We start from the raw sequence: 72,089 nt of genomic DNA, 5'->3' as shown, positions 1-72,089 counted from the left end.
CTGAGAATCAAAGAACAGTTGTAAGCGTCTTTGGCGAAACTGCGAATTGCAAAGACGCCTGCCATCAGCTTGATGCAATTGATATGCATTGAGTGTTCTACCTGTGTCCAGAGAATGCCCGTGGAGAGGCCGGAGCAAGTGGGCCCCCACCAGGAGGCTGGTATCAGGCTCGAGGACGAAACCAGGCTGGCACCTGAATATAGCTTTCCCATTCGAGGCTTCCATGTTCTGGAGCCACCATTCTAATTCCAGACAGACTTCGTCTGTAAGGAAATAGGTTGGTCGTATGATCTGGATCTGTGAAGATACCACGTCTTGAGGTGTTGCATCGCCCTATCATGTAAGGGACCAGATAAAATTGCCTGAATGGAGGCTGAGAGGAGTCCTATTATTCGCGCTAAATCACAAAGGAGAATATGTTGAGAGGACAGTAGTCTTCGAATGTCTCTTTTAAAGGATTTTATTTTTGAAAAATGGAAAGGATGGATCTGAAAACCCAGGAAAAGGACAGTTTGCGATGGGACCAGTGCGGATTTGTCGAAATTGATTACAAAGCCGAGGTTCTGTAGGAGAAATTTAGTCATATCTGTATGTTTTCGAAGAGTGTGCGGATCTTGCGCCATGATTAAGATGTTGTCTAGGTAGATGATGGATCTGATATCTTGGGACCGGAGAAGAGCCATAACTGGTTTTATCAATTTGGTGAAACACCAAAGGGCGGTAGAGAGACCAAAAGAGAGGCAAGTGAATTGCCAGAGATCTTGTTGCCATAGGAATTGTAGGAAGGGACGTTGAGAGGACGCTACTGGCACTGTAAGGTAGGCATCCTTTAAATCGAAACTGGAGAAATTATTTCCCTCGCAAAGAAGGTCCCGGACCATGTGTATGCCTTCCATTTTGGAAGTGTAGGTACACTATGCACTGGTTCAAATTTCTCAAGTTGATGATCGGGCAAAAGTCCTTTGATTTCTTCCAGACCAGGAAGATGTTGCTGATAAACCTGGGTGGGAATGAAGAGGGCTCGATTGCACCCTTGTCTCTGAGCTTGCAGAGTTCCGTATGTAGTATGGCGGTGTCCAATTGGGAAATCCATAGAGGGGGGAGGAAACTCCTGTATTGGGTCGGTGGTGAAATCCATGAGGAAACCTGAAACTGTCTGAAGGATCCAAGGATCCTGAGTAGGAAGAGACCACTGTGGGAAAAAACGGGTAAAGCGGCCGCAATATGTACTAGAAAATAAGATAGGTGTATTACCTTAAGCAGAGCGACCACGGAGAGAAGCAGACCCACGTCCCCTGATCGATTCTCTGTTGGTGAAGTGTTGCCTGTGATAGGGGCAGGTATAACTGGAGTTCCAAGGCTCAGATGGGCGAGGCCTGTAGCCTGTGAAGGCAGATCGTGCCAGAATAACGATTGGGATGAAACACTCCGCGTAGAGGTTTAATAAGCGAGATGAAGACAGACATGCCTGTTGAGATTCCGCATGAACTGATCACCAAACAATAGTCCATTAGCCTCCGGACCGAGTTTTTTAATACTCAAATCTGCCAATTTTGTGTCTATTTTATATAGGACAGCCTTTCGTCTTTCAGTGGACATAGCCACATTAGCATTTCCGAGTAAGCATAGGGCTCTTTGTGCCTATTCACGTACCAAGTGTGGGTCCAAGGTACCTTCTGTGATGGCATTGTCCGGCAAAATGAAAATCTGCATAATGGGCCCAAAATGTCCAATAACTTGTCCTGGTTTGTTTTCAGACCCTGTTCAAGACCTTTGCGGGGGTCTTTACCTGACTTGCTGAGGAACATAATCAGGAGAGGGTCGAATTCGGACATAGGAGCCACCTTATCTGGTATTGTTGGATGTGAACATTCTGCCGCAATTTATTCCAAATTTATTTTTCAAGAGGTTTTCAGAGCCACATTTTGCAAAATTGGGCTATATGGCCTGGTGGTGCCCACTCAGCCAAGCAGGGATGCTTGATGATCTTAGGATCAAACAAGGGTTGGCCACTAGTATCCAACAGGATGTCTGACGCTTGATCTTTGGTTTGATAGGGGTTAACAGGGGTAAAAGCTTGAACCAGGAGCTGATTAACAAATGACTCATTGACATGGGGAGTATTGTTTTGGTCTTCATCATCAAAATACCCAGTACCCAGTACAGTACTCATCCACGATTTGTAGGTCATAATGTGATGTCATAATGTGATCCCCTCCATGGGATCGATTATTTGATGGCTCGTGGAGGAATCAGATAATCTGGGGGTTTTGACCGGTGCCTTGCCTTTACTGATTGAGGCACTGTTGCCCTTCCAGGGACGCTTGCACGGAGCCCCTTCGTGGTTAGATTAGTTATGAACCTCCTCCGAATCGGAGATATTTAGAGTAACATGTGGTTTGGGAACAGGGTTAGCCTGTTCATGATATGCTGCTATAGCTTTGGGCATAGATTCTGCTATTGCTGAGAACAGCCAAGATTTGAGCTCAGCAGAAACCGCTAAGTCTGGTTGTTCAGACATGGTAGCTGATTTTTTTAAACTGATTTATCAAAAAGCGAATTACAGCTGATGAGAAAACAGGGGATCACCCTTTGATAACAGGGGGGTCACCCAGATTATAAAGGGGGTCGCCCTTTGAAATCAAGCTTGGGGGTCACCAAAGTGGGGCATGTGGGGGGTTACCCAAGATGCAATAATAAGTGGGGGTCACCCACAGTGTATCTTGAAAAATAGACGCAGTAGCTATCAAGCGGAAATAAACTACCGCTATAGCGAAACAGGGGTCACCTGTTATAATAAAGGGGGTCACCCTTAGGTAGATATTGTTTGGATTTAAATGAAATAACTGATCCTGCAGAAAATATATATTCCAACAAAACAAGCTGTATGAACCTGATTGGGGAAAACTGAAAAAGGGGCTGTTCAGAGCATGTATATAAAACAAAGAATATAATTGATGAAGGGTACAAAACTTACCTTGGAACCAATAGGTTAATAAATAACCAGAGAAAAGCTAAGCCGTTTGAAGAATAAAATATAAAAGTGCAGCAATAGGTCCAACGCGTTTCGTTCAACACAGGAACTTCATCAGGGACCGCACAATAAAAGAAATCAACAGCAATATTGCAGATTGTAAAAAAAATACACATCCTACTCACCCTAACAATAATCACTATAAATAGGGCTAATCCCAATGTCCCATTGGTCCTAAGTGTGGGGGTGTCCTCTGGGCAGCTCTCCATTGGTCCAGGGATGGTGTCATCCAGCTGATTCTATTTTCGGCATTTCGCTGTCCAGAAAACGAGCGCGTTTTTTTCTGCACTTTTATATTTTATCCTTATGGTGTTGTATCACCTTTTAAAGAGAATAAAATTACGAATATTTTCTACTACTACTCACCTGGAGTCCTGTGTCCCATTGGCTGCTCGACATTATCAAAGGATACCAGTATCCCCCCATATCTCCTGGGGAGGCACCTTGAATGCTCTTTTATCTCCACTATCTCGTGAGTGCATCCATTTAAGCGCACTATTCACTGTATATACTGTATCACACTATTGTTTTTTCTTTGTATGTTCCCTCCATAGACTGTATAGCCGTATCCCATTTCTGCTTGTGGTTCTATACATATATACGATCGTTTTGGGTGGATAACGATCTTGGGAGGCTACAGACTGATTGGGCTACAGACTGAGTTAAGTAATTTGATATTTAACACTTAACAACGTAGTTGTTTTGTTTTGTTGTTTGAAGAATAAGCAGGTTTGAACCGACGGAGCGATAAACTGCCGCTGCCGCCGGCACTGATGCGGAGGCGGGGATCGCGGGCATCAGAGAAAAGCACGGGAAACTGAATATGAAGCTGCGAGATGCTCGTGGCAGTATGGCTCCATAAGAGCTTGATGTTAAAACGAGCAATTAAGCCGTTGTAAGATCGCGGTTGGTAAGTTCAGTGTGGTTAGACACACAGTAAGCACAGGGAACATAGGGAACCGGTCTGGGGTCTAAAAGTGGGGACAAAGAGCCCTGTGGGCCGACAAAGGTCGGCCCTGAGGGAAAAACATTATACATAAAGGTAATATCGAAATAGTATACAAAATATAAAAATAATAAATAAAAGTAAGGTAACACGTTTAGGTTGGAAAAGTACCAAAAAAATGAACATAAATATACATAAACCTATAGTTAAATGGGCCAGTATAATCAGAATTGACTCACCTGGGAGGCAAGCAGCAAAGAAAGAGGAGTTGAGAGGAGTCTCAAAGCCATATATAACTGACTAGATATGTTCTGATTCTGTGTTTTTTTGTTCAAATTGTTTAACCCCTTAAGGACACATGACATGTGTGACATGTCATGATTCCCTTTTATTCCAGAAGTTTGGTCCTTAAGGGGTTAAATATTTCTTTGCTGCTGGGAGGATTCAGTAAAGGAAGTAAAGCAAATATGAAGCCTCCTGTCTTGCCATAAAAATGTAAATTAAACATGTTGTGTAACAAGGGAAGATAAAAAAATATGAGCTGTTTTTAGAAAGGTGTGATTAGGGAGACAAGGGGACGTGTGGCTAGGGCTGCATAAACAGTAACCAAAGTTATTTAACCCCTAAATAGCAGACTCCGGGGGCATGATCTATACACCAAAATTGCTTCATTAAGTTAAATGTATTTTGGTGCTTAAAATGTTCTTTTAAGTTCCCATTACTATAGTAAATAACAATGCTCAATGTACTTGTGAATATGATTGTTCTGGAATAAAGTATACTTCCATTAATATCCGTTCCACACAATAGTTACATTCTGAATACTAAACAAACTTGCCCACTTGATATTACAATAGTATATCAGCATGCTGCATTTAAAACAATGAATATATTTTGAGACTGTGTCTTTCAAACAAAAATCATTACAAACCTGTTTTTTTTAGTCCTCTGTCTGACAATAGGTCACAAGCTATAGTGTTCTCTGTCTGTGTGTTGAATAATAAGATTGCACCTATCTCCATTTATTTGTGCCTGTGAGTGAGTGCAAGACAATAAGCCTTCATTTCTGTATAATTGATCGTGGTTGAGCCTCATCCATTGCCTTATCTTTACCTCATAATATTCTCCCTGGTGATTTATGTGGGAATACAGAAATTGTCTGGTACCTTTTGTAGATTTAATTGATTTCATTTTCTACTTTTAAAGGCATTTCAGCATCCCCAATAAAATGTTTGTCCGACCAAAAATCTCTTTCATTTTCACCTCAGCTCTGTGTCTAATGAATTATCAATGTTTTTTCTGTGGCTTAGGTATTATGTAATGTCATGCTCATTGAAATTGAGGATCTTTCCTTCGCCACATGATCTGATAGGAAAAACTTCAAAAAGAAACAGAGGAAATGCGAACAAACGGCATCACAAATAGCTGGGGCTTCCCTACTAGTCTGATTGTCCATAAGGAGGGTGTCAGAACAGTATTTAACCCCTTAAGGACACATGACATGTGTGACATGTCATGATTCCCTTTTATTCCAGAAGTTTGGTCCTTAAGGGGTTAAAAACCGACAAAAATCAAAATAATGGCTAGAAAAACAAAAATTATCTACAGAGACAGGAGCAATATATTGAAATGGAAAGAGGGGAAGGGAGATATATATAGATATAGATATAGATATAGATAATTGAGAAATGAAAATAAGAGGAAACATTTTTAGGGAGGAAACTATTTTTATTATTATATATATTTATTTTTTCCCTTCCATCTTGACACTTAAGAGGAAAATCTTATACTAACAAAACACAAATTTCCACATCCACTTAATAATATTCTGAGTTACTAACAGAGATTTATATTTAAATTGAATTATTACCCACTATAATAATAAATAAATACATTTTTATTTTAGTTTTTATTTTGTGTGCTAATATTTTTTTCTATATGGAAAATTTAACTGAAGAGATTTCACAAAGGGGTACATATTTTTGAGATCACATAAAATAATTAATATAAAAACCTGCTCTATGGTCTAAAGGGAAGATTTAGTGGATTAGTAAACAAGTTAAACACTTATATAGATTTGTAAAATAGATTTTGCACAATATAATGAAGGATATTAATAGATAAAGATGGAGGAAGATACTTAAAATTAGCATGTTATAAATTGTTTCTTTATTCCCCCTTATTCTTCTATATAATTTACTGCTTTATTTGAACTGCTCTGGAAATATTTTATATATATATATATATATATCCTGATTAGTGATGTCTCGAACAGTTCGCCGGGAACTGTTCGCCGGCGAACATAGCTTGTTTGAACATTTACTTAAGCCACCAAACATAGCATAGCTTGAACATTTACTTAAGCCACCAATCAGAGAGTTATAAGTCAAATTACACAGCGTGTGAAAATTCCAAAGAACTTTCCCACGCTGTGTAAAATGACACAGAGCACTCTGATTGGTGGATTTCAAACCAACCAATCAGAGTGCTGTGACAGGTAAATGTAGAGACTTACCTGTCAGTCTCTTCATTTACCTGTCAGAGCTCTCTGATTGGTTGGCTTAAACCGACCAATCAGAGTGCTCTGAGTCTAATTGTATGGCGGGGCAAGGCTTTATAAGCCTTCCCCTGCCCTGCAGAGCTCAGTCTGCGCGGAGCCCTCCATGGGTGAAGAAGGATTTTTTTTTTTGCGCTCGATTTTTTTATAATTGCGTCGGTTATTATGGTTTTTTATTTGCCCTTTTTTGGGGCTGAAAAAAGAAGATTTTAGAAGAAAGAAAACATTGAATGGTAAGTTTTTTTTTTTACAGGTACTTAGTTAAAGGTCCCCCCTCATTAGTTTTTAGGGTGAGTGGGGTAGGTAGGGGGATAATTTTTATTGGGGGGGAGGGGGTGACTAGGGGTCAGGGGTGGGGGCCAGCGGGGAGGACCTTAGGTCCCCCCCTTATTAGTATTTAGGGCCCCCACCCCCCGCTGAGGGGTAGGGGCCAGGGGGTAGGACACTAGGTCCCCCCCTTATTACAATTTAGGGCCCCCACCCGCCGCTCAGGGGTGGGGGCCAGGGGGGAGGACATTAGGTCCCCCCCTTATTAGTATTTAGGGCCCCTAACCCGCAACTCAGGGGTGGGGGCCAAGGGGGAGGACACTAGGTCCCCCCTTATTCTTGTTTAGGGCCCCCACACACTGCTCAGGGGTGGGGGCCAGGGGAGAGGACATAAGGTCCCCCCCTTATTCTAGTTTAGGGCCCCCACCCACTGCAAAGGGGTGGGGGCCAGGGAGAGGACATTAGGTCCCCCCTTATTAGTATTTAGGGCCCCCACCCTCCTTTCAGGGGTGGGGGCCTGGGTGGGCACTATTTTTTTTTTTTTTTAAACAGTGTGCAGTCACAGGCTGCTCACTGTTTACCAGACATGCCCCTACTCGCGGTATAGCGAGTAGAGGCAAAATGTAATAATACTAAGTAATTTTTACTTAGTATTAGTAAATTTGTCTGAAAGACCAATTTAGGTCTTTCAGCCTTTTGGTAGATACCCTAATACCGTGGCAATTAGGGAGTTATCTACCAAGCGGCTGCAAGAGAAGGCCCGAGGTGCCGAAGTCCCGAAATGTCGAAGTGCCGAAGTTGCCGAATTTCCGAAGTGCCGAAGTTCCGAAGTCTTGAAGTGCCGAATTGCTGAAGTCCCGAAATGCGAAAATCCGGAATTTCGGAATGCCGAACCGAACCGAAAATGTTCCCCATGCACATGCCTAATCTATACTTTTACAAAAGATAAATAAGATCGGTTTTATTGAAACAACATTGTCAGATCACAATGCTATCTTCTGGGACATAGAGGATCAGGAGGAAATGAGGTCCCGTACATCATGGAGGGTTAACAAGACTCTTTTAGATTTGGAGAAAAATTGTAAACATTGGAAGGCAATAACAAAGTTTTATTTTGATGAAAATACAACCTTAGATATCTCGCCTGAAACAATATGGTCCACATATAAATGTGTTGTAAGGAGTCATTTGATCCAAATGGGAACTAGAGCTAAAATAGGAAAAGGTTTATCTACAGCAGATTTATATATAGCCCTCTGAAAAGAATATGAGATAAATAAGGCAAACCCCTCTGACATATCAGCTTTCCGTATTGGTAAACTCAGAGAGCAAATAAACCAAAGATTAATGGATAATGTAAAGGCCAGCCTAAAAAAGCTCAATCAGATCTACTACTCTAAACGGAATAGGGCAGAAAAAATTCCAACGGCCAAGTTAAAAAAACGTACTGCTACTCAAAGAATATATAAAATATCAAATAAAGGGAAAAATATCTATTCCCCCCAGCAAATTGGTGAAGCTTTTGGAACTTTTTATCACAACATGTATAATTTAAAAACCCTTAAAACAAATCAAGAGATCCAATGGTATTTAGAGAAATGTGGTTTATCTACTCTTACAGACGACCAAATGAAAGATCTTAATCAACCAATAACGAAAGAGGAAGTAGGGTGAACGATAGAATAATAAAAAAAAAAAAGCTCCAGGTCCAGATGGATCTCCTGGAATATTTTAAAAAACCATGAAAATATATATATGCAAACATCTTGCTACATTATGATTTTTTTTTCTCAGAAAGAAGTGAAATATCAGCAGAATTATTACAGGCAAAAAATACCCATATTAAACAATAAAAAAGATCCATCTCAGATTGAAAATTATCATCCCATTTCCTTGATTAATGCTGATATAAAAATATTTTCAGCTTACATAGCTGATAGAGTAAAACCCATAATGCCATCTCTAATTCATACTGAGCAAACAGGGTTTGTAACAGGAAGATATCCTTCTGACAATTTCCACAGAGTAGTAGATCTGATTGACTTATCTAATAGAAGGACGGAACAGACTATTTTATTATCACTCGATGCAAACAAAGCTTTCAATAGAGTCAGCTGGAATTTTATGTTCCAAACACTAAGGAATAGAGGTTTCAAAGGTAGGATATTACAGACAATTCTAGCTCTATATATACTAATCCCTCAGCCAGGATAATAGGGTCGGGTATTATTTCTCCCTGGTTTAAGGTTCGAAATGGGACAAGGCAGGGCTGTCCCCCCTCTCCCATTTTATACATTCTTACTCTGGAGCCTCTCTCCCAATATATCAGAATGAATAAAAATATTAAAGGAATCCAATATGGTGGTAAAGAAGCAAAATTAAGTGTATATGTCGATGATGTCATAATGACATTAACAGACCCTCTAAATTCGATAAATTCTCTACTTAAAGAATTAGAAATATTTGGAAATATGTCAAACTATAAGCTCAATACATGTAAGTCAATTATTATGAGCTTAAATTTAGACCTGGAAACCCAAGATAGATTAAAGGAAGTACACACTTTTAAGTGGGCTATAGACAACATTGAGTATCCTGATATAAATATGACATCTCACTCAAAAATTTAATAAAGGCCGATTGGGAGGTATTGTTAAACAAGACTTCTATAATGGTTAATGATTGGAAGCCCTTGGAACTTTCCCGGCTGGTACGTATTAACGTCATAAAATCCTATGTGCTACCAATATGGAACTCTCTCTTTTGGGCTCTCCCTACATATTTACATAGATCGAATTTAATTAAAGTACAAATCCTTTGATATTGGTTATCAAACTCTATCTTTGAACAAGTGATCATCGTTTATTCTTTTTTAATTTTTTATGTCTTTGGTTTTTGTTTGTTATGTTTGTTGATGAATCTCCGATTTTTAAGCATATATATCAATATCTGACATGCATGATAATAGTGCTGAGACTGTTAGGTTTGATCTGGATTTCAAATTTTGTACTTTTGATCATACATATCTGTTTGATACTTGTTTGTTTTTTGTACATTTAAAAAGCTAATAAAAAGCTAATATTAAAAAAGAAAATGAATCTCCTGCCTGGTTCAGCCATAGAGAGGCCTGGCACAGGACATATATGCCTAAAATACATTCTAATAATTTGTAATTACGCCAGGGAGAGGAGGACAGCACACTGATAATACTAAATCTTTATACACTATTACAATAGTAGAAAATAGCTTGAGCATTTGCACTTAGTTTACATTAAATGTATGTTTTGAAGTTTAGGTTTGGCATTAAATGAGAGACACGACCCTCCCCCCTGACCCCCCACACACAAACACAAAAAAAAAAAAAACACAAACAAACAAAAAAACTAACAAGAAAAAACTCTAGCCACACCTCCAAACTCTGGAATACCCTGAACATTGGAATGCATTGGAAACCTGACAGAAAGAGATGAGTGCCCTAAATCGTTAATACATAACTTTTAATAATATGTTAAAAAGTGGTGAACCCACCAACATAAATAAATACCAATAGAGACCTGTTATAGTTCCGGTAAGAGACAATGTCCAAAACGATAATGTGTCCTAAATATAGTGATCTCGACAGAAATATCTATAACAGATATTCCAGCGTGAGGGGGGTTAAACCCAATCCTGTAGAGCCCCACCACGTTAGAAATACAAACTAAGGGGCTTCTCGACGATCCAGTTGCATTACCACTTCTCTCCTATCATGGCACCAGTGGTATCATGGGTCTCGAGCTGACTTCAACTCTCACTAGGAAGAAAGAGGATGAGCGGCTACGGTCTCACTGCCATGTACCAGCAGTGTATACCTTTCCATTATTAACTATCATGTTGGCCGGTTTTCATCTTGTCCCTCCGTGCTGAGTTTAAAGTCTTTTACTGACTTATTTACGTAGTATGGATTTAGGGTACACTTTTGATTGTGGTACCCGTACATATATGTACTAGGCTGTATAGGGCATCCTACGAGACATATGGGTGTATACTTTATCAGTACTTATGTTATACCATGCATTAGGGCTGTATTATATATGGGGTGTTTCAGTGATCTTTATTCAGGAGATCCCAAACTCCCAGGATCGCCCATACACCTACACCCATTACTTATGTGTATTGCTCATTACCTATATATGCCTATAATATAAGGTGAAGTGAAGTACCTGACACCTTATACCCAAGAGGTCTCAGTTTTTCATGTTTTACGTGCAAAATTACTGCTTTTTTGCACATAGCTATTTATGAGAGGACACTGAAAACTTTAGAACAGGACCTCTCTATAGATTCAGGTTTGATCGAATCAGTGTATAGATTTAGGGTTGATTGACTCAGTGTATTATTTCATTACCACTTACGGTCTTTGGGATTTAAATATCGAGGCTTCCCTTAAACGTTGGTATACCTGCAGATATGGGGGAGCTAACCCATATCTGATGATGGTGACAACTATCTCCCTTTCAGCATTCAGCTGCATATCCGTGTGGACACTGGTTACCTCCGTACAGGTCCTCTCTTTTTATCCTATTTAGAAAGCAGTTTGTATTTCTAACGTGGTGGGGCTCTACAGGATTGGGTTTAACCCCCCTCACGCTGGAATATCTGTTATAGATATTTCTGTCGAGATCACTATATTTAGGACACATTATCGTTTTGGACATTGTCTCTTACCGGAACTATAACAGGTCTCTATTGGTATTTATTTATGTTGGTGGGTTCACCACTTTTTAACATATTATTAAAAGTTATGTATTAACGATTTAGGGCACTCATCTCTTTCTGTTTTGTTCCTTACTACCCTGGTAGTTCTTTGAGGGTTATCCCCTTACCATTGAGTGCTCGCTTAAGGCTTCCTTTCCTCCTTTTTGTTCGCATTGGAAACCTGCTACCTCAGTCCTTTAACCCCTTAAGGACACATGACATGTGTGACATGTCATGATTCCATTTTATTCCAGCAGTTTGGTCCTTAAGGGGTTAAGAGTGCTCCGGCTTGGGTCCCTTTCATATTGTCTGCTGGGAGGAAGTGAGGTGAGATCACTTCCTCCCAAGTAACAGAGTACAGCTGGGGAGGTGGAGAAGGCATACACAGGAGAAGGAAAGGGACAGAGGAAGTCAGACTCCCATCAGCCTTGGCCATCCAGCTCCCACTGTACCCCAGGGAAGCCACCCTTCTCTACCGAAAAGGTAAGTAGACAAGAGGGTGGCTAAAATATGATGTAAATTGATATATGTGTGTGTACCTGGGTCTGAGTAAATGCATCTGGCTATGTGTGTGTGTGTATCTGACTGTGTGTGTGTGTGTGTGTGTGTATATGCCAGTGTGTTTGTGTTAGTGTGTATCTGTGTGTTAAGATGTGTGCATGTGTCCAAGTAGGTGTGTGCATGTATCAGTGTGTTTATGTGTGTATCTGTGTGTCAATGTGTATGTATATCTGTGTTAGTATGTATGTGCATACATCCAGGCAAAACACCGCTGCAAACACAATAACTACATACAAACACCCCAATGAATACAAACTCCAGAATTGTATACAAACACACCCTTCACTCACCAATACTACACACAAATGTACATCTGCATTTAAAAGACAACACTACATCCAAACACACCCCTGCATGCAATTACAAACGTTACATACAAACACACCCCTTTACTAAAACACTAAAATTATATACAAACACCAACTCAATACACAAAAAGCACAACTGCATTTAAAGGCCAACACTACATACAAACACACACACACCCCTGCATTCAAATGCAAACACTACACATAAGTACACAGCTGCATTCCAATAGTAAAAGTACATACAAATACACCCCTACATGCACACATATACTCTATACAAAAACCTGCTTACATTCAATTTCACAAACACTGCTCACAAATACAGCCCTACAAGAATGGCCAAATGGTAGATCCCTCAGCTGGCATAGCATCGTGGAAGTTGTACGACAAATGGGTATCTATCTTTTCTCCACTCTTGTGCTATAGGGGAGAAAAAAAATCTTGCAACACAGCCCTCTCTACATTAGTTCCATCAGTAGGTTGGGGTGGAGGCCGTGATTCCATGCCAGGGAGCTGGGGGTTGGGAATGGGTGAGGGCAGGGTACAGGGGGCACAGGCAAATGCTTGTCCAGGGTCCAATCGATATTAAAGACTAATTTGTGACCCTCTGTCTCTTTGTATTTCCAGAGTTCTCTAATATTTTATTTTTCTGAGTGTACTTCTGTCTACAGGCTTCCTCACTCGCATAATTTCAGCAGGGCATTCCCTATTTCAAGGTCTTGTTCCACCATCCCAATTTTGCTCCATAGTATTCTGCTGTTGGTGACATCAGGGAACTGTCCCCAGAAAGCATAGCACAAGTGCATCTTTGGAAGTGCTTGCACTATGTCCAGGGCTCTAGGACAAGACAGAAAGTGCTATAACAGTGCTCTGTCCTGCTTGATTGACTGAGTGGCCAATTCTTTGGGAAGATCCACATTGATTAGTGACCTATTCTTTGGGCAGTCCTGCTTGATTGACTGAGTGGCCTATTATTTGGAAAGATCCACATTGTTTCCAAATAAGTCTACACCCCATTGGGCAGTACCAGTCACGTAATTCTGATCACTTACCTGCCTCCATTTACCCGGCCCATTAGTGGTCTGCTTTAATGGACTCTCAATTGTAATTGGTGTGACTCTGAAGTGTAATGGGTGTGCCTATACATTAATAAGAATCCTCTTGAGTCTCTTGGCTTTACCTTATTTACTTTTAAATTTGACATGTTATTATTAACCTTGTCACAATTGTAATCATTCTTATTAATATGCATGCTTTTGTCTTTTTATTGTGATACTTTTATTAAAAGATGTTAAAAACATTGAGCCTATTTTCATAGGTTGCTAAATGCCACCATTTAGTGACAAGTAGGTAACTACTAAAATGGCTGTCAATAAGATTAACGATTACATGCAGATCATATGTTACAAAAGTTTAACAATCTTAAGCTACCACCTTTTTCTGACTAAATAAACATGGTATGCAGTGCCCCAGTCAACTGTAAGTGCTATTTATTGTTAAGGGGACACATCTAAGAACAATAACAGCACGGTTACAAAGTGCTAGGCCACTCATACTTAAAGAGTGGGGTAATAAAGCATGTAGCACATAAAAATCATCTATCCTCTGCTTCACCAGTCACCACAGAATTTCAAACTGCCTCAAGACACAATATGAGCAGAAGAACTGTAAGTTGGGGGCTTGGTTTTCCATGGTCGAGCAGCTGTGCACAATATGGTGAGCATTATTTTGTGTATACTTTGTGTTGACAAGTATACCTCAGGGACCGATTAAGACCATGTTGGTCATGGTGCTGACAATTATGACGAGCCTAATTACAGAATCTTATCAGCAAAAAAACACAAACAGTCATATCTCCTAAGCAGGGCCAGATTAAGAGCCCAGTGGGCATGGTGCTGACAATTATGAGGGGCCTAAGTACAGAATCTTATCAACCAAAAATACCAAAACAGTCATACCTCTCAAGTGTTTTGTATCTGGTGGAGATGTTACCAGAGAGAAACTTGTAGGATGCAACTATAAGAAAACTTAGATTCTCTTAAAATATGCTGCTAATCTCTCTCTCATTCATGCTTTCATCTTTCAAGTAAATCTATACCCCCTAACAGCAGTGTCCAGTGAAGCAGGAAATCAATGGGCAGTGTAAGAGGGTGGGCCACTGACGTGGATCATGTAACCAGAACTTCCGAAAAGGATGAAAATGCCCAAAAAGGAGGTGTGTCTGCTCAAAGAATTGGAAGGCTAGCCTGGCATGAATGCATGTCACGCTGCCTGCCAATCATGCATGCTGGCCAACAGCATCCTGAGCTTGGCATAAATGCGTCTAATGGTGTGAGACTTGTGGACACTGAGACTATGTATCAGTGTCTCTGGGTCCCCATGTTGAGACACTTGGGGACACTGGGAGACATGGGGACACTGAGACACCAGGGACACTGGCTAGGAAACATGGGGACACTGAGACACTTGGGGACATTGTGTCCTTAGTGTTTCAGTGTCCCCAAGTATCTCAGTGTTCCCCATGTCTCCCAGCATTCCCTAGTGTCTCTGTTTTCCCAAGTCTCAGTGCCCCCTAGTGTCCCCATGTGTGTCCACATATCTCAGTGTCCCCAAGTGTCCCCATGTGTGTCTGTGTCCCCAGAGATCTGCCTGTGTCCCCATGTCTCACAGTGTCCCCTAGTGTCTCAGTGTTCCCATGTCTCCCTGCAGCCTTTACCCCATCCCTCACTTCCCTGAGCTGTAGACTGTCCTTGCAGGCTGGTAGCTGCTGTCTGGACTCTCTGTGCTGTGTAGATGCTCAAAAGCAGGTGTATGCTGTAACTTTCTATCCCTGCCTCTCTCTACACACACAGCGACTCCTGCTGGCCGGTGCTGGTATAGCAGAGTAATATTTGTTTATACTAAGAAAAATACCGGCATTTGTATTGCTGGTATTACTGCAATATCGGCACCGGCTAGGCAGCCTCAAATAAATGCCGGGCAAAAAAATGGGCCTATTTTATAGGCATGGGCCTGGAGCTGCGGCTCCATCAGTCCCTACGTTAATCCGGCCCTGCTCCCAAGTGTCTTGCATCAGGTGGGGGTGTTGCTGTAGGGAAAATGGATGCACTTATAAGAATAAAAATGCTAATATCTTGTGTTCATCTGTTAACCAAATGGATCCACCCTTACAGAGGATGGCCAGGCTGACAGCTCCGGCAGACCACGCATTGAGTGCTGCTAAAATGCTCCATGCATGGTTTCAGTGTCGAATCCAGTCCTGCATTTTGAAATCTGCTGGCAGATTTCAAAATGAGGGGGGCACCCCTTTAGGAATGTGCATTATTTTCTGTTATTTTGCAACATTTTCTGTTTTCAAATATGTGCACAAGTCAATAAATAATGGACAATGACAATGTTGGTGTCTAAGTATATTTTTTATATTGGGGCTGATGTGTATTGTAGTCGTTGCTGCTGGCCCAGTGGTAATGGGACTCAGGACCGGTGCTAGGATTTTTAGTTACACAGGCGAAGATGCATTTTGGTGCCCCCCACCCTCGTTTAAAATAAGGTTCATACAAACACAGAAATAATCATACAGAGACATACAGACACAGACAGAGACATACATGCAGGCATATAGACATACATACAGAGGCATACCGTCATACAGACACATACATACATACATAGACAGACATACAGAAACATACATACAGAGACATCCAGGCATACAGACACATACATACATACAGGCATACAAAGACATACACGCATACAGAGACATACAGACACATACATATATACAGGTATACAGAGACATACAGGCATACAGACACATACGTACAAAGACATACAGGCATACAGACACATACATTTGTACATACAGAGACATACAGGCATACGGACACATACATTTGTATATACAGAGACATACAGGCATACAGAAACATACAGACACATACATGCATACAGAAACATACATACAAAGACATACAGGCATACAGAGACCTACATACATACATACAGAGACATACACACATACAGAGACATACACAATTACATACTAGTTCAATCTTGTCCCCTGGATGCATGCTGTCTGGCTCCTTGGAGTCCTGTCCTGCAGCCCAGCCCCATCACAGGGCGCCAGCCGCGCTGTGCGGTACACAGGGAGCAGGGATATGATGTCATTCATATCCTCGCCCCCTCCAACACATGGCGGCGGGCACCTGGTCGCAGGGGTTGCAGGGCTGTGACCCCTGCGACCGCAGTTTTTACGCCAGTGCATGCAGATGCACACACAATTAAAGGACCACTACAGACACCCAGATCACATCAGCTCAATGAAGTGGTCTGGGTGTCAGGTCCCTCTAGTTTTAACCCTGCAGCTGTATGGTTAATCCAGCCTCTAGTGGATGTCTCACTGACAGCCGCTAGAGGAGCTTCCGCTATTCGAAAACACTGAACGTCCATAGGAAAGCATTGAGTAATGCTTTCCTATGGGCGGTTTGAATGCATGCGCGGCAAGAGCATTCGGAGCTGAGAGGCGGAGGGATCCCCAGCGCCAAGGGAGTCCGGCGCTAGAGAAAGGTAAGTGCTGAAGACACACACACACTCTCACGAACAGATGCATACACACCAGCTAACAGACACACACATTTACTGACAGACACACTCAGCGACAGACATACATACACACTCACTTACAAAACATACACTCTCACTGACAAACACTCACTAACAGACATCAAACAGACTCACTAATACACACACAAACACACTCAGTAAGAGACACACAGTAACACACTGACACTCACTAGCAGACACACTCACTGACACTCACTAGCAGACACACTCACTGACACTCACTAGCAAACACACACACTGACACTAGCAAACACACACACTGACACTAGCAGACACACTCACTGACACTAGCAGACACACTCACTGACACTAGCAGACACACTCACTGACACTAGCAGACACACTCACTGACACTAGCAAACACACACACTGACACTCACTAGCAGACACACACACTGACACTCACTAGCAGACACACTCACTGACACTCACTAGCAGACACACTCACTGACACTCACTAGCAGACACACACACTGTCACTCACTGACACTCACTAGCAGACACACACACTAACACTCACACTAACACATGTTTTTTTTATTTTTTTATTTAATCCCTCAGCCTCCTTACCTTTTTGGAGTGCTGAAGGGATTCCCTGGGGTCCAGTGGTGCTGCTGGGCTCCTTGGCTGGCTGGCTCCCTCCCTGGCTGGCTGGCTGGCGTTTTCCCTTGCTGGCTGGCTCCCTCCCTCCATCCCTCCTTGGCTGGCTGGCTCCCGGGCGGGCGCGAGGGAGCACTCTCCCATGTGTGCTTCCTCTTCAGCTCCCTCGCGCACCGCGTAGGGATGCCGGCGCCGGAAGATTACGTCATCTTCCGGCTCCGGTATCAGTATGCGGCGCGCGAGGGAGCTGAAGAGGAAGCACACATGGGAGAGTGCTCCCTCGCGCGCCCGCAGAACCGGGCGCTCTGCCACGCTACAACAGGTCGTCGGTTGGAGGGGAGCGCAGTGCGCTTCCCTCCTTCCGGTCAGCCTGATTTTGCGCCCCCACGGCCGGTGCGCCCTAAGGCGGCCGCCTGGGCCGCCTTATGGTAGCGCCGGCCCTGATGGGACTAAGCGCAGGACTTCTCTTTTTGTATTTGTATTTACTTTGTATCACACAGCCTGGTTACAATGCTGCTGCCCATCCCATGTGTTCCCTATTAAGGGTTAATAAGTATAGGGGTGTATATAAAAAATACCCCTTTCTGTCTCATTAGAGATATCTTTGCCAGAAGCTCAAGGAAGCAGGCTGAAGGGTCAGTGTTAGGACCCGCTTAGGGGGGTCTGCCTTGACGTTGGCAGGCGGGCATTTCCTCCAATGGACATTGGAGCAACTAAATGACCTCCATTTGTCTAAATATACATAGGGATTAAGGAGAAAGCGCAAGTAACATTTTCTTTTCTTTGGTTTTTACTATATATTGGGGCTGATGTGTATTGTAGTCGTTGCTGCTGGCCCAGTGGTAATGGGACTAAGCGCAGGACTTCTCTTTTTGTAAGTATATTTTTTATTGATGTTAACACATAATAATATGTGTCCTGTGTGAACCACAAATGTGACAGTTGAGCGATAAGTATTTTAAATTGATTGTGTCCCTATTCATAACTAGGGAAAAACTAAAGGTAACTTGCTCAGAGGATTGCAGGAGAATTATCACATGTTCTGAGTGAACATTTTACAGTTTCCCAGTGAAGCCACTTCTTGATGTCTGTACACTTTGCAAAACATAAATGCTAAGTGGTGGTCGGTATTCTTGGAGGAGGATGTGATTAGCATGCAGATGTTAGATAAAAGTGTTGACTATGAGATGGTATTTTTTTTTAGCTTTAAATATCCACCAACTATTTGCAATGCTTAACATCTACTTTTTATTGACAAACATAGAAACAATACATTTCTCATGGAGTTTGAATGAAACAGGGTAAAACTGGAAAAAAATAGAATCTATATGACCTTTTCTGTATATTTGTACTTTTTTAAAACATTTTAGCTCTCGTAACATATCTTTTCAATTAGCTCACATATTGTTTTTTTAGTGTGTTAATGTTATACTATACTTGGAGTTTTTTTTTGTTATCGTTCCACTTTGAAAGCCAAAGAGTGAAAAATGAGAACATGTATTTTCTGTACTTGCCTACAGTAACATTCTACCTATTCCAAGTAAATTTATCAAAAAGCCGAAACGAATAAAAATCAATTCTGAATAGCACAAGATATAACCGCAGGTTTGAAAATCATGAACTTCATCATTAAACCTAGTAGCACACTTTAGAGATTACAATAGGTCTGGGTCAGCTGACAGTGATTAATTTCTCAAAGCAGACGGGAAGTGAATTTTGCATGAATGCTAAAGAAACTACAATTTATCTTGCATTATGAAATGTTGAATAAATGATATGAAACATTCTCCAATATTATGAATTATTATAAATGTGGAATTGCTTTACATGGATTTAACACATTTTCTATTAAAATACAAAATATATTGATTAATATAGAGCTAAATAACGTGGGTGCTCTAATAACTGACATGCCATCATGTAATTACTTGGACCACTTCTTTCTTTTGTGTGATTTTTTTCTAAAACCATGAGAACGTTGAGATTGTATATCTGACTAACGGCAGAAGCTAATGGCAATAGTACCAGCTGCACTGCAGGCTTCTCTATGCTGACCTATAGCTGACCTCTTCTATGACCCAGAAACATCCTTTTTAGCAGTGACACACAGCACGGTCCCCAGGCTGGAGTACTCTAAGGGATTGCGATGACAACAAAGAAAAAAAAATGTGAAGTGATTCAATTTCTGACCAGCCAATGCTTCACACTGAAATGATTTAATGCCATAAAAAGAAAATTTGCTTCTAGAAGGTTTATAAAATAGTGCTTTTAGTCAAATATCTATGCTTTAATAATTACACACCAATCAACTTTGGGTTAACAGATATTGAATAAGGATGTTTTTCAGTAAATTCTATTTAATTTTTTTAGAAAAACATTTTTCCTTCTCTAGGACCCACTGCACTTTAGACTCATTAAAATTGATAAAAACATATATTTTTTAGATTAGGTATGCCAGATCACAATGATTGTTGCAGGATGCTGGATTTGTTGAAGGGTCTTGAATGCACATCCCATTAGTATTTGGGATTCATGAATTCAGGGTATAAAATAAATCAATCACAGCTAAGCTCTTAAAGGAACACCGTAATCAATTAGACAAAATGTAGAATCTGGCTGGTGCTTATACATAAAGCAAAAAACCATAAACATTATGTGTACCTACTCAACAACCTTCTTAACAAAAGTAGCTGCACACTAGTGTATTTTGCCCAAAAATTGTGATACACACAGCAAAACTCAAATGTGAAAAACTGGAACGCTATAGAAATAGTATTCATACAAATACCAGCTGATTTCCCTTTAAATCTCCCGTGAAGTACACATGTAAGAAAATAAGAAAAAAAAAATATAGTCTAATCTTTAATACAATATATTTAAATTCGCTGGATATAATCCTACTCAAACTACTTTTTAAACTAGCTCTCAGTTATAGATGCTTTGTACTAGTTGGAAGGCAGTATTGCCTTTAACCCCTTAAGGACACATGACATGTGTGACATGTCATAATTCCCTTTTATTCCAGAAGTTTGGTCCTTAAGGGGTTAAAGGGACACTATAGTCTACAGAACAACTACAGCTTAATGTAGTTGTTTTGGTCAGTATAGTCAGTCCATGCAGGCTTTTTAAACACTGCCTTTTCCCTACTATTTAGGGAGGCTAGATAGTATTTTTAATACTATGGGTCAAACATACATGTTGATGTTCCTGACCCTATAGTGCTCCTTTAAATCTCAACCTTCCTTTACTCCCCATTATATATTGATCTCTCATGAGAAGGAACATATAGGAAAGACAGAGGCACAAACTAGATTATCTCAGACCGCTTTAACCCCTTCAGGATGGGGGACGGACGAGGTCCGTCATCCTGGGGATACTCTTAACAACGGGTGACAGACTTTGTCCAGGGGCGGACTGAGAGCCTTTGGGGCCCCCGGGCAAAATTAGATCCCAGGCCCTTTGAATGCACAAATATATGTGCATTAAATAAATGTTAAAGGATCACTATAATGTCAGGAATTAAAGCGGTTTTCCTGACACTATAGTGCCCTAAGGGTGCCCCCACCCTCAGGGTCCCCCTCACGTGGCTAGTCACATCCTCCCTCTCTCTGTTACTAGTCACCCCCTCCCTCACTCTGTCACTAGAGTGAGGGGGTGACTAGTGACAGAGTGAGGGAGGGAGGGGGTGACACAGTGACGGAGGGAGGGGGTGACACAGTGACAGAGGGAGGGATGGGGTGACTAGTGACAGAGGGAGGGGTGGGGTGACTAGTGACAGAGGGAGGGAGGGGTGACTAATGACAGAGGGAGGGGGTAACACAATTACAGAGGGAGGGGGTGACACAGGGAGGGGTGACTAGTGACACAGTGACAGAGGGAGGGTGGGGGTGACACAGGGAGTGATTAGTGACACAGTGACGGAGGGAGGGGTGACAAGTGGCAGTGAGGGAGGTGGTGACACAGTGACGGTTGACTAGTGACAGAGGGAGGGGGTGACTAGTGACAGAGGGAGGGAGGGGTGACAGAGAGAAGGGGTGACTAGTTACAGAGGGAGGGAGTGACTAGTGACAGAGGGAGGGGGTGACACAGTGACAGAGGGAGGGGTGACTAGTGATAGAGGGAGGGGGTGACTAGTGACAGAGGGAGGGAGGGGTGACAGTGACAGAGAGAGGGGGTGACTAGTGACAGAGGGAGGGAGGGCTGACTAGTGACAGAGGGAGGGAGGGCTGACTAGTGACAGAGGGAGGGGGTGACTAGTGAGAGAGGGAGGGTGGGGGTGACACAGTGACAGAGGGAGGGGGTGACAGACACATTGACAGAGGGAGGGGGTGACAGAGGGAGGGGGTGACACATTGACAGAGGGAGGGGGTGAATAGTGACAGAGGGAGGGGGTGACAGTGACAAAGAGAGGTTGGTGACAGTGACAGAGGGGAGGGGGGTGACAGTGACAGAGGGAGGGGGTGACTAGTGACAGAGGGAGGGGGTGACACAGTGACAGAGGGAGGGAGGGGTGACTAGTGACAGAGGGAGGGGGTGACTAGTGACAGAGAAAGGGGGTGAGTAGTGACAGAGTGGGGGGTGACTAGTGACAGAGGGAGGGAGGGGTGACAGTGACAGAGAGAGGGGGTGACAGAGGGAGGGGGTGACACATTGACAGAGGGAGGGGGTGACTAGTGACAGAGGGAGGGGGTGACACAGTGACAGAGGGAGGGAGGGGTGACTAGTGACAGAGGGAGGGGGTGACTAGTGACAGAGAAAGGGGGTGAGTAGTGACAGAGTGGGGGGTGACTAGTGACAGAGGGAGGGGTGACAGTGACAGAGAGAGGGGGTGACAGTGACAGAGGGAGGGGGTGACACATTGACAGAGGGAGGGGGTGACTAGTGACAGAGGGAGGGTGGTGACAGTGACAAAGAGAGGGTGGTGACAGTGACAGAGGGAGGGGTGACACATTGACAGAGAGAGGGAGGGTGAGTAGTGACACAGTGGGGGGGAGGTAAGGGGGGTAAGTAGTACCTACCTTTCTTTCTGCTCGCTCTGGCTCCCTGGCTGCTGCTCCTTCCCCTGCTGATCGGGCTCTGTGTGAGAGGAGAGTACAGGACGTGAGGTCACTTCCTGGCCCCGCCTCTCCTCATCACACAGAGCCGCGTGGGACAGGAAGCAGGAGAACTGTCAGAGAGCTGGTGAAGCTGCCAGGTCTCACGTGAGGGTAAGGGGGGGGGGGGGGAGATTTAAAGAGCGGAAGGTTGCTGGGGCCCTGCGCTGCATCAGGGGCCCCAGCAACCTATTAAAGGAAATTATTTTTTATTTGTTTTTGCCATTCCAGTTGGAGAGATCTCTGATCTCTGATCTCTCCAGCTGGAGCATGGCTGTGCGGCCGGGCCCCTGGCTGCCTCGGGCCCTCGGTCCATGACCGATGTGCCCGAGTGGTCAGTCCGCCCCTGACTTTGTCTGTTACGCGGTAAAATTAACCCCAGATCGCGCGATCGCGGCGATCACGCAGTTAATGGTGCTCCGGTCTGCCTCTGTATTAGAGGCAGACCGGGAGCACCGGATCGGGCTGTCCCAGCACATGTGCCTGCTCTGACAGCATGTCAGAGCAAGCACATGTGCTTAGTATACTCACCTTCCGCCTCCCTGAACTTCCAGGTTCACTGTAAAGTGCAGGGAGACGGATCTTCACTGATCTTGTCCCTGTTAAAAAAAAAAAAAAAAAAAAGTTCGTTTAAAATCCCACCCCCGTTTAACCCTTTTAATAAAAAATGAACCCCTTCCCTGCCAATTGATCACTGACTACAGTGATCAATTGTCAGGGATTAAATTTTACTGTGATCTGATTATTATTTTTTAACCCCTGAGGGTTAATTCCTTTTTTTTTAACCCTCAGGGGTTAAATTTATTTTATTAATTTATTTAAATATTTTAAAATTATATATTTAGCTAACTAGGGTGGGTGGAAGTTAGTGGGGAATTTGGGGATTTGGAGTTAGGCTAACTAGGGGTTAACGTTAAAAAAAGTTTTAAAATAGGCTTTCAAAAGTAAAAAATTACGTTTAAAAAAAGTTTTAATAACGTTTAAGTAAAAAATAAAAAAAACACCCCCCTTTACCCAGTCCAAATAAAAATTAACCCGTTCCCTGCCAGTCGATCACTGCCTACAGTGATCAAAATACAGCTCACAGTATTATACTGCGATCTAATTTGTTTTAACCCCTGAGGATTAACTTTTATTTATTTATTAACCCTCAGGGGTTAAATTTATTTAATTAATTAATTTAAATATTTAATAATGTTATATTTTGCTAGCTGGGGTGGGTGGGAGTTATGGGAAAATGGGGAATTTACGGTTAGTGCTGCTTACTGCTAGTTAGGGGTAAAAAAAAGCTTAGAAAAATGTTAAATCTGTAAAAAAAAGTTTTAAGAAAGTTTAGGAAAGTTTAAAAAAAATAATAAGCAAAACAAAAGTTTAAAAACTATTTTTAAAAAGTTAAAAAAAGTAAAAAAAAATACATTAAAAAAGGCTTATTACCACTACACCTGGAACAAACTAGAGAAAAAAATGATCCCACGCTAAGGTTCAAAATATACCTTTCGAATTACCCCAGGGTGTATTCTTTAATAAATAGTATGTGTTTGTGGGGAAGTTTCAATAACCAACCATCTAAACTACTCCAAAATGGAACATGGACACAGCGTAAAACTTCAAAGTTAGAAAAAAACGGAATGGCTGCGTCTCAAACGTGCCCCTTCAACATCCACATATACCTGGCAAAGGTACATACTGGGGGTATTGCTGTACTCAGCCGACATAGCTGAGCAACATATGAAGTATTATACAGTCATAGCACACATAAGGTTTGCAAAATATACTGTGCAAACTCACTTTGTGTGTCAAAAAGGCAGAAAAATGCTTATTACCACTACACTTGGTACAAGCTAGCGGAAAAATTATTTCACGCTAAGGTTCAAAATATGCCTTTTGAAATACCCTGGGATGTGTTCTTTAAGAAATGGTATGGCTTTATGGTGTATTTGGATTATATAGCCTGATAGAATACTCTAAAATGGGACATGGGCACAGCGCAAAAATGTAAAGTTTGAAAAAAACTGGAATGGATATGTCCCAAATGTGCCCCTCCAATGTCCACATATACCTGGCAAAGGTACATACGGGGGTATTGCTGTACTTAGCCGACATAGCTGAGCAACATATGAAGTATTATAGAGTCGTAGCACACATAAGGTTTGCAAAACATACTGTGCAAACTCACTTTGTGTGTCAAAAAGGCAGAAAAAATGCTTATTACCACTACACTTGGTACAAGCTAGCGGAAAAATGATCCCACGCTAAGGTTCAAAATATGCCTTTTGAAATACCCTGGGATGTGTTCTTTAATAAATGGTATGCCTTTATGGTGTAGTTGTAATATGTAGCCTGCTCAAGTGCTCCAAAGTGGAACACGGACGCATCAAAACCCTCCATGAAAATTCACACTTAAAAACGTAAACTTGTCACGTCTCTTTTACAGCACTGTAACTTCACAAAATATTGCCAAAGACATACAATGGGGGTGTTATTTTACTCAGAAGACTTAACTGAGCATAATTTGGGGGGTTTGAACTTAGTGGCACATATGAAATATCCAAAATGCACAGCAAAAATGTAATCCGTATGTAAAAAATGCCCCAAATAATTTTTTACCACATACTTTGGCATGTATTGGTGAATAAATCGGGGCATGTTAAGGCACAATATGCACCATATGAGATACCCTGGAGTGTCTACTTTTACAAATGGTAGGCCTTTGTGGTGTTTTTTTGAACAGTCAAACTGTTATAATACCCCAAATGGAAGCATAGGCTCATTAAATCCGTCTCCCAAAATTCTACTGTGAATACTGAAAAGGACAGGTCTCATATATGACACTGTAGCTTCACGAAATAGCGCCAAAGACATACAAAGGGGGTGTCATTTTACTCGACAGATGTAACTGAACACAAAATAAAACTTTGTACAGGAATAGCATACACCAACTTTACAAAATACACATAAGAAGTTCTTTGTTATAAGTTTGTGTGCCAAAAACCAAACAAAACCTAAATTTTACTCCAATATTTAGCAGAGGTTGGCGGTGAAATGACTACGTAGAAAATGTCAAAACAACCTTAGGTAAATAGCCTGTGATGTCTACTTAAAAATAAAAATATATACTTTTGTGTGGCAATTTTTTTTCATTTATGGCTATTAAGCTTACAAGACAAACATACCAAATTCTAAAATTGCTCCACATTAAAAGTTTATTTTACTCCTTGTGCTTTGTGACCTGTAACTACCAAAAAAACTTAAAATCCCAGACACATTATATATTCTGTAAATCAGAACAACTAAATTAATTTATTTTTAATTACTTTCTTTAACGTGCACTAATTATGCACACATTAGTATTGCAAAAACTGTAAAAAAAACAATTTTTTGTTTTTTTGCATTTTTCTGTATTTTTTTGATTAGAAATAAGCATTTATATATATATATATATATATATATATATATATATATATATATATAGATATATATAACATCAAATTAAAGCCCTTTCTGTCCTTTAAAAAACAGTATATAATATGTGTCGTGCAATAAACGAGAGAGATGCAAATTGCAGTTGAACGCAAACAGCAAGAAAATGCAAAAATTGCTTGTGTCATTAAGCGTAAGACAAGCTTCTGAAGCTGTGTCCTTAAGGGGTTAATACCACTAAAATATTTCAAAAAAGAAAACATATTTGCCAGGAGCGTTTACATTTTGCTACAAATGTATACAACTGTTTCTAAATTTGGGTGACACTCCCCCATTTAACATTAACAGATTGTAATGTTTAAAGTATTCCTTCCCACAATAAAAACACAAGAAACACCATACAAGCCAGTCAAATATGACAGATGCACAAGCAACTTACTTAAACACAATATGAGACAGCGGCATATAGTGAATTTCATTAACGCACTTTAAATCACAGCAGCTCTATTGACCATATGGTGGTCTTGAGCTTCATTGCTCTCGTGATGCCATTGTAACACATTTGACCCAATAACGGGGCTTCTTCAGACAATACTGAAATACATTTTGTTGGATAAACCCGTTTCCTCTTAAGTGATTGGAAAAAAGTACTTTAGTGGTGTTTTTCAATTTTATGGCCAGGCATTTAGGCTCATATTACTTTACCCTTCCTTTACTGTCCAGCAATAGCAGCAAAGAATAAACAGAATAAATAAAATAGCATATACAGTGACCCCAGCCAAAAACTTCCTCTTTCTTGCTGCTCCACAGGCAGCTAATACCTCAATATTTTGTCTCTGATATAATTCTTTTCTTTATCTGTTGGTTTTAGATTATGCAATTTCTACATTGTTGGTTTGATGTTTTGACTGACTCCCAAGGTACCCAGACCAACTTTGCAGACTTTTTTCTACTCCCTCTTTCCGTCCCTGATGCATTCTACCTCTCTTTTGAAACATTTGTCCTTTTGACCTTGTTTTTTCCTCTTTTCTCCTTTGTTTCTTCAACAGTTTTTTACTTTGTCTCATTTCTCATTTGTCTAGTTTCCCCTGAAACTCTGGCTTTAGCTATGCTGCGTCCGAGCAGTCTGTCCCACACACAGACCTTTTTGCTTATCATTCTAGGGTGTTTTAGCGTTCGTACTTTGTTCTAGTAGATTTAGGCCGAATTGTGAACTTTTGTCAATCTGAATTCACTTTAAATTCAGTTCATTTTTGGTCCACATTCTGGCCAAATTTGGGGATTTTCGGGATGACTCCCATCCACCTAATCATGTGTCATGTGCATTGTTGGCTCCTATTAATGTTGGCGGTCCGGTTGATCATCCTGGGAAGGATCGCTCGCTGGCGCTTCATAAGTCTTTGAAGGACGCCATTATGGCAGACATGGGCTCCATTTCCTCAGCCCTGCCACTGACAGTCTCACAGGCCCTGTTACCTGGGCATCCTGGGGACGAGACCTTACCTGGCCCTGCGCCACACACTTCCCATATTGATGTGACCCTCAATTGTAGGGGCACTTAAGAAAATGGTGTTGAGGTCTAGGCACATATTGGCGGTTTCCAGACCATCCTTGAAAGGATGCATACATCACGCAAGAGCCGTTCCCTACCAGGCAGAATAAGCGTGGTGGTTGAAATGTGCTAAAACACAATTGAAGAGTCACTTAGACTCAGATATAGGGTCTACAGAGGATTGAATCAGACAGCAACTCTGATGGTAGTTTTTATGCTGCATGCTCCAGATGACTGTCATTATATTAGGTCTGTGGAGTGGCTCCCAGCAGATCGTGATGCCCATTATCTAGAGACTTGGGTATGGCGCACTTTCCGTAAGGTGGCCTGAAATAAGCTCAGGGCTAAATGCTCGTAAACTATGGTCTTGAATAAGGTCTGTGACACCCTTGTGGTGGAATCCAAGATGAACCAGTTTTTGTCCAAATTGGGGTGGAATCCCTGTAAAGGGTTGGATTCAGCACACAGACATTTTTGGGCCTTTGGCCAGAGCTGAAAGTCAAATGGTAAACCCAAAGGACCTCAAGGGTTGGATCCAATGAGCAATTTGCATTGCAAGGTGATACTGTTTAAAATTTAGCCTAAATTGGTGACCTTGCTCTCACGGAAGCAGGAAAAGACGGCCAAGGTCTGTTGTTTGGGGATACATTTCTTAAAGACTGGGGTAGATTTCTGGGATCTTTCACCGCCCAAGACAAAGCTTAATACTTTTCTACCAGGGCCGGCAGACATGTCACTCCTAACAGGAGACCAAGGTCAGGTCCCCATTTCTTTCCTCCGAGGGGGAGATCCAGTGGATTCATCGGTGGTTTAGGTGCAAAAAATGGTACCGGTAAAGTTCCAGTTAGCTCTTGTTTCTTCCCGTTTATGTGTAGGGAGCAGACTCTGTAATTCTTTCTGGCCTGGTCAGCCATAATATGAGATGTGTAGGTGCTTGACGCAGTTCGAGGTTTCCACATTGAGCTGGTTTGTGTACCTTGTCAATGTTCTCCTTCTACTATTTCATTTTCATGTCAGATTCAGGAGTTGATCGACAGAGAATTGACAGCTCTCCAAAGAGGTGTTATGGGCAAATGCAAATATTGTATTTCTCAAACTGTGTACTTTGTCTTTAAGATATGTTGCAAACTGACAGGTGTTAGAAATGAAACATATTGTTTTTCATACATGTTTCTTTAAGCAATAACCTTTTACCTACTTTCAGTGCATAATATGTTATTGTATTTTGTCTGGGACAAAATGGCTTAACAATAATGCATAAACAAGCTTTAAGGCTATGCTATGACGCTTTCAGTACATAATATACTGCGGTAACCCTAAATAGATAAAGATGTTCAGACTTTAAGATGCCATCTTTTCCTAAGTCAGGGACGTGTGCACCCTTGCGGTTTAGTTATGGCCTTGTATTTTTGCCAAGTTAAGAAGGTCCCTAGAATGAACAAAAATAAAAAAGTGTTACTTTTTCCATATATGAACTACGGTAACCTTAAAATGGAGACACCTAAGGTATAAATATGTGTACCTTTTAAATGTTAACTCACAGAGGAGAGATTTGGAAACAGAGACACTGTCGATCCATATTATAATGACTGAGAGATGTTGACATGTTCAAGAGGGTATGTTATTCTATTTAAAATGATATTGCAAGCATATAGTTTAATCTTATAAATTCTGCTATAAATATTTGTAATGGATTTTATATGTCTGTATTTATATTTTTATTTAATAAAATATCTAAAAGACAAAGCTTTATTGCTTCCACAACAATCCTTATTTTATATTGTATTCTCAATTATTTATATATTTTAAATAGAGGATCTCTTGCTAACTATATTGATACCGGAGAAACTGACGGAAGCCAAGCACAGAGAGATGGACACAGGTTTCTTCAGGAAGGAAGAGATTCTTTATTGGATCACCGATCGGGACTCAGAGGGACTAGCGTCACCAAAATACAGCAAAGTCTGAGCCCCGGACAATAGTGCAGGCTCCTTATATAGGCATATAACTCCTCCCATATTAAGCTCCACCCGCACATTCCCTTGACCAATCAACACAAATAAGAATTAACTTCCTGTTTGACCGCATGGCTTGTCCAGCACAATGGAGGAGGGGGAATACTACATCCTGTATTCTTGCACATGCTCCGTACACTACTGATCGTATCTTGCCACGTGCAACCAACTGATCGATACGTCAGCATATGCACGTACACATGCCACGTGGTAATCTCGGCCTACTAAATTTATTTTTACCGAGATTCCACCACATTCCCCCCTTTGATGCCTCTTGATATTTTACAATTACTTGAGGCATCACATAACCTTAGTTTTGCTTACACCGCAAGTTACCTTGAACCAGACCAGACTTATCTTATGATGTGAATCTTTTAACACTCATCTTCCTGCATTGGTTCTCCTTGATCTAGAGCCTTATACTTATATATCGCCATTATCTGTGCAGCAGCCTTCCTCTCTGCTATACTTCCTATCAGGCTTTGCACAGACCTAACTACTAAGGGTATAAGACACGGTAGGAGTAGACACAACAGTAAAATCAGTAGGACTCCACCTACCACTGCCTTAAGCCCTCCAAACCACTCATACCAGCTACCAAACCAACTACTTGGATTATACCCTTTCCATACCTGAGTAGGCACATGCGCTAGTTTAACCATATGGCTAGTAAGCTCAGCTATTGCTTGCCCTTCGTCATCTATTTGAAGACAGCAATTGCTTAGGTTAAACTTCCCACATACACCTCCCTCTACTGCCAATAGGTAATCCAAGGCTAATCTATTTTGGTAGACTGCTGTCCTCATCCTGGTGTTATGCTTCGCTAGAAGATTGAGCGCTTGTGATGTCTCATTAGTGATAATCTCAACCACCGCCTGTAATCTTATAATACGGTTGAGCATATAAATAGGGGTTCTGTAACCAAAGGTACCATCCTCAGCCCATGTGGCTGGCCCATAATAATCTATGATACGCTGGGGAGGCCATTCATTATCTTCCCAGGTACCTATCTCTATGGGTCCCCTTTTCTTCCTATGATTCACATCATACACTTTAACACCTAAAGTCTCACCTGTTTCAATCGGTAACAAGAAGAAGGATGGTTTGAGCATACCCAACACACATGCCCCTTCCCAGTCCTGTGGCAGCTCCGAATAGGCTTTCTTACCACAGATCCAGTACAAATTTGCTGGGGCTCTCCAGGTAGATGTGATGGATAGATCAAACCACACGTCCTTTAAATTGGCGTATCTAGCAAACGGGTTTGATGGTTCTGAGACATTTGAAGCCGACCACCAAGTTGTATTCTTTGTATCATCATCATAAGCTTTTTGCCCTAGACAAGTTAATTCTCCTACAGAAGTATTATACATTATTCCTTTCCTTGCTATGCAAACATAACCTATGATGGAGGTCTTTAATCTCCACTCAGATTTACCTCTAACACTCATATGATAATCGGCTTGTGTAGATATTAGTTGGTCAACTGCCTCAGAACCGGACATTACCTCCTTTGCTTCCCAAGGCCATTGGTCTCCCATGTTAGTACCTCCACACACATAGCAGTTGGTAACATTAAGACTACCGGCAATACTTTCAGCTAGATCAATGAACAGGTTTTTAGCGTTATGGGGGATCTTATTATCTATACTCATCTCTTCATAAAAGGAATGGTATACTTGATGAGTCTGGGAGGATACCGTATCAGTCTCTATTCCTATAAACAATAATGTCCCAGGATCTAAACCCGTTCCGTATATTTGAAACCCAAATAAATTGCCATACTTATCTAAGAACTTGTCGGGGTTATTAATAAGTATATGGACTGGGTTGCATTCCATAGACTTACAATATGGGCTAGTCGGCAACTTAGTCACTATCATGTCTTTGTCTACTGTCTGTCCCCAAGTCGCCCACCCCACACAAGACCAATATGGACAGAAGTTATAGTCTTTATTTGGGCATCTAGGACTCACATATTTATTTTTGCTACTGGGACAAATGTATTTATCGTTAGACCCATACGTCCTCTCCCATCTAAGATCCCCACATACATTCCACGGCTTTCTACCACTCGATATCGCTTTACACGCATCAAATAGCAGAACACCCGAAGAATGTACGGATTCTAACACTGTCTTATTAATTAGGGTCCCCTGAGGATCTCCATTCCTGAGAGTCAACCAAATTGTACGAGGCTGATACTCCGGACTGAAGCACTTAGGTTCTCCTACTCCTAAATGGCACACACTATAATCTATATTTAGGTATCTACATCTTGATACCTCTCCTTTACACTCGTATTGTGAATGCCAAATTAGGGTTTGGGAAATATGGTTACCTGTTCTCGTAGTCTTAATGCATACCTCACAGCTAGGAGTGTCGGTACCTCTACCTTCCTGAATATAAAAACACATATAAATAAACACAATCAAAAGCACATCTTTCGCCGTCATCCTCAGTCTTCGTCCGTGCGATGGAACCTCAGCTTCCAGGATGTGAGGGCTGCAGGGAATGGAGTTCTGCTCGTCTTCACAGGTGTCCCTTCGGGACTTTCCTGGCTTATACACTATGTGATGGTAAGAGGACAGGCTTTATTATGGCCTTCTCACTTACACCTGTAACAATAAAATTTGTAATCCACAATAATTCCTCGTTACTCCGACTAAGTAGTGCGTTTCAACCGGATCTTGCAGGGATTCTCTGGATCTGCTGTGACTTGCCAAGAATCGACTGCTGCTGGTTTAACCCTGGAGTGATGTATCCACGGAGTCACTTCGGCTACTTTTATCGCTGTAGGGGTAGACAAAAGGACAACATAAGGACCTCTCCACTTGGGCCCTAACGGTACATTATTCCACTCTTTAATCCACACTTGGTCTCCTGGATGATAACTATGAACAGGGGGATAAATATTCACAGGTAATCTATCTTGTACCCATTTCTGTACCTCCTCCATAGTCTTACCCAACTCTACAACCTGCTGCCGGGTAATTCCTTCTCCCAACTGACTCAAATCCCCCCTTAAGTTACCAAGTACGGGAGGTGGTCGCCCATACATAATTTCAAAAGGAGAGAGGCCCATCCTTCTGGTAGGGGTACTGCGGATTCGCAATAGAGCTATAGGTAAGAGAACGTTCCACTTAAGTTGGGTTTCCTGACACATTTTAGCCAACTGGTTCTTTATAGTTCTATTCATTCTCTCTACCTTACCAGAACTCTGGGGTCTATATGCAGTATGAAGCCTCCACTTTATACCAAGCATATGAGTCAGTTGTTGTAGGCACTGGTGAACAAAAGCTGGACCATTGTCCGATCCTATAGAACAGGGTAGTCCATATCGGGGTATTATTTCTCGTAGCAGGAATCTCACAACTTCTCCTGCTTTCTCTGTACGAGTAGGACATGCTTCTACCCAGCCTGAATAGGTGCACACAATTACCAGCAGGTAACGATGTCCACCCGATTTAGGCATCACTGTAAAGTCTATTTGTAGATCGGACATGGGGAGTCCCCCCATAAACTGGACTCCTGGTGGTTTTACTGGTCCTTGTCTTGCATTATTCTTAGCACACGTTACACATCTACGTACAATGGCCTGAGTCAAGTTGGACAATCTTGGTATGTAGAAATGTTTTCTAAGAGATTCTTCAGTACTGTCTCTCCCAGAATGTGTCCCGTTGTGATAATTTTGGACAATTTCTACCGCTAGCGATGCTGGTATATCTATTCTTCCATCTTCTAGCTGATACCACTTGTTCTCCAGATACTTTCCCGGTTCAGTCTTTAACCACTCCTCTTCTTGAGCTGTATAAACTGGAGTCCATTGAGACAGTGGGGTTGGTATTAGAGCAGCTATATGCCCCACATACTCCTGTCTTCCTGATTCAGCAGCACGCTTAGCTGCACTATCTGCCATCCGATTTCCCTTGGTTACATCACCATCTCCTCTCAGATGCGCTCGACAATGTATGATACCGACTTCTTTCGGCTCCCACACTGATTCCAATAGTTGTAGGATTTCAGCTGCGTACTTGATTTCTTTGCCTTCTGAATTCAGTAGTCCTCTTTCTTTATACAAAGCTCCGTGGGCATGAGTGGTTAAAAACGCATACTTAGAGTCCGTATAGATATTTACTCTTAAACCTTCAGCCAATTGTAACGCTCGTGTTAGTGCTATTAATTCTGCCTTTTGTGCTGATGTTCCTTTTGCCAGTGGCCGAGCTTCTATCACCTTGTCTATTGTTGTCACTGCATATCCTGCATAGCGGATCCCTTCTTTCACATAACTACTGCCGTCGGTGTAATATTGAACATCGGGGTTCTGGATGGGAAAATCACGAAGATCTGGTCTACTTGAAAATACTTCATCCATTACTTCCAAACAATCATGTTGACTTTCAGTAGGTTGTGGCAAAAGGGTAGCTGGATTTAAGGTGTTTACAGTCTCTAAATGCACTCTTGGGTTTTCACACAACATTGCTTGATACTTGGTCATACGGCTGTTACTAAACCAATGATTTCCTTTGTAATCCAACAACGTCTGTACTGCATGTGGGACTCGTACATAAAGTTCTTGACCCAGAGTGAGTTTATCGGCTTCAGCTACTAGCAGGGCGGCTGCAGCTACGGCTCTTAGACAAGGTGGAAGTCCGCTGGCCACTGCATCCAGTTGCTTAGACATGTAGGCAACAGGTCTTTGCCATGATCCCAAGTACTGTGTCAATACTCCCACAGCCATTCTTCTTTGCTCGTGTACATATAAGTAGAATGGTCGTGTGTGATCAGGTAGACCTAATGCTGGGGCACTCATCAAAGCCCTCTTCACATCTTCAAATGCCGTTTGCTGTTCTTGGGTCCATAAGAAGGGGTCGTGCTCTGTACCTTTGATGGCTGCGTACAGAGGTTTTGCTAGTATCGCATAGCTGGGAATCCATATCCTACAGAAGCCTGCTGCCCCCAAGAATTCTCGCACTTGTCTTCTATTCTTGGGTATTGGTATTTGGCAGACAGCTTCTTTTCTCTCTGGCCCCATAATTCTTTGACCTTCAGAGATATGGAATCCCAGATACTTGACAGTTGGCAAACACAACTGAGCCTTCTTTCTAGACACCTTGTATCCTGCCTTCCAGAGAATGTGTAGTAGATCGTGCGTTGCTTGCTGACATTTTTCTTTTGTAACTGCTGCTATCAACAAGTCATCTACATATTGTAACAAGACACACTCTCCTGGGATGGACTCGAAATCCAATAGATCTTGACTTAGGGCTGAACCAAATAGGGTAGGTGAATTTTTAAACCCTTGGGGCAGTCTTGTCCAAGTCATTTGGCGTTTTGAGCCCGTTACAGCGTTCTCCCATTGGAAAGCGAAAATACATTGACTTTCTGCGGCAATTCGGAGGCAAAAGAAGGCATCTTTGAGATCTAAGACTGTGAAGTAAGTAGCCCCGCCCGGAATTAAAGCAAGCAGGTTATATGGATTGGGTACAACTGGATGTATGCTAACAACCGCATCATTGACTGCTCTCAAGTCCTGCACAGGTCGATACTCATCTGTACCGGGCTTTTGAACAGGCAGCAATGGGGTGTTCCAGGGGGAAGTACAGAATTTTAGGATACCATACCGTATGAACTTATCCAGATAGGATTGGATGTTCTTCTTAGCCTTCTGCGGGATGTGGTATTGTCTTAGGCTTACTGGATAAACCCCAAGTTTTAGTTCAATTTTTATTGGTGGAATATTGCGGGCCAGTCCTGGTGGGTTGTTCTCTGCCCAAACTCCTGGTATGTTAAACAATGTCTCATCACTCCTAGGGTTTTGGCTAGTCAACACTGTATAAAGTCGCCACTCTTCTTCCTTTGGTACGGATAAAGTCATAATACCTGAAGGTCCATTAAACTTTAAAGATGTTGTTCCATTTGGTAGGAACGTAATCTGCGCTTGTAATTTTGATAGCATATCACGTCCCAGCAATTGGACTGGACATTCAGGCATATAAAGGAATTGGTGTTTTACTACGTGGCCTCCCAATGTACAGAGTCGACTTTTAAGAACCGGTCTTTCAGCACTTCTTCCAGTTGCTCCTATCACAGTAATAGTCCTTCCAGATGGAGGAGCAACTAGATTAGTCACCACTGAATGTTCAGCACCAGTGTCGATCATGAACGCACTCCTTTTCCCCCCTATTGATACATCGACCATAGGCTCCGCTCGACCAAGGGGGATGGAGCCCGGTCGGTATCAATAGTCCTCCATGACCGTGTCAGCCAATCCTACGAAGTCCCTACCTTCTCTATCGCGGGACCTTTGCGCTGCTGGAATATACCTATCTTCCCTAACACTTCCTCTGTTCCCATTACTCCCTCTATAACCATTACTCCCTCCGGGGCCTCCTCTACCTCTCGCTCTGCCTCTAAAGTTTCCGTAACCTGACCTAGGTCTGTCTCTCTCAGACTGTTCTCTTCGCGGACACTCATTTCTCCAATGCCCTTCTTCCCTACAGTAAGCGCACTGATTTTTACCTAGAGGTTCCTCATTCCATCTACTATCGCCTCTATCTGGGCCCCGTCTATCTACGCCTGCGATCGCTACCGCTAGCATATCAGCCTTTTTACGCATCTTGCGCTCTTCCTCTTTCTTACTTTCTGTATCCCTGTTCATATAGACCTTATTTGCTACCTCCATTAGTTGGGTGATGGACATACCTGCAAACCCTTCTAACTTTTGTAGCTTGCGCTTAATATCTCCGTATGCTTGGCTGACAAAGGCGGAGTTAACCATTCGGGAATTGTCTGCGTCTTCCGGATTAAAGGGGGTGTACAAGCGGTACGCCTCCAATAATCGGTCATAAAAGACACTGGGCGCTTCATCGCTTTTCTGAATCACCTCAACTGTCTTCGACATGTTAATGGCTTTCTTTCCTCCGGCTTTCATGCCAGCAATTATAGCGTCTCTATAGGCTCTAAGTTGAACCATATCAGCACCATTTACGTTCCAATCGGGATCAGTGTTGGGATAGTGTGTTGCGGCCCATGCTGCTGGATTAGCTTGGTTCAAAGCACGGGCTCTATCTTCTAATGCTTTAATGGCTGCTTGATTTATTCTTGTCCTTTCCTCATTGTTAAATAAAGTCATTAGTAACTGCTGGCAATCAGCCCATGTCGGATTATGCGTCTGTACTATTGAGGTGAACAGATCAGTCATGGCTTGTGGTTTCTCAGTATACGAGGAATTATGGGTCTTCCAGTTTAAAAGGTCGGTAGTGGTAAATGGGACATATACGAAGACTGGGTCAGCGTGTGCCATTTGTCCTGCGGCATCGATATAAGCTGACCCGGGATTTAAGCGAAGAGGCATCTGATAGTGCTTTAATTGTTGGGCACCAGTCAACTGTCGGGTTTGGATGGGGCTACGTAGGGAAGCGTCAGTCATGGGTTCCGGTCGGGGAGAGATAGGGTATGGGGATGTGGGAGGTTGGTTTTGGGAAAAGGTAGTGAATAGAACACTTCGGGCCGAGCTAGATGAAGCTTGACCGGAAGTCTGAAGTGGCGCCAAATCAGGATATTCGTTTCTAATGGGGGTGGGTTCTGGTTCCGGAAGGGGAGATTTAGTACGAGGGGGGGTGGATCCTGTACTGGAGGAGGAAGCGGAAGTGGATGAGGGTAATGAGGGGAGGGGTGCAGGACTTCCTGCGTTTGCGTCACTTCTTCTTAACGGAAAGTAAGGGGGCGGCAAAGGGATCTCGGACTCAGGGGGCGTGTCCAAAATGGGCCTAACACCAGTCCTAGTGGACGAACAAGTCCTAGCTACCATGAGGCGACACTGCTCCTCGTGGCATGTCTGGAGCCATTTTGGCGAGTCATTTACGGCCTGTCTCCAACAGTCAATATAAGGAAACTGGCCGTAAAGTTCAGGCCTACCTGATACAGCCACGTGTAAGCGCTGTACCAGAGTTGGATCCAAACTGCCACGTGGCGGCCATGCCGCAACCAAAGTAGGCCACTCCCTAGTGCACAAAGTGACCAAACGTACAGGAGACATCTTTACCCCAAAATCACAAACTTTGAATCCCTTTTTAAAATTCTTAACCATACATCCTAAGGGATCCGGAATCGTTGACTGCGACGCACCCATATTTAACAATGGAACGTCGTCGACAACGAATACTATACACGCGTACTATTCAACAGTCACACCCGTTTCCTCTGGCAACAGCACCACGTGGTACGGTTACCAAGTGAAACGTACACAATAACAATAAACACTCAGGGAATTCCCGTACACACACAGCTGTTACACCAGTCACTATATAATCAATATTATGCCCTTTGGCGTAACTATACAGTCACCCACGCTATAATTCTCTATATACGAATTACCCGTCTATAACACACCCCAGTAACATCGTCTTTTACAAATAGCGGTTACAGTACGGTTAGCATAGGTCAAAGCACAAGTTAAGGTCACAATACAATTATTAGTGGTTATGGTGTTAAACATGCAATGGACGACAATGATTAGTACTTATTATACAATGTCAGTAAATATACAGGGTTATGGTACCGTGCACTATAATACAGCAACACACTATTAACACTCTCGCTAGACGGCTGAGCTCGCGCTATCTAACAAGATATACACTTTACTAAACAATCGCTAACACATTTACAATTCCCAACTAAACTATTGGCCAGTACCTTGAATGGACTACCTAAAAACAATCTACATACGTTTTGGTTAGCCACACTGCCCAATCACCACATATATAGCGAGCTAGAGAACCGAATTTACACAGACGCCTCTTAGTCGCACTATACAACGAGCTAGAGGACCGAATTTACACAGACGCCTCTTAGTCGTACTATCAAAAGTCTAGTGGGTTCCAAATTTACACGCCTTCCCACTTAGCCCAGATAGGATGAGAACTAGCGAACCGGATTTACACAGACGCCGCTTAGTCTCCCGGTCCCTCCGACCTAGCGAACAAAATATACACCCTAGAACGCTAGTCTAGACAAGACACCGGTGTCCGGCTAGGGCTATTTTACACCAGAGCGCCCCGCCTGACTAACCAAATCAAACGGTCTGACTAAAGAGCGTTCGATCGAGCGGTGCGCCTTCGCTCCTTCCCTCCGACAGAGGGGGCAGATACAGATTCAAAAACCCCTTTGGGCCTACCGCACAATCGGTATACCCCTAGCGGGTCCTGCCGTCTAAAACAGCAGTTATCTTACCTCCTCGTTCCTGAACCTGAGTTCACACTCATCGACGGGGACACCCCAGCACTTCTCACGTAGAGGCCGATGATCTCCTGGACAACAGACCAGTGGCGCCGAGACGAAGGGAGGTCCACGCAGAAGTTCAGGGGTGCAGCCGTAGAGAACGTGGGCAAAGATAGACCGTCTCACGCCTCTGCCTCTCAGCTACCGTTGAACGATGAGCTTCCCGGCCAATGCACCAAATGATACCGGAGAAACTGACGGAAGCCAAGCACAGAGAGATGGACACAGGTTTCTTCAGGAAGGAAGAGATTCTTTATTGGATCACCGATCGGGACTCAGAGGGACTAGCGTCACCAAAATACAGCAAAGTCTGAGCCCCGGACAATAGTGCAGGCTCCTTATATAGGCATATAACTCCTCCCATATTAAGCTCCACCCGCACATTCCCTTGACCAATCAACACAAATAAGAATTAACTTCCTGTTTGACCGCATGGCTTGTCCAGCACAATGGAGGAGGGGGAATACTACATCCTGTATTCTTGCACATGCTCCGTACACTACTGATCGTATCTTGCCACGTGCAACCAACTGATCGATACGTCAGCATATGCACGTACACATGCCACGTGGTAATCTCGGCCTACTAAATTTATTTTTACCGAGATTCCACCACAATATAATATTATGGCTAAAGATATCTGTATGGTTAGCCCTGCTAAGTTCTATGCTTTAAGACGTTATAGTGATAAATAAGGGAACCAGCTGCGGTTACAGAGGAGATAGAATTGGCTCTATCTTTGACCTGCAATGTCATCATATTCCTGGTTGTGAAGAAAGGAAGACAGATGCGCTCAATCATTAACATTTAATCGCTCAATGCCCTATGTGTTACTGGCATTTCAAGATGGGGCATACATCTTATAATAGGCCTGCTCCTTCAGAATGCAAAGCTTGATCTGAAGGACAGGTACCTGATGGTATCAGTAAGATAGGAGTCCCAGGACCCGCTTTGTTTTCATTGGAGGGACAGGACGTGATATGTCAAATGTCTTTCCTTTGGAAAAATCTTGGACCTCCTTCCAGGAGGTTGGATTTTCCTGGTGGATTCCGTGGAGGAGTCTTTCAGCCTCCCAGCATTCAAAACAGGGTCTATCTGCATGGAACTACGTTGCACCATTTGTCATTCTCATCTTACTCTTAGCAGTTGGCCTGGATCATTGGTCTCATGGCATCCTCAATTCAAGCAGTGTTTCCAGCCCTACACTATTGGGCTCTCCAATGATTAAAGAAGGCCCATTTGCGCAACAGTACGCTATATGCAGCTCTCGTTACCCTAGATGATTAAACAAGAGACAAAATTCATGGGTGGATCTACAACCTGTCTGCCTCGAATGGCAGGGCTATTTTCTGGACTCAGCCAGACTTTACCATAGACTTAGATTCCAGCTTTCACAGCTGGGTCGCTCACTGCGAGGGTTGTCAACAGGAGGTCTGTGAGCCCCAGACGAGGCACATCTTCACATCAATGAGTAGGAGTTTCTGGCTGGGTTGCTTGTGACTCAAAGTTTCTTGAGGGGCACCATCAATACTTGCATTCCCCTACACATGGACAACATCCCCACTGTTTGTTATTTCAATGGGTGGCATGCAATTGGCGGTGTTTACTCACCTAATGGTTTTTTTTTTTTAGGTTTTCCCTGTGACAGAACATAATGATGTAGATGGAATACCTTCCAGGTCTTCATGACATTAACGCAGTTTTGAGTTTGTGTTATGTCTCTGACAGCAGTGACTGGAGGTTGAATGTGGAAGTTTTCTCCTGCATATTTTCCCTCTAGTGTCATTTTCTATAGACCTCTTTGCAAACCGTCTCAATACCCAACTTCCACATTTATTTCAGTTGGCATCTGTAAGTAGAGGTGGTCGATGCTTTTTTTGGGGGGGGGTGGGGGGTGGGCTCAGTCCTGTTTTCTGCAACTGTTGGAGTTGACTACCCTGTCTTCTGCCGTTGTATCTAAACCTCTCCGACTCGGACGGTTATTTCCATCTGCTAATCGTAGAAGTGTTTCTGTCTCTTATCCTGTGGTGAATTTAAGGGGAAATGAAGGGCAGGCACTTGGGCTCCCAGAACTAGGAAATCATATGGGTTCACTTGGGCTAGCTGGTGACGGCGGTGCTTCAATTTTTTACTTCTCTCTATGGATCCGGACGGGCATACACGACTATCAACATGCCATTTATTTGGCTCTTGAGGGTTTTGACAGTTCCCTGGCTTGTCAACATCCTCTCATCTGTTGCCTGTTGAAGAGTTCCAGACTCTTTAGTCTGCCTAAGCATAAATATTCTACTATGTGGGATGTGCCCTATGTTCTTTCGCTTTTCGGATCTTGGCCTTGTAATCCAGACCTTTCCTTGCATCAGTTGTCAACCAAGCTGGCCACCCTCTTTTGCTAATTTCCTGCAAGAGGGTTTCTGACTTTGGTGATTTGGATTTTGACATGTACTCTTTTACTCAGGATGGGGTAGTATTTAACATTTACAGGCATGAAGACTGTGATTAAGTTGGTACCCGACATTCACCTCTATTCCGGCCTTGTGTCCAGTTGCAACAGCCTTCTTTATAGTCCAGCTTTCACATCTGTATGTTACTACTGGGAATACCATCGTTCTGACTATGTTCTGACTATGCAGACCATTGTTGATAGTGTAATATCTTTTGTTTTTACCAGCTTGTCCAAGCTTGCCATAGCTTTCCTCCCCAGAAGCAAACGTCTTTTCATTTCATGACTACAGTCACCATCTGAAGAGATCTTGGATCCCAGGAAAATAAAATATGTCACTGCCTCCACTTCTTCCCCATCTATTTGCAAGAAACCAAGACTGATGTTTGCCATGATCTTAGTCTTTTTAACATTAAGCAGCAAGCCAGCTTTTGCACTCTCTTCTTTTACCCTCATCAACAGGTCCTTTAGCCATAAGAGTAGTATCATCCGCGTATCTGAGGTTGTTGATATTTCTTCAAAAATTGATTCCAGCTTTGGATTCATCCAGCCCAGCCTTACGTATTATGTATTTCGCATATAAGTTGAATAAATAAGGTGACAATATACAACCTTGTCGCACTCCTTTCCCAATCTTGAACCATTCTGTTGTCCCATGTTCGGTTCTGACTGTGGCTTCTTGGTCCACATACAGATTCCTCAGGAGGCGGATGAGATGATCTGGTACTCCCATCTCTTTAAGAACTTGCCATATGTTGTTGTGATCCACAGAGTCAAAGGCTTTAGAATAGTCTATTAAGCAGAAGTAAATGTTTTTCTGGAACTCTCTGGCTTTCTCTATTATCCATCGTACATTGGCAATTTGATCTCTTGTGCCTCGTCCTCTGCGGAACCCAGCTTGTACATCTGCCAATTCCCGGTCCATATATTGTTTGAGCCGAGCTTGTAGGATCTTAAACATTACCTTGCTGGGATGTGAAATTAGTGCAATTGTTTGATAAATGGAGCACTCTTTGGCATTGCCTTTTTTGGGATAGGGATGTAGACTGACCTTTTCCAGTCTTTTGGCCACTGTTAAGTTTCCCAAATTTGTTGACATAAGGCAAGCAGAATTTTCACAAGCATCATCTTGCAGAATTTTGAATAGTTCAATTGGGATTTTATCAACTCCTGCAGCCTTGTTATATGCAATTCATCCTAGTGCCGATCTCACTTCGCTCTCTAAGATTTCTGGTTCCATCTCATAGGACCAACTATTGAGGTCATCACTGCAGTTAAGATCCTTCCTGTATAGAACTTCAGTGTATTCCTGCCATTTTTGTATTTTATCACACCCACTTTGGCATGAAAGGTAACTTTTAGATCCCTATTTTTCTTGAATAGGTCTCTTGACTTTCCCATTCTGTTATCTTCTTCTATCTCTTTACATTGCTCATTGTAGAATGTCTCCTTGCCTCTTCTTGCTATCCGTTGGACTTTTGCATTCAATTGGACACATTTTTTCCGATCTCCACTACCCTTCACTTTCCTTCTTTCCTGGGCTATTTTTAAATAGAGATGTCCCGAACAGTTCGCTGGGAACTGTTCGCTGGCGAACATAGCTTGTTTGCGGTCGCCGCGGCGGGTGAACATATGCGATGTTCGGTCCGCCCCCTATTCATCATAGAGGGGGGAGGGTCTGGGAGGGAGGGTCTGCTGCTGATTGGCTGGAATGTGCCTGCTGACTGTGAGGTACAGGGTCAAAGTTTACTCAATGATGACGAATAGGGGGCGGACCGAACATCGCATATGTTCGCCCGCGGCGACCGCGAACAAGCTATGTTCGCCGGCGAACAGTTCCCGGCGAACTGTTCTGGACATCTCTATTTTTAAAGCCTCATCAGATAGCCAGTTTGCCTTCTTAGATTTCTTTCTTTTGGGGATATTTTTTCTTGTGGTTTCTTGGATAATATTGCAAACTTCGGTACAAAGCTCTTCAGGCATTCTATTATCCATGTCTAGTCCCTCAAATCTATTCTTTACTTCCACTGCATATTCACAAGCGATATTATTTGTCGTATCTGATTGGTCTGATGGTTTTCCCTCTTTTCTTCAGTTTAATTCTGAACTTTGCAATGAGAAGCTCGTGCTCTGAGCCACAGTCAGCTCCAGGTCTTGTTTTTTTCTGACTGTATAGAGCTCCTCCATCTTTGGCTGCAAAGTATATAGTCAATATGATTTCTATATTGTTCATGTGTCGAGTTGTCTTGGAGGCTGTTGGAAGAAGGTGTTTGCTATGACCAGAGAATTATCTTGACAGAAATGCTATAGCTTCCCTGTTTATATAGGTCCCCCTGTGTGTGTCCTAAAGATAATTTTAAAAAGAACTGCAGAATTCTGTATAGTTATCATATGTGTTCATACCAAGCATAAACATATATCCATTATTTGCATCAAGTATACTGAGTTAAAAAACTACATATCAAATACATGAAAGCAATATACCGTATATACTCGAGTATAAGCCGAGTTTTTTAGCACATTTTTTGTGCTAAAAAACCCCAACTCGGCTTATACTCGAGTCAATAGTCTGTATTATGGCAATTTGCATTGCCATAATACAGACTGGGGCTGTGGGGGCTGTAAGAGAGTTTACTTACCTCTCCTGCAGCTCCTGTCAGCTCTCTCCTCCTCCGCGCCGTCCGTTCAGCACCTCGGTCAGCTCCCAGTGTAAGTCTCTCGCGAGACTTACACTGGGAGCTGACAGAGGGAGCTGCACGGACGGCGCAGAGGAGGAGAGAGCTGACAGGAGCTGCAGGAGAGGTAAGTAACATCTCTCACAGCCCCCACAGCCCCCCACTGAACTGCCAATGCTGGACCACCAGGGAAGGAGAGCCCCCCTCCCTGCCATGTATCAAGCAGGGAGGGGGGACGAAAAAAAAAATAATTAGTAGTAATAAAAAAAAGAAATTAAATAATAATACAAAAATAATAAAAAATTAAATAAAATAAATAAAAATATTAAATAATAAAAAAAAAATATTAAAATAATAATAATTAAAAAAAATTGCCCATCCCCCACCAAGGCTCTGCAACACACACACACACACACACACTGCACTCATACGCTCACACACTGCACTCATACACTCACACTGCACTCATACACTCACACTGCATTCATATACACACGCTGCATTCATATACACACGCTGCATTCATATACACACGCTGCATTCATATACACACGCTGCACTCATACACACGCTGCACTCATACACACGCTGCACTCATACACACGCTGCATTCATACACTCACACTGCATTCATACACACACACTGCATTCATTATACACACACTGTAAATAAATATTCAATTAATATATTTTTTTTAGGATCTAATTTTATTTAGAAATTTACCAGTAGCTGCTGCATTTCTCACCCTAGTCTTATACTCGAGTCAATAAGTTTTCCCAGTTTTTTGGGGTAAAATTAGGGGCCTCGGCTTATATTCGGGTTGGCTTATACTCGAGTATATACGGTAAGATGTTTTATTACCAGTACAATTTAAATTCTTCGATGCTTAGAACTACAGAATACATGTTTTATGCATGAATCTCATTCAGATTTTATAGTACAATAATTTATATTACTTTCTATTTTTTCCTATTGGTAGTAAAACGTAATGTCAAAGTATCAATTAATTATTAAAATACATTTTTTAGAATGTTGCTAATGTTAATCAATATGTTCCAAAAACTGTGGTTATAGCTATGTAATGAATGTTCTTTAGCAAAACATATTACATGTTGATCTATATGATATGGTTTTTTTTGACCGTTGATGCCTATTGAATTGTCTACAAAGATTTATTGTTCAGAAAGAATGGATAAAATATGTATAAACGAGCACCAAGAAATTAATTCTCTTACAGGATGCCATTAAAATGGTGGTCAATTTAATAAACATGGAATTGTAAAATTCCATCTGAAAGGTATTTATAAACTAAAGTTTAGTAGTTATTCAATATTCTAGAAATACACACAATATAATTAAAATCCTTATTACATGTCATTATAACACAAGCATGAACAAAAAATTTTTTTCTTAAATAATTGTGAACTAGCAGAGTAAGCTAGATGTTAAAGATGGAGAGCAGGATAATCCTAGCTCCCCATCTTAACCCCCTAAGGACCGCGGATGTACTAGGTACGTCAGACAAAAAACGGTCGTTAAGGACCTCGGACATACCTAGTACGTCCGCGGCATGTCCTTATTACTTACCCGATCACAGCCGTTCCTATATATATATATAATTTTTTTCTAACTGTATTTTGATATTAATATATATATATATATATATATATATATATATATATGTAACGTACCATTTTGCTCATCAGAGGTTAAAAACCGTTTAGGCGATAACTGCATGAAGTCACCAACTCCCGAATAGGAAACACACGAACACAGGAAGCAGCCGAACAGGAAAACCATATGAAAGGGATACACTCCTGGCAGTCAGCATACAATCCAATTCCCCCAATAACAAGACGACACTTCGCTTTGAGGGTTAAGCAGAATCTGACTGTCCTGGCACATACAGTCTCTTTTTCCACAACCACAGTACAGCCCACAGGGTATTACAGAACAACAAATAAATATGTACAATACACACAGACACTCCCACACAAAATCCTCCCCTCTGCCTGTGATATGATTACTGAAGACAATGGGTAATCTCATTATCACAGGCAGAGGAATACAGTTTTTACACAATATTTATAACTTCTAAAATATACATGTCACAAACATAAAACATACATTTTCATAATCAACATACGAGAAATAAACACATGCTCAAAAATCAGGGCAATCGGTTCAGGGGTTAAAAAGTTATATGGAAGTCCTTTAGGACCAACCGCAAGCACATTTTCATGCCCAAAACAGTTCCATAGATTTGGGCTGTGCGGTCGGTCTATTTCAGGCTGAAAAAATGACTCTTCGAATGGGACTTAGTCTCTGCGGCTGCAAAATCACCGTGGGAGAAGGTAAGGCTTAGAGGTGTTCGCGGAACTGTGTAGCCGATTTCAGTTCCATGAATTTGGCTACACATACCGCTGACCGCATGGAAGGAACCGCCGCCACGTGTTCTTTTTTCAAATGGCGGCCACTTCGACTACTTCGGCACTTTGACGGCATTCGAAGTGCCAATTTAAAAGTACAAACCCTTTCTCTGGGAGTTAAAGGGCCAGCAGCAGCACACCAAAAATCCATTATGCCCAAAACTTGTAATTAAAGGGCCACATCTTCCCAGGCCATAGTCAGCAGGCAAGAGGCGGGCAAGCAGCCCCCTCCAAGGACACGTGGCGAGGTCGGTTTCGCCACAATATATTTATATCAAAATACACTTAGAATGAAATTATATATATATATATATATATATATATATATTTATCCAAAAAGGTAGCAGCACTCTCGTGTTTAAAAGTCCAATCTGTATTTTGCCAAAATTAAAAAAACAATCAACGTTTCAGTCCTACATAGAGGACTTTCTTCAAGATCAATATAGACATGCAATAAACAGTAAATACTTTTATAGACAAGAAAATTAACTAAATTGACTTACCCCCAGGTGAAGTGAGTCCCTGACCGATGCTCAGCCGCTCTCAGTGCGCCTCCTTGGCACAGCCAAGGCGTTAATCCCTGCCCAATGGAAAACGACACACGCCCCTACAATGGAGCAATGGCTAACCAGGGTAGAAGAGATTAGATTTGCAGAAGAAATGCACGCGACTGTGAGAGACACCCTTACAAAACACGTGGACAAATGGCAACCCTGGATAATGTACGTGGCGAGACGAGATGCGGGGGATGCGGCGGGCGGGGAAGGGAGCTAGGGGGACCTCCTTCAGCTGAACCCACTATACACACGACACGCACCGTGCACACTGCAGCTACAACACTCACACGAACAACACACTATCCACGCACAGCTACCCCACAAACATAACCCACGAAGCCGCAAGACGCAGCGACATGATGTACCACACCTCACTCTCACCTCAGATCCACATAACCTAACAGAGAACCACGCATCACAAGAGATGGATACCCCCCCACGCGAGACTCAAAACAGTCAATATAAGGAATCACATATACCTCCCGAACCCAATGAACAACCACACACAGACCTCACAAAGAACCCAGGCTACCACAGCCGACTCACACATCAACACCCAAGACGGGACTGGACAACAGGAGACCTAAGAACAAACCACGCACACTAGCGCACCAGCGACTGTAAATTTGATCCCAGAGCCACGATCACATGCGTAACGAGGATAGTTCTCCTTTCAAAGGAACTCACATCGCACATACAAACACCCCAGCCGTATGATCTGCCCGAGGCTACGACATAAGACACAGGAAGGATAGGGGGGAGGTCAACACAACTAGGATGGACCTAGGAAGTCCATCACCAGAGTTATTTCTACATGTTATTTACTGTTTATCTAAAAATATAATGCGAAGATCAAGAGAATACAAATTTAAGGGCTGGGACCTGCGAGCCCTCAGACGCTCCGGCCTGCGTGCCCATATAGATATTTCACCCAATTACCTAATACCATTTCATGCATATTTAACACAGGACCTAGATAACCCACACGATCCCTAACACGAAAACATATAACAAACAGATGATACTAAAACAACAATGTATTTCAACCGAGAAGACCAAATCTCCTTATGGGAAGAAAGATTTCTATTGGGACCTGTGAGTCCACTATGTATCTGCTATACGCTCTCACCTGTGACCTGCGTGTCACCGTAATATGTCAATATGCTCAATATTTCTCTCGCATTATTCGAGTGGGACCTGCGAGTCCGCACTGCTTTTCAAAGTAACGATGAAAAATATTCAATAAACATATATTTACAATAATGTATAGGGGTGTATATAAAAAATACCCCTTTCTGTCTCATTAGAGATCTTTGCCAGAAGCTCAAGGAAGCAAGGTGAAGGGTTAGAGTTAGGACCCAGCTGGGGGGGTCTGCCTTGACGTTGGCAGGTGGGCTTATCCTCTCATGGCCATTAGAGGTAACTAAAAAACCTCCATTTGTTTAAAAATACATAGGGATTAAGGAGAGAGCGCAGGTAATAGGTTTTTCTTTGTTTTTTTTACTATATATTGGGGCTGATGTGTACTGTAGTCATTGCTGCCGCCCAGTGATGGGAGTGAGCGCAGGACTTTTCTTTCTGCATTCATATACCATCTATGAATAAGTTTGAGGTATGTTTCCTATATATTTATACAATGGACCGTTTTCCTTAAAGCTTCAAATACTTTTAACCAATCCTGACAAGTAAAATATTTATTTAATTTGATTTCCCATCTAGAAATCGTGTTGTATTTTACTTCTTGGTTTAATACCTCCAAAGATCTTGTAAGTGCTGAAGATTTATTTTTAGCCTCTCCAAAGAGGATCTTATAAAAAGGCGAATCTTTAATTATAGTTACCTTATGGAGGAAATGTTTTATTCTTAAATAGGTGAAATGCTCTTTATTTAAAAGTCTAATTTTTTTCCTGAATACTTAAAAAACTACTAATTCCAGAAGTATCGCATAGGTCCTAAATTTTTATCCTGTCTCTAACTAGCCATCCAGATAGATTAAGACCAATTCAGTTTACAGTTATTATTCATATTTCTTATAAATGAGCTTGAAAGGTTATCATGTAAAGCTTGTGTTTTTTGCATATTAATCTTATAGTTAGAAAATCTGCTACATTCTTCTATATAATATAGTGTGGATGGTATAGTGGATTCAGGGTTTGTTAAAGTCAGAATTATATCATCAGCAAACATAATTATTTTCTGTTCTTGATTTTCTAAACTCACCCCAGGTATGTTATGATGTTGTCTTATGTATGCCGCCAGTGGCTCAATAGAAAGAATATAAAGAAGAGGTGCCAATGGACATCCCTGTCAGGTTCCATTTTTAGTAGAAAACCAAGCAGAGTGTAAACCATTGCCATATATTTTTGCTATAGGAGAAGAATATTAAGACATTGCTAAATCTTTAAAGATCCCTCAATCCCAAATGCGGAAAGTGTAGCTGATACAAATTTCCAATTTACTCTGTCAAATGCCTTTTCGGCATCGACTGCTATAAAAACTCTAGAAATAGATTTTTTACCAACTTCTATCATCATAGTCAGAATTTTATGGATATTGTCACTAGCTGATCTTCCTTTTATGAATCCAGATTGGTTTAAATGAATTAGATCTGAAATTATCTGAGTCAATCTATGTGCTAGGATTTTTGAGAATATTTTTATATTGAGATTAATGAGAGAAATCGGACGGTAATTGGATATATAATGTGGGTCTTCCCCGGGTTTTGGGATGGGGAAGATCGTAGCTTTCAACATTTCAGAGGAAAAACTATTAGAGGTTGTTATGTCTAAAAAAGTTTTTAATAATAGAGGGGTTATTACGGTCTCAAAAAATGTATAAAAGTAAGCTGTAAATCTGTCCGGACCAGGTGCTTTCCCATTACTAAGCTTGGCAATTGTTTTCTTTATTTCCTCTGGTTCAATAGGTTTGTTTAAATTTAGTAATTTATCAAGCTTTAATTTTGGAAGGTTAAGTTTTGAGAGAAAGTCTTTTAAATCTATTTTCTTTTAAGTTATAAAGCGAAGCATAATATTTTGCAAAGGCCTTACTTATATTGTGAGGAGATAAACAAATGTTATCTCCGTCTATAATTTTTTTTATTGTAAACTTTCTCTGGTCTGGTTTAAGTTTTTTTGACATAGACCACCTGTAGCGGAATGCATTAAGCCTGTCCTATAACTTACCTGTGTAACTGTATTCGTTTTTTGTATTCATGTCTTTATGTATGCTTTCGTATGTGGGTTCGGTATTTTCATGAGAATGAAACTACCGAACCATTAGACCACCCCAGTGAGAAGTGTGCGCCTCGTTAGGCGTTCACACTTCTCACAAAAACAGCAACTTGAACCTTAATTACTGATGCCTGGGTGGCCGCTGTTTGGTATACGAACCACGTGCGGCGGCCATCTTACGCATCAAAATCTCAGCGGTGTTTGGTCGTCGAGTGTCTGGAACTCAAATCGGACACTCAAACAACCGAACACCGCTGAGACCTCCAGGGCTCCGTAACTACCGAACAGAGGGACCTAACGAAGCCCCATTCGGTAGAAACCAAGTACCGAACGAGGGAACTGTAATGCAGGTGAATTTAAGTGTGGATGGCTAAGATTATTGTATATTTCAACTGCCGAACGGAGACCGACCGCAGGACCCAAACGTATGGAACCCTTTTCGGCTACCACCTCGTCTGCGGTCGGTCAAACTTCACCCTCCACCTAACTACCGAACCCCTGGTCCGATCTGGGTGAATTTTGGATATATTGTTCACCCAGATCAGGGCTACCTAGCGGTACCCTAATATTAATGTTATGTACTAGTTTAGGGGTTCATCCAGGTTTGGGGTAATGTACTGTATAAGTTAAGGGGATTATGAGTCACTCTGAGGGGAGGAGATGTGTGGGAGGTAACAGTTACAGTATTGGTTACTGTCCTAATTGAGGTTAATCCCTCCCTTGCATGGGAGCATGCTTTATAAGGAACCCTGGAATAAAGATTGTCAGTTCTGCTCCTGAAACTGTGTGTCGTCCAGTTATTGGGATTGCTGTTGGGATATTGCTGTGTTATTTTACCTGCTGGAAACTCTGCTTGTGGATTTACAATTGCCTTGTTCCTGAGCCTCACTGGGATCTAAAGTGGAGAATAGCTGTGGGATATCAGCTCTCCGCTACACCACCCTACTCTATTATTACTACTGTACCATCTTTGATTCAAGGATATGATTGAATTTTTAATTTTATTTTCCAGAATTACTTTTATTTGACATTGGAGGGTATTCATTTGTGTAGCTAAAAGTAAGTTCGGATTTACTTTGTTACTAAGTTCAAGTTTGGACAATTGTATATAAAGGTCTGCTAAATTCGCGCCCCTACTTTCTCTAATTTTAGCTCCCATCTTAATTAAATTCCCAGCTCACAACACATTTAAAAGTTAGCCATGAAGTTTCATTAGAAACTTGTCCATTATCATTAATTTTTATAAATTCTTTTGCCATATTTTCAAGATGCTTCCTGTTTTTTTCAGATGTTATAATTGATTAGTTGAGATGCCACTGAGGTCTAAGATTGTATTTAGGGTATTTATAGCGGCAGACATTTTGTGCTATGATAGAAATTAAAATGTACATTGTCAGAATCAATCTGAACAGAGCAGACTCCATTTTGTTATTTTCAAGTTAACAAAAGACACATTTCTATCCTTTCTGTAACTAACCACTTTGCCAGAGCTAAGGAATGCTTGTATATACAAATCAAAAGATAAGGAATGAGGACGGGGGATGGACAGACTGTCTAAAATGCTAATGGAATGGAATAAATTCTAAACCCAGACATTTGTGACAGAGAAGATTAAATAATTTAATTTTACTTTCGATATTGTATAACGTCCCATTGTAAGTTTAGGGGTCATACTTAGTTATAACTGTCATATTAGAAATTATAGCAGAATTTGCCAGACACATAGTCTGAAGAAAGCCCAAAGAAAACTCTTTGATCTGACAGTAAACTTAAATTATAGACAACTATAAAGATAAGGTAAATTACGTCAAAATAGCCACCAGGAAAAGTTAACTCTTTCCTGGATAGGTATGTTTAGTGGGACGAGACTGCCCTCTATAGACCAAGTACTTAAATGCTATCTGGAAGGTGATCACACCTCCAATGTTTCTATTGGTCTATCACCTAGTGAATTTTCCCTTTAAAAAGTTAAGACAAAGGGAAGAGAAAGGTATGCAGAGAAAGCAAAGGGTATGCAAAGGAGGCAGTCAGGATCGCAGGCTAAGAAAGAAAAGCAGAGTCAGAGCAAGAAATCCAAACAAGTTCCTGAGACTACCTACTAATCTGATGAAAATATCTACTCAACTGGTAAATATACTGGTTTCATTTAATTAATCTAAATTAATTAACATTTTCTAATAGCATGATATATGACTGGATAAATCACGATTAGATTTCGGTATTTAGAAATCTTAGTTACTAAAGAATATATGATTATGACATCCCAATCTGCAGATGGGAAAAGATTAATTATGTATTTAATGTGACATATCACAATTAACATATCGTGATATTTATCCAGGTGTATTGATTTGCTCTAAAATAAGATAAAATATCTGTTTAGGCAAGTTAAAATTCTGCTTATAGAACATAGTAGATTACTCTTATTGGATGGTTCCAGGAAATGACTAATGAACTGGTTTAATTGTTATTTTATTTAAAATTACATGAGAATAGGTCTTAATTACCTAGGAGGTCTAGCCAGCATTGAAAGGGTTATTCTAACTGTCAGCTAAAGTTTTATAGCCTTAAGCTGCAAGGTCTGTGTGTAAGTTTCACTTTTGAAGCTCTGTGAAAGACAGTCATAAATCTTGTCTTGACAATTAAGGCTGTTAGCCATTGGAAGATGTTTTTACATTGCCATTGCATTGCATACTATGTTATACTGAATTTTCATTGATTATTGTTACGCATGTTACATATTATTTATTATTTAAATTGTCACAATAAATTGTATCTATTTTTATAACAAATTGTGATTTTATTTATATGGAATAAATTTCACTTACACGATAACGATCTTTGGGATCTGAGAATTGAAATAGTGGGCAATTCACAACTGTTTACTATTATTATCCCATAAATATCCCCACAATTTTGGATTGTTTTCCAATACTACGCTAATAGGAGCATGGTCGGACCAAACAATAGGTCCAATTTCTGAACTTACGAATTTTCGCAAATTAACCATATCTGTTACAAAGAAATCTATTCTAGAATAGCTTAGATGGACTTTAGATAGAAACGTAAAATCTCTTTCATTCGGATGTTGTACCCTAAAAAATATCAAAAACCCAAATTTAGCAAGGAAGTCCTGGAACCAAGTATATCGCTTTTTATGAGGATAGTTTAATTGTTTAAGATCTCTAGATCTTCTATCCAATTTTGGGCCCTGGATAGTGTTCCAATCACCTCCAATTAATAAAAGCCCTTTTTTAACTTTTCCAATCTTTCCAAAGAGTTTCCTATAGAATGTTTGTGAAAATATGTTGGGAAGGTATAAATAGACCAGAGTATAAATAATATCATTCAGTATTAAAAAATCTTCTCAGTGGATCTTTTTCTATGTAAATCTGTTCAAATTTAAGCTTAGATGAGCAAATATTGGCAACTCCTCTTTTATTTTTATCTAACATGTTAGCATTCATAATGTATGAAAATTTAGAATAGTTCCACAAATTTTTTTCCCCTTTCTTTCCATTGTGTTTCTTGGACAAAATACGAAGTCGATCTTATCCTCTAACAACATTCTATAAACAAGGCCTCTTTTTACCGGAGAATTCAAACCCTGTGTATTTATAGATGCAATTTTAATTGACATTGTTATTCATAATTACAGATTTCCTTCCAAAAATTGGCTCTAAAAATTTTCAATAAGACTCGTCCAACCCCATTCTCGATAGCTGATCCTTCACATACTACACAAACAATTATATCAGTACAATATAATATAACAAATATACAATATACCACCATAACTAGATAAAACATATCATATAGGTGGTTACCCTGAAAGAGATCTAAACATACAAACTGATCCCCCCTCCCCACTCCCTCAAAAAATAAATCTCAAAGAAAACCAATCGCTGATGGTATTTTGTGGCCAGGTAGTTAGTTATAAAGTGTGCTCAGTATTTAAATAAAGACTTTAGATATTCTAGATTCTTCGCTTGTATTTGGTCTGCATTTTCCTAAAGCAATAGCAATATAGGAGGCAATGTATGAGGAGGAGAACACTAGAAAACCACTACATAGTAAGAATCAAACATAACAATAAGTACTCTAAAATATACCCATGTAATTATCAAAAATAAGTGTATATTCACTATGTAAAACTTAATGTGTAAATATAAACTTGTGCTATCATATTTATCGTTGAAGTGAACCATCATTCCTTATCAATATACTGAATTTATATACATTTTTCCCTTTTTCCCCAAAATGTTATATGTTACTTCTCTTCAACTCTTCTTCATATTTCTTCATATTTCTTTGTACTTAATTGATTACATATAAAAAGTGTTTTATATCTTTTACTTTAGTGTCATAAAATTATTTAAGTATTAGTATAGTTTAAGAAAATATATACATACATAACAATAACATGGGTTTATATAAAAGAACTACCATAGTTTGGTACGTAGTAATGATCAGATAGTTCTTTAAGCATTAAGTAAATGCTATTTTGAAATTCCATTGTATAAATTCCTAATTATATGTTTCTCTATATTCTCTAGATTTGCCATCATTACTACTTTGTTCCCCACCTTAAATAAAGTTAGTTAATTCAATCTATTATTCCTAGATTTTTTTAGTTTAGAGAGTTCATTAATAGGGTCTTTAATAGAAAAGCATTTGCTATTGTGGGAAATTATAATTTTTTGCGGGGACACCCCATCTGTAGCTTATATTTTTAGATCTCAATTGCAAGGTTAGGTCTTTAAATTGCCTTCTGTTTAATCTTGTTGCCATAAAAAGATTAGGGAAAACCAATTCATTTCCAAACTTCTCGTTGTTTAAATTTGGATGGAATCTAAGCTGTTTCAATAATTCATATTTCACTGAGGAACTAAAAATCCTTACTATCACATCTCTAGGTGTGGGGTTCTCTGTTTCTCTGGATCTAAAGATCCTATGGCATCTCTCTATTGGAGAAGGCGTTAAAGGTGAAGGGTTGACAAATTGAGCAAAAAATTCTTTACTATAATCAATTAAATTCTCTTGTTTGATTTCATCCGGTACACCTTTAATTCTTATATTGTTTCTACGCGATCTATCCTCAATTTCTGTTAATTTATTATCCATATCTTTGATTTGATTTTTGAGAATTATGTTTTGTGATTGCAATAATGCAATCTCTGAGCTAATTTTTTGACAAGTGTCAAGATAGCCCTTATATAGTGTGGGTTCTTTAACTTTAAAGCCACGCCCCCAAAAGGTCCGGGAGCGTGGCCACGTTTGAATTTTGGCGGCACTTTTCTTCTGATGTCGGCGCACATGTGCCGCATTGTAAAAGTGGGCGTGTTCCAAGCGGCCGGCGTCAGAAGGACTGAGCCACCTCCCGGAAGCATGGGAGGAGAATGCCGCGCTGCGCGGGACCGGCGGGGAAAGGTAAGTGTTCGTTACAGTAACCCCCCCTCGAGAACCGCCCACAGGGAGGGCAGAACTAGACCCACGAGAACGCCGCCTCTCAAATAGACGAACCAGACGAGGGGCGTGAACATCAGAGGCATCCACCCATGAACGTTCCTCAGGACCGTACCCTTTCCAATCAAGGAGATATTGCAATTTACCCCAGGAATCCAATATAGACTTAACTTCGTATTCATTTTGATCTTCTACGAGGGTGGCAGGAGGAGTAGAGATATTCTGAGTGTAACGATTACATATTAAAGGTTTGAGGACGGAATCATGAAAAGTGTTAGGAATCTTCATAGTATTCGGCAATCTCAGGCTATAACAGACCGGATTAATGCGTTTGAGTATTTGGAAAGGACCTATGAAACGGGGAGCGAATTTCATAGAGGGCACCTTTAACTTTATGTTACGAGTACTCAGCCATACCCTGTCACCTACTATGAATGTAGGAGCAGCTCTACGCCGTCTATCCGCATTATCTTTTTGAATCTGAGCCTTTTGAGTCAAAATATGTTTAACCCCTAACCAAGTTTCTTTCATATTGTTGATAGTGCTGTCAACACTAGGCACTCCTGTAGATGAAAAATAACTCGGCAAAGTCTTAGGGTTAAAACCATAATTAATAAAAAAGGGACTATGTTGAGTAGATTCGTGCATCAGATTATTATGGGTGGATTCACCCCATGGAAGCAGCTCCACCCAATCGTCTTGGTGCTCAGAAGAACAACGGATATATTGTTTCAGGCATTGATTAATCCTTTCCGTAACCCCGTTAGATTGGGGATGGTAGGAAGAAGAAAGGTTAAGGATAATACCTAGTTGGTCACAAAATGCCCTCCAGAACCGTGAAATGAATTGTGGCCCTCTGTCGGAAGTAATATCTTGAGGTATGCCATGCAAACGTACCACCTCTTTTATAAATAAAGAGGCCAGTTCGGAAGAAGAAGGCAATTTGATTAGTGGGACTAGATGGGTCATCTTAGAGAATCTGTCGATTATAGTCAATATAACTCTATGATTCTTGGAGGGAGGCAGGTGCACTACTAAATCCATGGCAATACTCGACCAGGGTTTATCGGGAATGGGCAATGGCAAGAGGAGGCCCAAAGGACGACCTTTGGATGATTTAGTGGAGGCACAGACCCTACAAGCAAGAACAAACTCGCGAACGTCCTTCTTGTATGAAGGCCACCAAAATTGTTTTTCGAGTAAAGACTCAGTTTTGTGACTACCCGGATGCCCTGCCAATTTGGAGATGTGTACAAGGGATTAGACCTTTTTTCTATAAGCCAAGGGTACGTATAATTTTCCCCAGGGTTAATGAAGTATGATTCTGGAACTTTGATAATTCCTCCATTAACCCGAAGAGATTTTGGCATGGATGGTGGCAAATATGTGGTTGGATGGGATTATGGAAGAAAAATGAGTTACGGGAGGCGATAGTGTTCTTTGACCCTGGTCTATAAGTTACAATGTAATTGAATCGTGTTAAAAATAAAGACCATCGAATCTGCCTGTCTGACATTCTTTTGGTCTCTCCAAAATACGAGAGGTTTTTATGATCCGTAAGGATGGTGATAGGAGTGGTTGACCCTTCTAACAGATGGCGTCACTCTTTGAGAGCCGATATAATAGCCAATAATTCCCTGTCTCCAATATCATATCTCTTTTCTGTCTCTGTTAATTTTTTAGAAAAAAATCCACAGGGCTGCAATGGTTGATCATCAGAGGGTCGTTGAGATAGCACCACTCCAATACCGGTTTCTGATGCATCCACCTCTAATATAAAGGGACATGAGGGATTGGGATGTCTCAATACTGGCGCTGAAGAAAAAGCCCTTTTTAATCTCTCAAAAGCTTCCTTGGCCTCAAGATTCCATTCCATGGAATTCCATCCTTTTTTGGTCATGGCAGTGATAGGGGCAGTGATAGAGGAGAATCCCTTAATAATTTTTCTATAATAATTAGCAAATCCCAGGAAACGTTGGATGGCTTTGAGTCCAACGGGCAAAGGGCCAATGTAGAATAGCTTCTAGTTTTTTCTTTTCCATTTGAAATCCAGACCCTGAAATTATATAGCCCTGGAAATGCACAGTGTCCTTGTCAAATAGACATTTCTCTAACTTACAGTAAAGCCCGTTTTCTAAGAGTTTAGAAAGAACCAGCCTGACATGAGTATGGTGGCCTTTAATATTCTTGGAGTAGATTAGAATATCGTCTAAGTAGACTATTGCAAACATCTGTAAATATTCCCTTAAAACATCATTAATGAAGTTTTGAAAGACTGCTGGGGCATTACATAACCCGAAGGGCATGACCTGATACTCATAGTGACCATAACGAGTATTAAAAGCAGTTTTCCATTCGTGCCCTTTCTTAATTCTGACTAAATTGTATGCTCCCCGCAGATCCAATTTAGTAAATATTGTCGTCCCTTTCAATCTGTCGAGAAGTTCTGTAATCAATGGAATAGGATAAGCGTTACGTATAGTTATTTTGTTTAAACCCCGATAATCGATACAGGGTCTTAAATCCCCCTCTTTCTTGGAAACAAAAAAAAAAACAGCGCCAGCTGGGGAGGAAGATTTAGTAATAAATCCCTTCCTTAAGTTTTCTGTGATATATTCTTCTAGTTCTTTATTCTCGGCCCCAGAGAGAGGATAGACTGTGCCTCTAGGGGGCATAGTGCCAGGTAATAAGTCAATGGGACAGTCATATGTCCGATGCGGAGGTAATTTTTCTGCTTCTCGCGGTTCAAAAACAGATTTAAGATCCCAATATTGTTTGGGTATCTGAGTGGTTAAAGGTTCCATGGTAAGTACATTAAGTAAACCTACGTGTTTAATAGGAGTAATACACTTTCTGAGACAAGTTTCACCCCATTTTAAAATCTCTTTTTTCTCCCAGTCTATAGAAGGGTTATGTTTAGAGAGCCAAGGAAAGCCAAGAATAACAGGAAAAATGGGAGAAGTGACCTGTTGCAGGATTATAACCTCCCTATGCAGGGAACCTACGGACAATACCACTGGATGAGTCTCTTGTGTGATAAAAGGGATTGACAGTGGCCTACCATCTATGGCCTCAATGGCCAAGGGTGTTGATCTGCTTTGAAATGGGAGAGCATGTTCCTGACCGAATTTGTGATTAACAAAATTCTCGGCCGCCCCAGTGTCTATCAATGACTATTGGTAGAAGAAGCCTATGATCTTTCTTATCATAGCCTATGATCTTTCTTATCATTAAAGGAGGACATACACATTACACCCAAGGCCTGTCCTCCTTTAGGGCTTAGGTGCGGGAGTTTATCAGAAAGCCCGTTCATAAATACGTCAACAAACGCTTGTTCATTCCATCTAACCTCGGCAGCATGTGTACGGAATTCTAGAGCGTAATCAACAAGAGAACGAGACCCCTGTCTCATACGTAATAAAGTCTTGGCAGCATTAATCCTCCTCCCTGGGGGATCAAAAGTCCTCCTAAAAGCTGTGACAAATTCTGCATATTTAAACACTATCGGGTTGTCGTTCTCCCATAGGGGATTCGCCCAAACTAACGCCCTATCAATCAATAAGGTGATTATGTAACCTATTTTTGCCCTATCTGTAGGGTATGCTCTCGGATGAAACTCAAAATAAATACTAACTTGGTTTAAGAAACCCCGTCAAACTTTAGGATCACCACCGTAACGGAGAGGGGAGGTTGCGTGATTGGGAGTACCCATAGCAACCATTTCCATAGGTTGTTCCTGAGGTCTGTGTGCTGCGATTTGCTCCTCCGGTTGGAGATGGGCAGTACTTGCTAGCAAGGTTTGTACAGCAATAGCGAACTGGTCCATGCGATGGTTCAGTTCTTCAAACCAGTCATCAGATACCGGCCTAAGAGGGTTAACACCTGCAGGGTCGATGGCCCTAGTGTAATGTCACGACAGTGACCCCTTCACACAGCGTGAAACCCAGAGGAAGACGTTTACCAGACCTTAGAGTGGCCGGACTAGCGTCTGAGAATAGTTAAAGGAATAGCCAGAGGTCAAGGAACTACAGAAGACGGGCACACGATGATCCAAGCCAAGTAACGGGAAACCAGAGAACAGGATAGTCGGAGAGATAGCCAAGGGTCAAATACCAAAAAGACAGTCAGGAGTAAAGAGCACTAGGAGACTTCAAACAAGAACCACACTAGGGCACCTGACAAGTGTCAAGATAGCCCTTTTATAGTGTGGGTTCTTTAACTTTAAAGCCACGCCCCCAAAAGGTCCGGGAGCGTGGCCACGTTTGAATTTTGGCAGCACTTTTCTTCTGACATCGGCGCACATGCGCCGCATCATAAAAGTGGCCGTGTTCCGAGCGGCCGGCGTCAGAAGGACTGAGCCGCCTCCCGGAAGCATGGGAGGAGAATGCCGCACTGCGCGGGACCGGCGGGGAAAGGTAAGTGCAGGGCCGCCACCGGAAATTTTGGGGCCCCTAACTCAGCTCAGGGTCTGGGCCCCCTTGGGCCCGCCTCCAAATACCGCCCACTGGGTCCACCTCCAAATACCGCCCACAGGAATACACACACAGACACAAACACACACACTGATACAAAAGGACACAGATACATACCAACAGACACACATACTGAATCAGACACACATGCATACAGGCATACATACTGACACACACATACTGAGGTATACATAGTGACAGACAGACACATACTAACATACATACAGACACACATGCATGAGGACATAAAGACACATACATACATACAGACACCGACATACATACATATACACACACACACACACACACACATACATACATACATACATACACACACACATACATTCATTCATACATACTGATAGACATACAGACACTGACATCCATACACACATACATTCATAATGGCATACAGACATACACAGACATACATTCATAATGGCATACAGACATCCATACAGACTGACATACATGCATATATACAGACATACTGACAGACATACATGCATACAGACATCCATACACACGTTCATAATGATATGCAGACATACATTCATACTGACATACAGACATACATATATACATATATAATGACATACAGAAATTCATATATACATACATAGACATACATACAGACAGACATACATGCATACAGACATACATGCATGCAGACATAGACATACACACAGACATACATACAGACATACACACAGACATGCATGCATCCAGACAGACATACATATACATACATACATACATAGACATACATGCATACAGACATACATACAGACATATACATACAGACAGAGATACATACATAGACATACAGACATACATGCATGCATACAGACAGACAGACAGACAGACAGACATAGACATACATGCATGCATACAGACAGACATAGACATACAGACAGACATACATACACAGACAGACAGACAGACATAGACATACATGCATACAGACAGACATATACATACAGCCAGACATACATACAGACATAAAGACATTGACATACATACAGACATACATACATACATACATAGACAGGCAGACATACATACAGACATACACACACATACAGACATACATACAGACATAGACATACAGACAGACATACATGCATGCAGACAGACAGACATACATACAGACACACACACATAGCTCATTTTCCAGCCACCCTCCTGTCTCTTACCTTTTCTTTGCAGGAGGGTGGCTGGGGATGATGGGAGTCGGCGCATCTCCCTCTTCACTGCCTGGCTCTCCTTCTTCACGGCTGGGCGCGCGCTCCTCCCGCGGCTGCATTTTTTTTTTAAAGGGGCCCGGTCGCGCTATAACATGGCCACAGCGCTGACCAGGCCCCTGAAGGAGGGGGCCCATCAGGTGCCCCTAAGAGTGTGGGCCACCCGATGGGCCGCACACGTGGGGCCTGGGCCCCCCAGGGCCGTCGGGCCCGTGACAACCGTTATGGTTGTCACCCCCTGATGGCGGCCCTGGGTAAGTGATCGTTACATTTTGATTTTGTTCAACAAGTTTAACATTGAGAGTAGAGATCTCTTTAATTACCTCCGAGATATTGTGATTAATGTCGTTTTTAATTTTCCCATATAAATCATCCATCATTTAATAAGACTTTGGTTTGATATAGTTTCGATAGGTAAATTTGAGTCCTCTAAAGTTGTTACTTTTAAACCTAGCTCCGCCAGAGGGGGAGGAGATATAGATCTCCTTTGGAATTTATTAGGATCTGCTTTTGGAGAGCAAAATGTATTAATAGGTTTATTCTTTTCTATCTTATCTGCTGGAGAGGGTTTTTTGGGAGGCATATTTGTATTGGTACCCTGGTATTAAAACTAGGAAAACAGACAACCCACAAACTATGAAAAAAATAAAAAATAAATGGTCTTTAATAGTCCAACTATCCCCCCCCCTTTTTTCTAATTTTCCCCTTTCTCCTCCCCCCACTTCTTTCCTTTGCAGATTTATCCTTCCTTTACTTTCTCTGTTCTCTTTTTAACCTCTTATTTTCTCCACAAGAAAATTGCTGCTAGCTTCTAAAAGCTTCTCAAAGCTAATTGCCAAAATCATCTATAATTTTAAACATCAAACTCAATCAGTACGGTATCAATTAGATCCATTAGTATCCAACTTTACAACCAGTTAAACTAAGAGGTTAACATACCTCAGGAATGTATCATTGTATCTTTAGTGTATTTTTACTCCTAAAAAGATAGAAATTTCTAAGTAGCAAAGTGGACACTCTGTCTTTCAAATAAATCCCTAATGCCACATACAGTCTATAGAATAGTTAGTAACATAGTTGCATTCCTGGTATAACTAGTAACTGTGAAAGAGGATAATCATTTTCTCTAATCACATAAATCTCTTGTTCAACTCACAGTCTAAGCGGAGGTTTAGAGCTTGATTATGTTTGTATTGTCTGTAAAGGTCTTTATTCCATTGTCACTAAGGATCTCAATAAGATCCTTAATCTTCAAAAAGTTTATGATGGTAACAAACTGTATTCAGCAAAGATATTGAGATATATTACACAGTCTTGTCTTGCAAGAATTCACAGTCGTAATGTGGCGCTCAGCTGTTCTCATTATACTCAAGTAAAAATGCAGGAGCGCTGATTTCAGATATTAAACAATTTCAGATTCGGAAGGCAAGTGTCTGAAATATCAAAGATTCACAATCATAATGTGGCACTTAACTGTTCTCAATTGTTCTCAAATGAGAGCACAGTCTCACGCAGGTAGCACGTATCAAGCACACTGAATACTTGCAGTTTGCTCACAGTATCTTGCATAGCTGGATCACAAAAAAACACACTAGATTTCCTGGGCCTCAGCAACTGAAGAAAAAAATAGGTTCCAGCAGAATGAATATGATCAGATTCTCTCCTGCTGTAGCTGCTCAGCCAGCTGTCAAACACGGGCGAGGAGCATTCGAATAGAGGTAGCTTAGCGTTCCATATGGTAACTGCTTAATTACTTCCGGCCACAATTAACCAAACCTGCGATACCGGCGTGACATCACGTTACGTGAACATCATAAGTGGTTCACCCAAAATCTGAGAAGACATTATTGAACAGAGAAACGTTCTGGATTTATGAATTGGACACTGTGTCTCCCAGAGGACTGAATGAGACCATCTCCTTCCACTCTTTTTTATGAGTATTTTTCTACAATTAGTTTTTTCACAAATACTTTTATGTATAGGTTTCCAGCTTGAATTTTATGATATATTACTTAATTTTAGGTTATATTGTTTAATATTATTTTTTGATACTACCTAAGGCTACAACAAAATATAACCATTGGGTCAATACTTATGTAGACATAACGGCATAATTATAATTTCAGTAATCATAACATTTAAAGGGACACTATAGTCACCTGAACAACTTTAGCTTAATGAAGCAGTTTTGGTGTATAGAACATGCCCCTGCAGCCTCACTGCTCAATCCTCTGCCATTTAGGAGTTAAATCCCTTTGTTTATGAACCATAGTCACACCTCCCTGAATGTGACTTGCACAGCATTCCATAAACACTTCCTGTAAAGAGAGCCCTATTTAGGCTTTCTTTATTGCAAGTTCTGTTTAATTAAGATTTTCTTATCCCCTGCTATGTTAATAGCTTGCTAGACCCTGCAAGAGCCTCCTGTATGTGATTACAGTTCAATTTAGAGATTGAGATACAATTATTTAAGGTAAATTACATCTGTTTGAAAGTGAAACCAGTTTTTTTTTTCATGCAGGCTCTGTCAGTCATAGCCAGGGGAGGTGTGGCTAGGGCTGCAGACAGAAACAAAGTGATTTAACTCGTAAATGACAGTGAATTGAGCAGTGAAATTGCAGGGGAATGATCTATACACTAAACTGCTTTATTTAGCTAAAGTAATTTAGGTGACTATAGTGTTCCTCTAAGGATAATATTTAGCCCACTTGTCACTATATATTCTAGAAACATCTTATTTATATTGACATTATGTCAAGGGATGTTTATTATATTTTTTCTTTGTATTGTTTACATTAGTACCACATTTTAGATAACATTTACTACTACAAATTGGAGTTGATATATACAGCTTTATTAGATAGCATGTTTAAGGGAGTTTTCAGCTTTTTTCACATGTTGACACTTTTTATAATAGCACTCAGCACTTTATTATCACTAGCACTTTGCATTAATTGCACATATCACTTTAATATGCAACAACACCCTTTGGTAGTTTAAAAACCTATCACAGTTATATTGTAGCCTGTTACTTTAAGGCTAAAACTTAATTTATGCCTGTCACTTAAAGACTACACTTTAATCTATGCCTATCTAATGGCAACTATAAAGCATCTATGTATTAATGTATACCCTTTACTGCATCTCAACACCCTGTATCCTTATTAGATTCTTCCTTCCTTTATCACTGTATAATTCCCCTGATCGCGCACTAATACATTTATTCACGGCACTTATAATGTTCTGTTTTGTATTCCCATAGTGACACTTTGTTTACCCACGTCGCTATGGAAACGAACAAGACGTCCGCACGTCACGGCGGCATGTGAGGGTGGAGCTTGGTAGCACAGGCGCACTGAGAGCGGCTGAACGCTGGTCAGGGACTCACTTCACCTGGGGGTAAGTCAATTTAGTTAATTTTCTTGTCTATAAAAGCATTTAATGTTTATTGCATGTCTATACTGATCCTGAAAAAATCCTGATCCTCTATGTAGGACTGAAACGTTGATTGTTTTTTTACATTTTGGCAAAATAAAGATTGGACTTTTAAACCCATGAGGGCTGCTACCTTTTTGGATAAATTGATACACAAGCCTTGGTACATTAGCACCCGGTCATCAAGGGACATTCAAGCGTGAGTGCAAGAGTTTTTTCATTTTTATATAAATATATATATCTATGTATATATAAATAAATAAATAAAAATAATAAGAAATATATGACATATATATATTTATATATATATATATATATATATATCCATATACATAATGACATAAATAATTTAATAAATACACATGTAGACTTTAAATATATAAATATGTCTATAGATTTAAATTCTACGTGCATATTTATGTAATATTTTTACATAATTAAGTAATTTTATCTATTGCTATTTGAGGGACCAGCCTGACAACCCAGGCCGAAAGTCCAGAGAATTTAATTTGCTAGCACTGTATTTAACCCTGTAACTTTCTATGACAACCTAAAACCTGTACATGGGGGGGGGGGGGGGGGGTTACTGGTTTACTCGGGAGACTTCGCTAAACACAAATATTAGTGATTCAAAACAGTAAAACAAATCACAGCGATGATGTTGCCAGTGAAAGTGACATTTTCTGTATTTTGCACACACAAATGGTATTTTCACTGATGAAATTATTGTCGTGATACATTTTACTGTTTTGAAACACTAATATTTGTGTTTAGCGAAGTCTCATGAGTATAACAATACCCCCCACGTTCAGGTTTTGTAGTGTTTTTTAAAGTTACAGGGTCAAATATAAGGCTTGATTTTCTGTTTTTTTTACATTGAAATTTGCCAGATTGGTTATATAGGGAGTGCAGAATTATTAGGCAAATTAGTATTTTGACCACATCATCCTCTTTATGCATGTTGTCTTACTCCAAGCTGTATAGGCTCGAAAGCCTACTACCAATTAAGCATATTAGGTGATGTGCATCTCTGTAATGAGAAGGGGTGTGGTCTAATGACATCAACACCCTATATCAGGTGTGCATAATTATTAGGCAACTTCCTTTCCTTTGGCAAAATGGGTCAAAAGAAGGACTTGACAGGCTCAGAAAAGTCAAAAATAGTGAGATATCTTGCAGAGGGATGCAGCACTCTTAAAATTGCAAAGCTTCTGAAGCGTGATCATCGAACAATCAAGCGTTTAATAGTCAACAGGGTCGCAAGAAGCGTGTGGAGAAACCAAGGCGCAAAATAACTGCCCATGAACTGAGAAAAGTCAAGCGTGCAGCTGCCAAGATGCCACTTGCCACCAGTTTGGCCATATTTCAGAGCTGCAACATCACTGGAGTGCCCAAAAGCACAAGGTGTGCAATACTCAGAGACATGGCCAAGGTAAGAAAGGCTGAAAGACGACCACCACTGAACAAGACACACAAGCTGAAACGTCAAGACTGGGCCAAGAAATATCTCAAGACTGATTTTTCTAAGGTTTTATGGACTGATGAAATGAGAGTGAGTCTTGATGGGCCAATATGGATGGGCCCGTGGCTGGATTGGTAAAGGGCAGAGAGCTCCAGTCTGACTCAGACACCAGCAAGGTGGAGGTGGAGTACTGGTTTGGGCTGGTATCATCAAAGATGAGCTTGTGGGGCCTTTTCGGGTTGAGGATGGAGTCAAGCTCAACTCCCAGTCCTACTGTGTCAGGATCGGGACAGGGATCCAACACGCAGAGTACAGACAGTAAAAAGATACGTATACCGGACCTTAGAATGGCCGGACTAACGTACGGAGATAGAGAGAATGGTCAAAGGCAAGCCGAGGTCGAGGGAACGAGAAGACAGGTAAGCGAGGGACAAGCCGAGTCAAAAGGGTAACAGAAATAAGCAGAGTAATACAAACAAGCCGGGTCGGAACCAAAAGGATAACTGGAATACAAGAGCACTGCGAGACTAGACAGGCTAGAACCACGACAGGGCAATGAGCAAATGGAAGAAGCACTGTTAAATACCCTGGCTCAAGAGAGTAGACACGCCTCCGACGAGTCCTGATTAGTTTCCAGACAGTTGAGTGACAGGTCGGTCCGGGTTGGCGTCATGACGTCGACTGCTGGGCGTCGTGTTACAAAAGGAAGTGGATCCCTCGCGGCCGGCGTGTAAATGGCCGGAAGGACCGCGAGGGCCGGAGGAAACAGACCTTCTGGACGGATAAACTTCTAAGTCTCTACCTCTCTCAGAGGTAGAGACTTCAGGTACCCTGACAGTACCCCCCCTCTCAGATACGCCCACCGGGCGGAAGGAACCGGGACGAGATGGGAAGCGGGAGTGAAACGCCCTGCGGAGGCGAGGGGCATGAACATCCACTTGAGGTACCCAACTCCTCTCCTCAGGACCATATCCTTTCCAGTCGACCAGATATTGTACTCTCCCCCGGGAGATTCGAGAATCGATGATAGAGTTGACCTCATACTCCTCCTGCCCCTCCACCTGAACAGAGCGAGGAGAGGATACTGTGGAGGAAAATCTGTTGCAGACTAGTGGTTTCAGCAATGAAACATGAAAGGAGTTAGGAATGCGTAAGGCAGATGGAAGAGCTAGACGATACGCAACTGGGTTAATTCGAGTCAGAACCCTGTAAGGTCCAATATAACGAGGAGCGAACTTCATGGAAGGCACCTTTAAACGAATGTTCCTAGTGCTCAACCATACTCTATCGCCTGGAACAAAAACCGGAGCCGACCTTCTACGTTTATCAGCGTGTTTCTTAACCAGCATAGAATTGTGCAAAAGAATTTGTCGAGTCTGATCCCACAACTTCCTCAAATTGGCAACATGAACATCAACCGACGGTACCCCTTGGGAAGGAGAAACCGAGGGAAGAATGGATGGATGAAAGCCATAATTCATGAAGAAGGGGCTTGAATGAGTAGAATCACAAACGAGATTGTTGTGCTCGAACTCCGCCCAAGGAATGAAACCGACCCAATCGTCCTGGTGTTCGGAAACAAAACAACGTAAATATTGTTCAATCTTTTGGTTGGTGCGTTCAGCAGCTCCGTTAGACTGAGGATGATAGGCGGAAGAGAAATTCAATTTGATACCCAGTTGAGAGCAGAAGGATCTCCAAAAACGAGAAACAAATTGGGAACCTCTGTCAGATACAATTTGGGAGGGTATCCCATGTAAACGAAAAATCTCCCTTGCAAATATCTCTGCCAACTCGGGAGAAGACGGAAGTTTAGGTAGAGGAACGAAGTGAGCCATCTTGGTGAATCTGTCAACCACAGTGAGGATAACAGTCTGTTTTTTAGATATAGGTAAATCGACAATAAAGTCCATAGCCAGACAGGACCATGGCTTTTCTGGAACCTCTAAGGGATGCAGAAATCCACATGGAAGCGTATGAGGTTGCTTGGTCTTGGTACAAACCACACACGCACCGATGAAATCTTTAATATCCCTACGTAAAGCAGGCCACCAGAAGTCCTTAGAGATCAAAGCGTACGTCTTGCGAATGCCAGGATGTCCAGCCACCTTGCTGTTGTGGAAACATTGTAACAGTTCCAGTTGAAGGGCAGGAGGAACGAAATGTCGACCCCCGGGAGTCTGTTTAGGTGCTAGATGTTGCAGCTTTAAGATCTCGGCAAGTAACGGAGAGTGAATCCTGAGATTCGTGTTAGCGATAATATTGCATTTCGGAACTATAGAGGAAAGAACAGGTTCCGATATAGTAGAAGGTTCATATTGGCGAGACAAAGCATCGGCTTTAGAGTTCTTAGAACCAGGTCTATAGGTAAGCACATAATTGAAGTGGGTCAGGAACAAGGACCAACGAGCTTGTCTGGCGGACAGTCGCTTAGCCTCCCCAATATAGGACAAGTTCTTGTGATCCGTTAAAATGGTAACAGGATGTAAGTCCCCTCCAATAAATGTCTCCACTCCTTTAAAGCCATAATGACCGCTAATAATTCCCTGTCACCGATGTCATATCTGCTCTCAGGGCCAGACAGTTTCTTGGAAAAAAAACCACAAGGGTGTAGTGGTTTGTCCACCCCCAACCTTTGTGACAGAATAGCGCTAACGCCTGTCTCAGAGGCATCGACCTCGAGTAGGAACGGCAGAGTCGTATCAGGATGGACTAAAATTGGAGCAGAAGCAAAAAGTTCCTTGAGAGTCTTGAAAGCAACGAGAGCTTCAGTAGACCAAGTCTTTGTGTCAGCCCCCTGTCTGGTCATATTGGTAATAGGCGCAATAATAGAAGAGTATCCCTTAATGAAGCGCCTATAATAATTGGAGAAACCAATAAACCTCTGAATAGCCTTGAGTCCCTTAGGCAATGGCCAATCTAAAATAGACTGAAGTTTGTCGGGATCCATCTTAAAGCGGCACTGTCATGCCGAACTTACCTTTCCTCAATCTCTTCCTCTTCTCCCCCTCTCTCGGGATCTGTAATTCTTTTCTTCCTGTCTTCTTTAGTTTTCTTTAAAACCATAAGACAAAGTAGGGACTCTTTGTCTTATGGGATTCCTCCGCTTGACCAGCTCTGACCAGCGGAGGAGCAAAGTGTGCTTCATTTCCGCTGGTCAGAGCAATTTTCCCATGATCCCTAGCTTTCCTCCCAGTTCCCACAATGCTTCCTGTCAGTATTGCCGAGCGTCCTGTCACTTAGACAGAACGCCGGCAAAACTGCCGAATTGCATCCTAACAGAATGAGCACCGTTTCTCCATTGGTGTTAGGATGCAATTCGGTACTTTGTTCGGATCGGAATTTCATTCAAATGAATGAAACTCCGATCCTATTCATTGCTGTGGCTGCATCTTGCAGCCGCTTAGTAGATAACTCCCTAATTCCCACGGTATCAGGGAGCTATCTACTAAAAGGCTGAAAGACCTAAATTGGTCTTTCAGCCAAATTTACTAACACCAAGTAAAAATGACTTGGTATTAGTAAATAATATGCCCCTACTCGCTATACCGCGAGTAGGGGCATGTCTAGTAAGCAGTGAGCAGCCTGTGGCTGCTCACTGTAGAAAAAAAATAAAAAAAATATTGCCCCCCACCCCTAAATGACGGGTGGGGGCCGTAAAGTAAAATAAGGGAGGGAGACCTATTGTCCCCCCCCCGGCCCCCACCCCTGAGCGGTGGGTGGGGGCCATAAAGATAATGAGGGGGGGGGACCTACTGTCCTCCCCCCCGGCCCCCACCCCTGGGCGGCGGGTGGGGGCCATAATAGTAGTAGGGGGGGGGGGGAACCTACTGTCCCCCCCCCCGGCCCCCACCCCTGGCCGGCGGGTGGGGGCCATAATAGTAATAAAGGGGGGGGGGACCTACTGTCCTCCCCCCGGCCCCCACCCCTGGGCGGCGGGTGGGGGCCATAATAGTAATAAGGGGGGGGGGACCTACTGTCCTCCCCCCCGGCCCCCACCCCTGGGCGGCGGGTGGGGGCCATAATAGTAGTAGGGGGGGGGGGGGCCTACTGTCCTCCCCCCCGGCCCCCACCCCTGGCCGGCGGGTGGGGGCCATAATAGTAATAAAGGGGGGGGGGACCTACTGTCCTCCCCCCCGGCCCCCACCCCTGGGCGGCGGGTGGGGGCCATAATAGTAATAAGGGGGGGGGGGACCTACTGTCCTCCCCCCCGGCCCCCACCCCTGGGCGGCGGGTGGGGGCCATAATAGTAGTAGGGGGGGGGGGGACCTACTGTCCCCCCCCCCGGCCCCCACCCCTGGCCGGCGGGTGGGGGCCATAATAGTAATAAAGGGGGGGGGGGACCTACTGTCCTCCCCCCCGGCCCCCACCCCTGGGCGGCGGGTGGGGGCCATAATAGTAATAAGGGGGGGGGGACCTACTGTCCTCCCCCCCGGCCCCCACCCCTGGGCGGCGGGTGGGGGCCATAATAGTAGTAGGGGGGGGGGGGCTACTGTCCTCCCCCCCGGCCCCCACCCCTGGCCGGCGGGTGGGGGCCATAATAGTAATAAAGGGGGGGGGGACCTACTGTCCTCCCCCCCGGCCCCCACCCCTGGGCGGCGGGTGGGGGCCATAATAGTAATAAGGGGGGGGACCTACTGTCCTCCCCCCCGGCCCCCACCCCTGGGCGGCGGGTGGGGGCCATAATAGTAGTAGGGGGGGGGGGGGACCTACTGTCCTCCCCCCCGGCCCCCACCCCTGGCCGGCGGGTGGGGGCCATAATAGTAATAAAGGGGGGGGGGACCTACTGTCCTCCCCCCCGGCCCCCTCCCCTGGGCGGCGGGTGGGGGCCATAATAGTAATAGGGGGGGGGGGGACCTACTGTCCTCCCCCCCCGGCCCCCACCCCTGGGCGGCGGGTGGGGGCCCTAATGGAAAAAAGGGGGGGGACCTACTGTCCTCCCCCCCGGCCCCCACCCCTGGGCGGCGGGTGGGGGCCATAATAGTAATAAGGGGGGGGGGATCTACTGTCCTCCCCCCCCCCCCGGCCCCCACCCCTGGGCGGCGGGTGGGGGCCATAACGATAATGGGGGGGGGACCTACTGTCCTCCCCCCGCCCCCACCCCTGGGCGGCGGGTGGGGGCACTAAGTAAATCCCCCCCCCCCCATCAAGGTGACTAGGGGTGCCCAAGCCCCTAGTCACCCACCCCCCACCCAAATAAAAAATGCCCCTACCTACCCCCCTCACCCTAAAAAATAGTGAGGGGGGAATAAAATTGCTAACCTGTAAAGTAAAATTAAACTTACCATTCGACGTCTTCTTTTTTCTAAAATCTTCATTTTTCAGCCCCAAAAAAGGCCAAATAAAAAACCATCATAGCCGTCGAACTAAAAATAAAATAAAAAACCCGAGCGCAAAAAAAAAACCCGACGAAAAAGAAAAAACCCGAGCGCACAAAAAAATAATCCATCTTCACCCATGGAGTGCTCCGCGCAGACTGAGCTCCGCAGGGCGGGGCAAGGCTTATAAAGCCTTGCCCCGCCCTGCAATTAGCCTAAGAACACTCTGATTGGTGGGTTTAAGCCAATCAGAGTGCTCTTTGTCATTTTACAAGCGTGGGAAAGTTCTTTGGAATTTTCCCACGCTTGTAAAATGACACAGAGCACTGTGATTGGATGGCTTGAAAGCCATCCAATCA

Source organism: Pelobates fuscus, chromosome 5 (genome assembly GCF_036172605.1).
Source record: "Pelobates fuscus isolate aPelFus1 chromosome 5, aPelFus1.pri, whole genome shotgun sequence".
NCBI lineage: Eukaryota > Metazoa > Chordata > Amphibia > Anura > Pelobatidae > Pelobates > Pelobates fuscus.
Note: the sequence above shows the minus strand (reverse complement) of the source record.